Here is a 72089-nt window from a genome sequence, read left to right on the forward strand (position 1 = left end):
TAAGCCATAATAGTTGGATCCTGCATCCACAAAGTTAGCGCATCCTACTATTATCCTGCCTAACTTATGTATGACATGTGCATAATTAAACTAATACTAAATACACAGAGGCAAAACTCTAGCTCTGATACCAATTGTTGGTTGCTACTCGGAAAACCTAGAGATTCCACTGTACAAAAAATTTGTACAAAGGTCCGAACCTTTTCCTAGCTACCATGTGTTCTTTTAAATTAAATTTTGGATCGCCTGCGGAACTTAACACGTTTGATCCAAAACTTAATCTATTCGTTCTTTTAGGTTTTGACTTGGGTCTCCTGCGGAACTTAACACGTTCGACCCAAATCACCTTAAGTTATTAATTCCATTAAATATTAATTTCTATAATTGGTTCCCAGTACTGACGTGGCGAGGCACATGGCCTTCTTGGATATGGGAGCAACCACCACCGACTAGACAAAACATTTTATGGAAAGCTAATATTTAATTTCCTAAAATAACTTTAGGTTAACCGAAAAGAATAATCAAATCACAAAAAAAAAACAAAAGAACACAACATCGAAAAACATATTCGAAATACTAGAATCGCATGCCTCTTGTATTTGGTATTATTTCCAAAAATAACTAGTATGATGCGGAAAGAAAAATTACTAGTTATACCTTTTAGAAAGACCTCTTGATCTTCTACCGTATTCCTCTTCTAACCTCGGACGTTGTGTGGGCAACGATCTTCCGAGATGAGAAACCACCAAAGCACCTTCTTTTCCTTTCTTCAAATTTCGGCCAAGCACAAAGCTTCTAAAAGATGAAGATCTTTTCCACCAACCAAGCTCCAAGGGATGTAAGCTTTCTCTCCTTCTTCCTCAAGCTAGATTCGGCCACCAATTAAAACTCCATGAGCGTGAAGAGGTTCGGCCACAAAGAGAAGAAGAAGAGAAGAAGAAAGGGTCGGCCACACCACCAAGGAAAAGAGGGAGAAAAATAGAATAGAGTCCTTCACCTTGAAGCCTCCTCTACCCCCTCTTTTATAATCCTTGGTCTTGGCAAATAAGGAAAATTTAATAAAAACTTCCTTAATTCTTTTGCCATGAAAAGGAAAAGTTTATTTAATTAAAAATAATTTTTCTTCTCCAATTTATTTGGCCGGCCACACCATAAAATTTCCAAGCAAATAAAATTTTAAACACAAATTAAAACTTCCTTATTTGCTTCCAGAAATTTATAAAATCTCTCCAATAATTTTTATCCCTTCATGATTGGTTTATAAAAAGGAAATTTAATAAATTAAAATCTTTCTTTTAAACATGTGGATAAAAATAAAGTTATCTCTAAAAATTAAAATATATTTTAATCTACAAATAAGGAAAGATATCAAATCTTTTCTTAATCTTTTGTAGAAACTTGTAAAGAGAATATTTAATTTTAAACTCTCTTTTAAATCATGAACATGGTTTAAAAAGGAAAGTTTTCTTAAAATTTAAAATCCTCCTTTAATCAACAAATAAGGAAAGATTTCAAATTTTAAACTCTATTTTAAACATGTAGATGATTTACAAATAAGGAAAGTTTTTACCAAAAATTAAAACCATCCTTTTAAACTACAAATAAGGAAAGAGATTAAACTCTTCTCTTAATCTTTTGTAGAAAGTTATAAAAGAAAATTTTTAATTTTTAAACTCTCTTTTAAAATCATGATTTCCACATAAGAAATAATTTTAATAAAAATCTTTTTTAATATTCTAGTGGCCGGCCATCTACATGACTCATCCACTTGATCTTGGCCGGCCCTAGCTTGGGTTCCAAGCTAGCTTGGCCGGCCCCATTGGATGGGTAAGAAGGTGGGTATGCGGTGGGTATAAATCTCTATATACTAGAGGATACGATAGGGACCGAGAGGAGGAATTGGTTTTGGTCTCCCGATGAAATTAAGCATCCCGTGTTCGCCCCGAACACACAACTTAATTTCATCAATAATAATTCATTCCACTAAAGAACTATTATTCAACTACCGCACCAATCCCAAATTATATTTTGGGCTCCTTCTTATTATGAGTGTGTTAGTCTCCCTGTGTTTAAGATAACAAATGTCCACTAATTAAGTAAGTTACTCACAACTCACTTAATTAATATATAGCTCCAAGAGTAGTACCACTCAACTTCATCGTCATGTCGGACTAAGTCCACCTGCAGGGTTTAACATGACAATCCTTATGAGCTCCTATTGGGGGCATTCTCAACCTAGATCACTAGGACACAATTTCCTTCTATAATCAACAACACACACTATAAGTGATATCATTTCCCAACTTATCGGGCTTATTGATTTATCGAACTAAATCTCACCCATTGATAAATTAAAGAAATAAATATCAAATATATGTGCTTGTTATTATATTAGGATTAAGAGCACACACTTCCATAATAACTGAGGTTTTTGTTCCTTCATAAAGTCAGTATAAAAGGAACGACCTCAAATGGTCCTACTCAATACACTCTAAGTGTACTAGTGTAATTATATAGTTAAGATAAACTAATACTTAATTACACTACGACCTTCCAATGGTTTGTTCCTTTCCATCTTGGTCGTGAGCTACTGTTTATAATTTATAAGGAACCGATAACATGATCTTCTGTGTGTGACACCACACACCATGTTATCTACAATATAAATTAATTGAGCAACTACATTTATCATAAATGTAGACATTTGACCAATGTGATTCTTATTTCTAGATAAATATTTATACCAAAAGCTAGGCTTTTAGTATACACTCTAACAGATTCGATATCTTTTATTATTACTTATGACATATCCGTACACTTGCGGAGATCAACAAGTTTTTGGCGTCGTTGTCGGGAACTGCGCTATAACATTAGGGATTATCAATTAAGTTATACTAAACATAACTTTTCTTTTCTTTTCATTAGCATAATTGAAACTAATCTTTAGAATTCTGTTTTCATCATTTGCATATCTTTCTTATTCTTGACAATTCTTTTTGTTGCGATTCTAATTCTAATTCTAACTCTAACTTTGCATTCTTGATTTCTAGCACTCTAATCTAACTTTTCTCTATTTTCTCTTTTGATCTAGTTTCTTTATTCTTTTCTTTTGTAAACATATCTTGTAATCTTTAGCATATGAATTATTCTAGACATTTTTCTTTTTCCTTTTATCTTTTCTTTCTTGTTTACATTATGCACTTTCTTTCTTGCAATTTAAATTCTGCATTTTCTTTCTTGCTTTTCATATTGCATTTTATTTCTTATCTTTGATTCTTCATTTTATAATTTTTTCTTGAATATCCATGAGCACTAACATGTCAAGCAGACCCATGAGAAATTTTTCTACACCCTTTTCTACAAGATTTTTATCTCCCATTGTGCTACCTCAAATTGAAGTAGAAAGTTTCCAACTAGACCCAGAGTTAATTTTTATGATACAAGGTCACAAATTTGGAGGAGAAGTATCAGAAAGTCCTTATCTTCATCTTGAAACATTTTTAGAGATTTGTGATATGGTGAAATGTGAAGGAGTGTCAGCAGATGCAGTTCGATTGATGACATTTCCTTTCAGTATCAAGGATAAAGCAAGGACTTGGTTATATTCTCTCCATCCTCAAAGTATCACAAGTTGGGAGCAATTGAAGAAGCAATTTCTGAATCATTTTTTTCCTCTAAGCAGAATAGTGTATATGAGGAATTGCATAACAAATTTTTCTCAAGCATATGGAGAATCATTGTTTGAAGCATGAGATAGATTCAAGAGTCTTCAAAGACAGTGCCCTCATCATGGTTTTGAAAAATGGTTGATTTTGCACATATTCTATGGGGGAATTCCTTTCTCAGACAAGAGTTTATTGGATTCATCAGCTGGAGGTTCTTTTATGGACAAAAGTATAGATGAAGCATATATGTTAATTGATCAAGTGACATTGAACCTCCAAGAATGGTCAAATATAAGTTGAATGAAATCTCCCTCAAACATTCAAGGAGTGCAAGCCATAAATGCTATAGAGCCTGTCAAACAAATTGTAACTCAACCATCTATCAGTTTTGAAAATCACAAGTCACATAACGGGGAGTTTAAACATTTAGGGGCAAAGATTGAAAGTATTGTTTCAAATTGGTTTAAAGAAAATCCCCCTCCTTCACAGATAAGATCTAGTGAAAAGTGTGATGATGTTGGGTTGAGAATTGAAAAAATTCATGAAGAACTTCTGAAGAATGACATGTTTAGAATTGAGGAGAAGAACAATAGAAAACCACATGAACTCAGTTCCATTATTCCAGGAGGTTCACAAATGCCACAAGTACCTTTCCCTCAACGATTGATCATACCAATACTAGATAAGCAAGTTGAATCTCCTCCACAAGCTAAAAGGGAATATGGAAAATTAGAAGTACCTTTCCCAAGACCTTCACTAAGGGTTCCTTTTCCATAAAGGTTAGTGGGGGTCAATGAGAACTATGACTTTAAAAAATTCTGTGACACTGGTAAGGTTAAGTGCAGATTTTTGAATTTGTATAAAGATGAAGACTCTTTAGATGAGGATTGTAAAGATAAAGCAGTGGTAAATAAGTTTTCAGATCTATCTCCAAATTTTACAGGGTGTTGTAGTGACATTAAATTTTCAGATGATGAATGTGATGTGGTAGATCAATTTAAAACTGTAAGTGAAGTTATTGATCCTCCTATAGTTGATTCTCCTATTGAGGATATTGATGTGAGTTTGTTTTTTGATGTTTGTGTTGATGATGTTGATATGGAACAATGTGTAGGGAGCTATGTTGTGGAAGCAGCATCTCAAGAATCACCTCCTTTGTCCACACAATCCTTAGATGTTGTAAGAGTTACAAGGATTGATCATGTTGTGTACCAATGTGTAGGGACTCATGTAGATATGGTTGAGTCTCTAGAATCACCATCTTTGATATCACCAACACCTGAGCCTGAGCCAGAACCATCATTTGATTCAGAGGAAATCACATCCACATGTTTAGAAATATCAAGTATTTCTTAACAAAGCAAGGTTAGTACTTCTTGTGATCTTTTGGAAAATTTTATAGAGGTACCTATCATTGACTTTGTTGGATGTGATTTAGTTTTTATTTCTTATTCTGCTTATCTTAATATAGTTATGGCTCTATCTTATCTAATATGTTTATGGGAGATTTGTACTTTCTTTGCATGTGCAGATTTCACTTGGGCTAATGATTGGAAGCTCAATCTGAACCGTCTTCGACTACCTGAAAAAACTTTTAAGAAGACGAAGATGGAGAGAGCTATACTTTACTTTGTAGCTCCATTGATGAAAGCTCTCTCCATAACAAGAACTCCTGGTAGGAGGGTTCTAAAATATCTTACCCCTCCAAGAGCGAGATTTAGATGAGTCTAATGAGGTGGTCAAGCTAATGACCTTAAACAAACGCTTCTTGGGAGACAATCCAAGTTCATTTTCCTTATTTTCTTTTATGTCTTTAGTTTTGAGTTTATAATAAACATGTATCCTCTACTTAATTTTTCTTATCTATCTTATTGTTGTAGAATTCAAAGTTGTGGAGGAATGTGAGTATTGGATGGAGGAGTATCTTTAAAAACATGAATGTCAACTATTTGGAGCTCATCACTTGGTAACTTCTCTTAAAATCTTCTCCACATTGTTTTTAGTTTTCATTGGGACAATAAAAAGTTTAAGTCTGGGGGGATGCATTTGATGCATTTGAATTGCTTTGTTTTTTTTTTTTGTTTTTGCTTATGTCTTACATTTTGTTTTGATTTCCTATGACATATATCTTGAGAACATCAAAACTTCACTTATATGCTTTTTTGTCTTCAAGATTAAATGTTAGCACGTTCATTATCTAGATTCATGATGTTTTAAGTGATGCTAGTAGTACGCTTAATGTACCTCTTTTCTCTATCTTGGGTAGCATGAAATAAGCTAAGTATCTTAGAGAGATGAGTTTTAGTCTTGACTTGACCTTAAGGATCTTATCTTCATAGCATGAAATACTTGATGCTTGAATGGTTGATATCATTGAAATAGTCATGATTCATCTTGTTTGTTTAGTACTTGGTTTTCATGGTGATTTCTCAAACTTCATTTTGGTTACTGGATGAGGCTCAACTCATGTAAGCTCATTTGGAAAAATCAAAATATCCCAACATTTGTGCTAAAAGTACACTTGTGAACAAGATTTGCATAATGCAAATACTTATGAAAAAAAAGAGTGTGAAAAAAAAGGCAAAGAAAAAAGTGAATAAGGGATATAAAAAATAGTTGTCGTGAGTGGAATCTAGCTAGTCACGCCTTTGAGACCGAGTTAGATTACTAGGGAAATGACTACTTAGCTTCTCTTGAGATTGAGCACGCCTTTGAGACCTTGGGTTGATTGAGAAATATGAACAAGTGTGTGACAAATAAGTGTCTATCACTGGTTACTTGTCTATCACTGGAAACATTAGAATTCAAACTTGATGACGACTTGACTAGGACATAGATTGAAACTTGAAGAGTTTTGAGTTGTTTTATTTGCACTGTGCACAGGGTACTTATGCTTGAGCCAAACTTAACTTGTTTTCATGATCATGCTTACTAATGAAACATTTTAATAGAGTTAGGAGAATGCATTAGGGATATGAGAGCATTGTAGAGCATATGAATTTAGATTACAGCATTTTGCTTGAGGACAAGCAAAGGTTTAAGTCTGGGGGTATGATGTGCGTAGATTGTATACACTTGTTTAGCATGTTTTGACGCACATTCACATATTTTGCACATGCTTTGTCTACGTATTTTTATACATCCAGCTTTCCTTTTAACATATTTACTCTTTTTGTTCGGAGATCTGCTTTTGTGCATTTTCTGTACACAGGAGTCAAAATTGGTGAAGGTTTCGTGTTTAAGGCCAAATCCATAAGTGAAGTAAAGGAGAAAGGCACCATTATTGTACCTCAAATGGCCCTGCCATGGGGGGTTGCCCAGGCCATGTGGAGTTCCTTGGCCGTGTGCATGCAGCAGAGATGGAAGTTGCCACGGCCGTGTGAACCTCACACGGCCGTGTAAAGATTTGAAGCCAGATAGAGCCCTGACCGTGTACACCACACGACCATGTGAGATTTCCAGAGACCAGGAAGGCCCTAGCCGTGTACATCACACGGCTGTGCAGGATTTCCAGTGAGCAAGAGGGCCCTGGTCGTGTACACCACACGGTCGTGCCAGATTTCCAGAGGCAGAGCCAGTGCAGGTCGTGTAGATCTACACGGCCATGCAAGGGGAGCATTGGCAGAAGCAAGCCACGGCCGTGTACCACACACGACCGTGTAAGGTTGGTAGAGAAGGGAATGACCATGGCCGTGTGAACCTCACACGGTTGTGCCTCGGGGTCGTGTGGCGCCCGAACCTCACCTCTATATAAAGGTTTCGTCAAGATTTGAAGGGGGATCTTCTCCCTTTTGGGAGGAATTTAAGATTTGGGCGTTCCTCCACCTTCTTGGAGGGTTTTCCGGCAATTCTAAGGGCGGATTTTCAATGTTTCGACTCCGGGGAGCGAGGATTGGTTCCGAAGACGATTCTTCATCATAGATAAGTTTTTCTTCCCTTTCTTTCTTGGATTTGGGGATCAAGATGTTTACCTTTTCTTCTTCTTTTGGATTCTTTCCTTGTTCCATGGACTAGATCTCTTGTTCTAGAATGGAGGGAGTATTTGTAATGGAGATTTGATGTAAACTCTTGTGGATTTGCCAACATTTCTATTTCTATGATTTTGTCCTGTTTGGATCTATTCTTTCTTGTGTGGATTGTTGTGATTAGGGCTTAATTACCATGCTTGATTGAATGTTTGAATATCTTGTGGATCTTGTAGAGGTAATTCCTCATTCGATTTTTCGAGGGACGTTCGTGATAGGAAAATGCCCGTGTAAGGACGTTTGAGGGGTAATCTTGAAGGGGAAATTAGGTATTTTAAGAGGGTAGGATAGATTGTATGCATTAATCTTTATATCTAATGAGGTTGAGAAGTAGTGGATTTCTATGTTGATTTTCCGAGGGACGCACGTGACAGGCAAGCCCGTGTAAGGACAACATAGGATTCATTCCTAATTGATCGCATTTAGATATATTTCAGTCCTAGGCCGGTTGTCTATTGCAAGAGGGAACCGGCAACCTTCTACAAATGATGGACAATTGAGAAATAAGATTTGGTAGATCATTACATTGAATAACATTACAAAGAAACCAAAACTCCTAGAACATATCTTTATCATTGCCCTTATTCTTGTTTCTTATTCTTTTATTTCTTTGTTTACCTTTCATAGTTACACTTAGACTTTGTAAATCAATTGATTGGTTGTTTAGCTAACTCGCTTTGAGACATCTTTAGTGTTTATTCCAGTCCCTGTAGATTCGATATCTTTTATTATTACTTACGACATATCCGTACACTTGCGGAGGTCAACATGAAAAAACTCCGATAACGTTGTGAATGATTTATCACTCTATTTCCCACTTACTTTCAACTTAAATAACTCAACAAGGAGCGTCAATTTTGAAAACTTAGTGCATCCGGCATATAGTGGTTGTTTAGAATCATCTAATAATCGATAAAAATCTTCTACATTAGAGTCATACCCCATATGACTTGTTGATGCACCAACGTAGTTCTCATTATTCATAAACAATTCTTCAGGAATCCCAAGTGATTCATGTATCATGTCTTGTATCATAGGCTCATGATTAGCCATATTAGAAACCTCCTTAGAAGAAGCCAGAAGATCGTTGCTTACACTATCATGAGATTGTATAATAAGTTTTTCTCCATGAAACCTCCATACGATAATCTCGTAAAATACCATTTATCAACATATGTTCATGTATTATTTGACAATCATGATTCAATGAGTTTATGCATTTGTAACAAGGACACAGTTTTGTGGCTTCATCATTTGTGTCATCAAATACATAACATAAAAAATGTAGGACTTCTACTCGATATTCAAGACTACCTGGGGATAGTCCATCCAAGCCTTCTTCATTCAAACCTATTAAATTATTTTTACTAATTCAAATGAATATATATATATATATATATATATATATATATATAATAATGAATGTAGCAAACATTAAATGATATAATAAAGAAAATCATACAAAGAATTTTAAATATCTACACTAAAGTAATTGAGTGTAATATTTTTTAAACTTTATTGAATGCAATATAATTCTACTCAAATCAATTAATATCATATTCTATATTGTTTCTAAACTAACAAAATGTTCCCCAACATTGTCCTCAAAAATCTATTTCTCGTTTAATAAATATGTTTGAGGTCTACTATAAGTTTTAGATAGAACATGTACATTCTATTATATATATTCTATAAAATAGATTTCTCAACCTCGAAAAAATTAATAGATTTTATACATTCAATTTTGGGAATTTGGAAACTATCAATTAGGGATTAACTTGTGATCTTGGCACAAGGCGGCCTAATTCGGCGAAGGAAAAAAGAAGAAAGAGGAGAAGAAGTGGACTCATGATGAGGAATCGCCAGTCGGTGCTACTGCTTGCTCTGCTCTCCTTCGAATCACATTGCCCACACAGAGGCGGTCACACACTACTTTGGGGAAAACAAAAGGCAGAATGAAAAGGAGTCTGGAGAATGTAGCCCTCCTATGAGAGAATAGACAGCCTCGCTCGCATTAAAATTTAAGTTAGTTTCCATTCAGTATACAATTTAATTAATAGAATCGTAAATTGTAGTTTTAAATCTATTTCAGTATATATTAAAATTTAAGTTAGTTTACATTCTCACATTTATTTAGCATGTTTCAATTATATGCATCGATTATATATTTTATTTGAGAATGAGAATTTTATTAGTTATTTCATTAATTAAAGTAAGTAATGATGACTTATTATGATGATAGCGACCGCGCACACATATTATGTTGCACGTATTTATTTTATAAAATGTTGATAAAGATAAGAAAATGAAATTACTAATAAGCTTTGAAATTATTTTTGGTATGAAAATAAAAAGGATATTAATGTAATTTAATTTTGAGCTTCATCAAATTAATTGAGAGTTTGTTAGTAAATGGTCCAGATTCTTAATTAAATAGAAAGAAACACAACTATGATCATCATCAACTTGGAATTTAATTATCAGCAACAACACCAAACATGTATCAAAGTACCTTAATATAAAATTATGAATCACATCTTCAAAAACAAAACTGTGAATCACATCTATAAAATGATTTTTAATGAAATTAGAAGATGGATTCTATGAGTATTACCTGTATAAGTGAGTTAATTTCTGGTGATAGAGAAGCCAACAACAACGTGGAAATTGGATTGTTATTATTTTTAAGGATCTTGATCAGAATGTTGGATTTTTAAGGAGAAAGAAGAATGATTCATGATCGGTTGCATGTATGTGGGGCGTAGAAAATTGGGGAAATTTGGGGAAATTTGGATATTAACAATAGGCAAAAGACCCTAGGTTAAAAATATATATATATATGTGAGTTTGTAAAAGCGGTTTTGTTGACCGCTTTAAAAAGTCTAATAAACCACTGCAAAACATAAAATTGAATCAGTTTAACAAAATGATTCTTAAATTTCACAACGTTCAGAGTGGTTTTAAATAACTGATGTGCATAGATTATATACACTTACTTAGCATGTTTTGATGCGCATTCACATATTTTACACATGTTTTGTCTATGCACTTTCATACTCTTTGTCTTACTTTCAGCATAATTATTCTTCTTTGTCCGAAGATCTGCTCTTGTGTATTTTCTGTTTATAGGAGTCGAATTTAGAGAGGAAATGATGTTCATAGTCAATCCAGTCAACAAGCGAAGGAAGACAACACTGGCCATGTGAGCCACACGGCCATGCTAAAGAAGCAAGGAGGAAATTACTTTGGTTATGTGGTGCAGACAGCCCGTGTAGCTTCACTAAAGGAAGAGCATGACATGGTCATGTGGATCCACACGGTCGTGTTACCCCAACAACGTATCTAGTACATGGCTGTGTAGATCTACACGGTCGTGCAACACTTCCAGAGAGAAAGCAAGTCTAGGTCGTGTGTGCCACACGACCATGCAAGATTTCCAGAGGCCAAGATTGGCTAGGCCATGTGAGCCACACGACCATGTAAGCCATCGAGAGACAAAGCAGGACACGGCCGTGTGAAGGCCACACGACCGTCTGACCCTAGCCAAGAGCAGAATGGGTGAGGTCGAGTGAAGGCCACACGCCCATGGCACAGGCTGTGTGGTGCCCGTGCCCTGATCTATATAAGGGGGGTTCTTCCTCTTTCAAAGGGATGAGGCTCTCCCTTTGGGGAGATCTAATTTGGGGTTGTTCTTTACCTTCTCTGACCTCGATCCGGCTATCCAAGAACATCTCCATCTCTGTATCGACTTTAGAAGCTAAGAATTGGTTCCGAAGATCACTCATCGTCTCTAGATAAGCATTTCTATTCTCTCTTCTCGATTGAGGTTGAAATATTTGTAATCTCCTTGTTTTTAGATCTCTATCTTTGTACTATGGAGTAGATTCATTATTCTAGGATTAAGGAGTATTTGTGGTGTGATTTGATGTAAGATATCATGGATATGCCAATTTCTTATCTAGATGATGTTGATATGTTTTGTATCTATTTGATCTTGTGTGGATTCTTGTGTTTGGACTTAATTACCATGTTTGATTGAATGTTTGTGATGCTTGTAGATCTCGTAGAGGGATACCCTAGATCGTATGACCGAGGGGCGCCAGTGACAGGTTGCCCCGCTAACGGACATCTAGGGGGTCACCTTGAAAGGTGAAGCTAGTCTCTACAAGGAGGTGGGATAGTTGAATGCATTTAGTTCCTACACCTTTATGTGGATTGAGTGGTGATGTGTTTCTGTATTGTATGACCGAGGGATGTTGGTGGCAGGCTATCCCGCTAACAGATTTTATAGGGATCATAATTATCTAATCGCTAGAAGATCAAAGTCCCTTGCCGATTGTCTTCTGTAGGAGAAAATCGGCAACTTCTTACAAATGCATGTCAATTGAGGATATGAATTGGAGAACCATGCTACATCAATGAATATCACATTGAAACTGAATTTCTAGAACACTCACAAAACCAAATACTTCATTTACTTTCCTATTTATATTTTCTAGTTCCTTAGTACATTCCCTACCTTGTTAATTGTTTAGCTAATTCTACATAAGACATCTCTTATGCTTATAACCAGTTCCTGTGGAATCGATAATTTTTTATTACTGACGATGAAACTGTGCACTTGTGGTTGAGTAACAATAACTAATGCTGCAATTAATCAGTTGGATCAGTTTTCCAATCACTCCTATTACTCTTACCTTTTACAAGCGGTTTTATTTAACTACTTTTGCTGCTACACGTATTTAGAGCGGTTAATCAAATGCTCTTGGAAGATCGGTCCTAAAACATTTTTTTTTGTAGTGCATGGTTGAGTTAACTACCTTACCAAATAGAGTTGACGTACTCTAAACCCATTTAGTGTGAAGAAATCACACTCTTAGGAATCCAATACCTATTGGTGCTCCTTGGATGTACTAGGTACTAACTAGGGATAACTTCTCTAGATACATTCCTAATGACCTTTCTAGGCTTCTTAGAAGCCTCAGTCATGCTAGTCTCCTCAAGGTCAACTCTAGGGATAACTTTCCTTGTAACCTTGGCTTGAGTCCTAGACATAGGGTTAGTTCCATAGTTATATAGAACTCTATGGTAAGAGGACACATTATCCTTAGACTTAGGTTTGTGTCCCAAATATTTCTTGTCCATAAATGACTTTTGTCTTTCTAACTCTAAGTTTTGCTTCTTAGACCCTTTGACATTATTTGTCATTTTCTTTAGGGTATTCTCTAATTTTTCAAGTCTTGACCTTAAAACTTGATTTCAATCTTTAAATCCTCAAATATGGATTTTTCCTTATTGCCTTAGACATTTTTGTTTTTAGGCATTTATCCAACTTACCTAGGGTTCTTGCCTAAATTATTTTCTACCTTTCTATCTTCAGTTAAAGTTGTTCTAGCAGATATGATCTATAATTTTCCTTAGGATTATCATGTTTTATATTTTCATAATAAATAGCACTAAAATGAAAATATTTATTTACATGATCTTTATCATGGCATAAAGAAGTACCATTAACTAATGGTACCTTAGCTTTGTTCTTAGAAGCTCCCCCTTGATTTGAGTTTCCTCCTCTGTTCTTAGTTAGAATCCTTTCCCTTGGATATTGATTCTAATAATGTCTCTTTTCATTGCAAGAGAAATACATAATGTGTTCCTTTCCCTTTTGTATCACGGGGTCGACTTCTTTTGACTTTTCCTTCATCTTATGTGCCACTTTACCCTTCTTCTTTATTAATCTTGGACACTTTGCTCTTATAGTGTCCATTATCCCTATACTCAAACATATAATATGATTTTTATTTTAACAATGGAAATAGTTATACCTTCATGATTTGTAGAGGTGACATTCAGTATAAAAAAAAATAGTTTTTTAGGAACGAAATTTTACAACAAATTATTTTCGTCGCAATTTTGTGACAAATTTAGCAACGAAAAACAAAATCATTGCTAATTAGCAACAAAATTGGCAATGAAATTAAATCATCAGAAAATAGTAACAAATAAATTTTTGTCGCAAACTTCGTCGCTAATTTGGGTCAAAATTTGAAATTTGTTGGAAATTTTACAAAATTTACAACAAAAAATATTTTCATTGCAAAGATACAGTAAATTTTGCGACAAATCTCTGGATTCGTTGCTAATTGGCAACAAATCCAGATTCGTTCAAAATTGGCGACGAATACAATCGTCCCAGATTTAGGACGAATTCAGTTTTCTTGCAAATCTGGGATGAATTTCCAAATTTGTCCCAGATTTGCAACGAATTTTCAAAATTCGTCCCAAATTCCTAATTTTTAAAAAAATAAGAATAAATGCATCTAAAATGTGGAAGATGGATCTAGAGATTTCGAAATGACACAAAATAAGTTTCTATGTGTTCATATCGATCTCTTGATTATATTGATGGCTTCAAACATTTTTTTCACCTAATATATTGAGGTTCATAAATTTTTGAAGACGAAATGACTTTAATCTTTTTCAAACCATAACTTTTTTTTTTACTAAGTCTTAAGATTGATTAAGTTGATCTAATTAAATTAATTAAGGAAAAAAATTATATTTGATATTTAAGGTCATCAATGTGATTAGGAGTTCGATATGAGCACATAGGAATTTGTTTCGTGTCATTCTGATGTCTCTAGGTCCATCTTTTATATTTTTGACATATTTATTTTTTCCTTTTTAGAAATTAAATTTTTGGGATGAATTTGGAAATTTGTCGCAAATCTGGGATGAATTTTAAAATTAGTTCGGTAAAGAGCGACCTTACTCTAATACCACTTATTAGGACACATATGAGCTAAAGGGGGGAATAACTTGCTTTGCTTCTTTGAATTTGATTTGTAGCAGAAACTCTAAGCAAAGAATCTTCACAATGCTAACTCTTGGATTTTACTTGATATCCACCTCCTTGATGTGACTAATCTAAAGGTTCACTCCTCACTCACAACTCTACTATGAAAACCTCCTTCCTAGAGGCGAGGAAGCCTCGTACAAACTTGAGCACAAGAATACAACAAGAAATATAATAAAAAAACACAAACAAGATTACAAACAAAATTGAAAACAACTTACAACAATGAATCTTGCTTTGTTTGTTCTTTTCTTGTTTTGGTTAGCCTCTTGATGCTTGGAAAGTACAACATCATTTGTCGCCAAAACCTCAAGAATCGACGTATTGTTCTCTTCGTGAAACCCTTTTCTAGAGTTTCTCTAGGGCTAGAAGACACCTCCCAATCAATTAGCCTTACCCCTAATTGTTTGCCAAGTCAGACCGACCGTTCAAAACTCCATACTAATCAATCTACATCTTTTAATCGATTAAATCAATCGATTTTGAAATTTTTTATTCTTATGAAAGATACTCCAATCAATTGGAGCTGCTAAATCGATTAAGCCAATCAATTTAGCAACCTTCTATTCTCTTTATAAAAACGCAGCCAATCGATTGCCTAATTGATTGGCTTGCTGAACCAATTGTTCCAATTGATTCAGTAAGCTTCTGTTCAATTGCGAGAAACTTTCAATTGATTGCACCAATCGATTGGAACTTGCTCAATCGATTATTTTAATCGATTCAAGCAACAAACCGAGAATTCTAAGTTTAGGGTTTGCTAATCGATCACTAATCAATTGCTAACCCTCATTTCAACCTTTTCATAACTAAAATTACATTTTGTCTGATATCTGATTGACATCAACCTACTAGGACTTTCTCTGCCCAACATCTAATCATCTGTGACCTATTAGGACTTCCCGTTGCCTAGCATCTGATCACCCTTGACCTACTAGGACTTCTTCACCAAGTGTCCAGTCCTCCGTGAGCCACTTGAAATTTCCTTGCCAACTTACTATTAGACTTTTGATCACCAAGTGCCTGGTCAAATTTTGACCCACTTAGACTTTCATACCAAGTATCTGGTTCTTCTTGACTTACTTAAATTTTTCTCTTGCTAACCTTTTCGTTGAACTTTGCGTACCTAACCTCTAATTAGGATTAGTCACTCGGTAGACTTCTCACCCATGTCAATTCTCTAGTTAGGACTTCCCTTTGCATGATTTCATTCAGAACTTTCCACTTCCTAACATCCAGTTAGAGTTTTCTATTATTTAACCTTAGTTAGGACTTTTCGTTGCCTAATCTCTAGTTAGGTCTTTGTCAGCTAAGTATTTGATCCTCCCTTGACCTACTTCACTACTTACTCACATATTGTTAAATATCGAAACTCAGCTCGAGTCAATCCAAGCTTAATCAACTTGGTCAATCATGACTTAAGAATGATTGCACCAACATATAACATATTAAGAGTAATCAGATACTTAAAGAGAGGCCTAGAGTAAGTTAAGAGTGATCGGATGTTTGAGGGGAGACCCAGACTATGAGAGTAATTATGATCCTTCGTTTGGGGGAAGATTGTGGAAAAGATCATGAGTTTAAAAAGATAATAGATATCTTCATTAATATTAGCCATTTTGGGTATAATCTAAAAATAAATCAATAAGAGCTTAACCCAAAATAGACAATACCATATTATTATGGAGATATGTACATTCTTTTAGAAAATTTACTCAATTAAATTAAAGTTACATTTCTACAAATGTATATGTTGGGTTGCAATGGTTGCAATTGTTGTAAATAAAGTTCTATATTGAAAACACATGGAAAGGATAATGGACTTATAAGGGAAAGATATCTCCATTGACATGAGGTCTTTTGAGTAGAGCCTAAAAATAAAAACCATGAGGGATTCTACCTAAAGTGGATAATATCATACAATTATGGAGATAACCAAATTTTTTTGGTAATAATAATTAGCATCAAAGCTTGGACTGCCAGAAGTACTAATCGTCGACTGTGCATAAGAGCTATAGTCTAATCAAGGCATATGGGCTAAATATTAACCTCTAACGAAGGATGTGAGGGCTCCCATGTCTGGATCAAGATGACCAGACACCAAACAAAAAAGTACTAGTTGCAGCTAGGCAAGAAAGACCTAGTAAGTTAGTTAGACTGAGGGGTAAGGAAGTCCTAATAGATTGGGTAGACCGAGAGGCAAGGCTTAGTAGGGTGGTTGAACTGAGGGGCAGGAAAATCCTGGTTGGTCAAGGATCAAATGACATTAAGTGAATATACTTGAGGAGTGACCCTTCATTTGAGAGGTGATTATTTTGTTGCAATGATTGTAAATAAAATCTCATATTAAAAATACATAGAAATGATTATGGATTTATAAGAAAAAGATATCTCCATTTGTGCGACACATTTTGAGTAGAGCTAAAAATATAAAAATTATAAAAATTTAAGTCCAAAATGAATAATATCATACATAATAATAATAATAATAATAAATATCTATTTTTTTTTGATAGTAATACTTTTCATCTATTGCATCTGGATTCAATCTAATATCTGTTCGATCTTACTTTTAAAAGATTATTTTATTGGCCTAGTTCTTCTTATGCCTAACCAATTATTAGACAGTTAAACATATTTTTAAAAAAAATGAATTTCCCTAAAATAACTTTTATTTTCGTATTGAATTCATTAAAAGTTCTTTATCAAGAAATTTCAACTGAAACTGATTTTTAAGAACTTCTAAAACTTTTAAAACCAATTACGGAATTATCAATTAATCTTATAATTATCAATCAATCAAGTGATTAATTGATTTCTCAATTTATTCTATGAAAAATTAATTATCAATTTCTCATCACCCTTTTATAGTTTCACATGAATTTACGTTCACATATATTCAAGTTAGCGCTGGTGTGTTCGTGTCCATGACCATAATTCATATGTAAGCCAATATTTTCTTTTGTTCATAGTAGATCAATCATTCATTACTCAAATAATTATAGATATTAATTTTTCAATCATTTGAGTAATTAATTTATAATAATTTACTCAGTGAAATAATTATCCATCTCCATATTCAATTTATTAATTATGAAAATCAATTTTATAATATCTTCCTCTCTTAAATCTTTTTGTTAGCTATGACCTTCGTAAGGGAAAAGAAGATAAAATTCTTATGAAGAATGTCGCTGAATGTTTTATAGATAGCACGAAAAAAAAAACCACTATCCTACCGCCAGTTGAAGTTAATGGCAAATTTTATTTAACGACAATTGATCTGCATTTAAAATTACAGAAGCGTATCTAACACTTTTAAATTTTCCAAAAGACGTTTTTCATTTTACATCTTGTCAATTAATGTGGTGTTTAATTTCAAAGAATTGCATCATGACTGTAAAATTTTTAAGTAGCCATTTGATGTCCGTTTATTTAACCATAAGTAAGGAAAAAAAATGGAATTAAACAAATTATAAATTGGAGGCGAATGGACGAGAAGGGGTGGCAATTTTTGACCCGACACGAAAACACGACCCGAACCGAACACGAAAAAATCAGGTTAGGGTTGGGTAGTTTCGGGTTCGGGTCGAAATCGGGTCGACCCATTTGACCCAATTAATAAACAGGTCGGGTTCGGGTCAACCTGAAATGACCCGATTACAACCCGCGAACCCGTTTATAAATAATTATAAATTTAAACTAAAATTACAAATTTTAAAAAATTAAAAACCCTAAACATATAGATATGTTATGCTATTGATTGCAATGTTGCTATGCCTTATCATTTATGATATGAATTTTCAATTTGTGTAGATAAATGTTATTTTTAATTTTTAATTAAATATACAAATTTTATTTAATGAATTCAGGTCATATTCGGGTCAAACGGGTCAAACAGGTTAAACGGGTCAAACGGGTCGAACGGGTTAAACGGGTTAAACGGGTCAAACGGATTAAACGGGTTAAACGGGTCAAACGGGTCGGGTTCGGATCGGGTTCGGGTCAAGTGCAAATAAACAGATCAGGTTCAGGTTGAATATTTTGACCCGAAATAATAATCAGGTCGGATTCAGGTTGTCATTTGCCAACCCGCCAACCTGCCAACCCGAACCTGTCAACCCGAACCCGAACCGAATTGCCACCCCTATCACGAGTATGAGGGATATCAATTCAGATAAATCAAATTGAATTAAAAAAAACTTTATAAACATCTCGCTCTAAATCAGATTCGATTTCCGAATATAATCCAAAATCTTTAAACTTGAATCCATTCCCGACCAATCCAAATAATCTGACTAAAAATGATTTCTTTTCAAAAAAATTATGTTCTTTATAATTTTTTATTTTTATCTTAATATTTCATTATTATCCTATTAACATTAATATATATATAAATATCTTAATTTTTAAAATAAAATTTAATTTTAAAAAAAGTTACTAATTCTTAAATTCGGATCAACTCCTAACCTGAAATAAAAAAAAAAAACTTTAACTAAAAAAAACCCCAACCCAAATTCGCCCAATCTAAATCTAATAATTTTTAATATTCTTCCGTTCGATTCAGATTGAATTAATTTTGGTGGTTTTGACTTCATCTGGGTGGAAAGGATTTGAACGGAGCAGGCTAGAGGGAAGCAATAGGGCGGCGCGATGTCGAACAAACTCATCAGCCAGATGGGTCTTCCCTCTTCCCTAGCGAACGTCTTCTCGGCTCGAAACATCTTAACCGCCAAGGCAAATCGATCCGAATCCTCCTCTCTTATTCCTGCTCTAGGATTTCTCATTGTCCTTCCACTCGCAGGACGCCCTCTCACTGCCGGAGTTCGACCTGATGGCGCTTCTGGACGTCGATCGCGACCAGGTCAGGACCGCTGTCGCACGCATAAGCGAAATCGCCTGCCCTCCCTGCCGAACGGTGCATTACAGACCTCGATCGACTACGATTTTTTGTCCTGCTTTCTGCTTCTCTAATTGATGCTTCGGCGCTTCTGCAGGCTCTATCGCTCATGGAGGACCGCGCGCTGACCGGGGGCTACCTCCCTACGCGTCTTCTTGGGCTCGACCGCGCTCTTCGCGGCGGAATTCCGTTTGGTGCTCTCACGGAGTTGGTCGGTCCATCAGGAATTGGCAAGACCCAGGTTTTGAATCTGTTCCGGTTGTTGCATTATGTTTTCTGTTTTACTTTGACGATGAACTGCTACATTTGACATATTGTCTTAAGGTATTGTTATACTTGTTGGGGATGTATGTTTCCGATGATATAAGAAAAAAATTTGGGCACAATAATAGGGCTGTAAACAAGCCGAGCCGAGCCGAGCTTTGGGGTGTTCAAGCTTGTTTGATAAGATAACCGAGCCGAGCCGAGCCGAGCTTAAAATGAACCAAGCTTTTGAAATGAGTGTTCAAGCTTGGCTTGGTTTATTTTTTATGAGCTTGAGCTTGTTTGAAGCTTGGCTTGAGCTTAGTTCATTTAGATGTTATCAAGCTCTCAATTCAAGCTTGGGTTGAGCTTGGTTCGAGCTTGGCTTGAGCTTGGTTTGAGCTTGGTTCGTTTAGATGTTATCAAGCTCTCAATTCAAGCTTGGGTTGAGCTTGGTTCGAGCTTGGCTTGAGCTTGGTTCGAGCTTGGCTTGAGCTTGGTTTGAGCTTGATTCGTTTAGATGTTATCAAGCTCTCAATTCAAGCTTGTTTGATTGTTTGAAACTTTAATTGTTTGATTGGTTATTAAGATTGATAATTTAAATTTATTTATTTATTTTATTTTATTTTATTTTATTGTTTATTTAGCATATTGAAAAGAATTTATTAATAAATATTGTTCGTGAACATTGTTCACGAACGTTGTTCACGAACATTGTTCACAAACGTTGTTCACGAACGTTAACGAGCTGAACACATATGTGTTCAAGCTTGTTTGTTTAGCTTAACGAGCTGTTCAAGCTTGTTTGTTTAATTAATCTAATATATATTGAACGAACATAAACAAGCTCTTACCAAGCCGAACACCAAGCTTGTTCACGAACGCTTGGTTCATTTACAGCCCTAGGCACAAACAAAGAAGCTAAACTCTCGTTCTCCAATACATCCATGATAATCTTATGGTTAGGTCTGCTCGATCTATAGTTGAGTATTTGGTTAAGCTGGGATAAAATTGTGAAAAAAATTATAAATAACTTGCAATGATAAATGCTAATGCGTGCACCAACTATTTCATAGTATTTAACTAATGCTTTTTATTTAGTTTAAATAGCACATCGGCATGAATGAAATATTAATGTAAAAGAAAGTCTAGACTAAGATTATCACTAACCTTCAAACTTGGATTTATTCTAGTACTAACCCACTGTTAAATGCCAATTATGTGTCATGGTCTCGCAAAGTAGTCATATCAAATTGTACGCTTATATTTGGCATTTAAAATAGTTTAGGGTTTGCAAATGAGATAATATCTTTAAATAATGTCAAAATAAAAAAAGCAACTTTAAAAGCAAAAGTTATTCACCAACATCTCATGGCATTGTAGGTTTGACTTTTGACAAAAATGGTTTTTACATTGAAGGTTTGGATAGCAGACCGAATGATGTTTTGTGATAAGCAACAATTTTTAATCAACATAGTACTAATAAAGTTGATTATTTTTGTTTTTTTATGACAACAGCTATCATGATTTAATTATTCTTGAGTGCATGGTGCTCAGTCTAAGATCTTTTATCCTTGATGTATTACATAGTTTTTCAACGTTGAGCAACATTCCATGAGCTTCTGAGAAAGAGTGAGCAAAAGTGCATAGGCGAAACAAACAGTTTGTGAAGTCAATTTATTAATGCTCAGTCGACAACCATAGATGACAATTGTTAAATAAGATAATCAATAGATTAATAAAAGAAGAAAGACTTCTGACAGTTTTTCTTGACTTGAGGAGAAGCTCGTGACACCATTTTGGCACATTGACATACAATATAATATATGTCAATTTGCCGAAAGAAAGACATGTTAGAATGTACCATCACCACCAGTGTCATAACAATAGGGATTGTAACCAATAATTTTTCACATGGGTTACTAAGGATATGGATTTAGCTAGTTTTAAGCTGAGTAGAACTCAGAGTACATATATGAAGTATAACTTTATGTGATGTGCATATTTGTCACACGAACAATTAAGATCAAGAATAAGTAATTATATTTAATTATATTTGGTTTTTATTATTATTTGGATTTTTATAATTAATATTAACATTGAATAGGTTCATGTTGACTAATTTATTCAAATAGTTCGTCTTCTCTCTAAGACTATAGCAATTTTCATATGAGTTTCAAATAGTTGCCAATTTACAATGACTGGTTCACTATTTCATATTGCCAATGAAAGGATACTGATATCTATAAGCAAATCTATCATTCTTTTCATAATAGTTGGCTGTATAGATTTGCTGCTAGCTTGTATGCATCAGCCAAGACTTGTAATATCCATTCCATTCAGCAGTCTATCATGCTTACAATAAGAACTTTGATCCAAGTATCAGATGCATTCCTTGGAACATTGCAAAGTATTGTTTCAAATAATTATTTTACTATGTTTTGTTTCTTTTCCTTAGAATTAAATGTTAAAAGTATGATCGTATTGAATTGACAATGTTCTTCTTGTTCTCAATGCAGTTTTGCTTAAAGCTGGCTCTGTTGGCAGCCTTGCCATCTAGCTATGGAGGATTAAATGGCCGAGTAATTTATATGGATACTGAATCTAAATTTCATTCTACCAGGTATTGCATTTGACTCTGAATTATGTAAAAAATTTCCACAAGTATCCTTATCATCTGATTTGAACACTATGACAGGTTGATAGAAATTGGTAGAAGTAGTTTTCCTCACATATTTAATTCAGAGGGAATGGCTCAAGAGGTCTATTTATAGTTGTTTTTTCTTGAATGTTCTTTGTCATTCATACTACCTGGTGTTACTTTGTACCCCTTCTTGCAAAATCATTTAGCAAATACCATCCAATTATAGGAATATGATGAAAATCAGCTGAAAAAATATGTTGCAAATTTTTTTTTGGCAAGATTTATTTGTCGAATAGGACATCAATCTAATTATGGCAGATAAGTGTATTAACAGGTGATTGATGGGTTCAACTTTTTTTCCTGTTTTAATTTTGCAGATGGCTGGAAGGATCATAGTTTTGCGACCTGCATCATTAGATGAATTGACTGAGAGGTATGTGCAAATGCTTTGTATGTTGGAGGGAATTTCCCTTAGTCATTTGATATATCATAAAGGAAATGACAAATGGGCATTGCTGATTCTTATCTATTTTAGTGTTCTGTATGATGAACTACTAACAGTAGTTGTAGTTAATTTATATGTTGCAGTTTGCAACAGATTCAGCTGATTATTCTCCAACATGATGTAAAGTTGTTGATTGTTGATAGCATGGCTGCAATTCTTGTGGGGTGATGTCCTTTCTTTTACAGTTTCGTAGGCTCATTATGACTACATAATGTGTGAATATCAATGATTAATACTATTATTTTTGACTTAATGTAATTATAGAAAAATTTTATGATCTACAATTAATCCAATGTTGAGCATTGTTTTACTTTAACTGCAAAGTTATTAGCTCTCCTTGCCTTTCCTAAACTTATCCATGTGAGATAAACTTAGATTGGTTGTAAGGGGCTTCAATTTTGTTAATCTTATTTGAAAAACAACCAGTGTCCATTGTCATTAACAAGAATGATATGCATCAATTTTACACCCAGCTTGTTCTTGATGTATGCTAATGATATGGAAATACTTATCATATATACCATGTTTTATTAAAATTATATATTTATGTTAACAAAAGCTGGTGCTTAGAAAAAAGAACTTTCTTATGGACTAGAAATTTGGTATTCTGGGCTAAGTAGACAGCACTATCACACTTCACGGCATCTATCACCCATGGTTATGCACAATTAGAATATTCTATCATTATGCTCATTATTGATATCTCCTTTAGACTAATTATGTGAATGTATCTTTTGTTGATAATAATAAACAACAATCAATTATTTTGTCTATACTAATTTGTTGAAAACTTTCTTACAAAGTTTTTTTTTTTCTTCTTTGAGATGAATGGAGAGTGAACCTACCCCATATTTAATCAAGATATCAAATATGTACAAAAGATATTTGTGTTCTCAAGTAGGAGAACCAGATAAAATGTAAACAAAATTACAAAACAGATCATGAATAAGACCCATGTTTGATTGTTCTAGTTGGCTGCTAAATCAAAATCATTAGGTGAATGAAATGAGAAATGACAGAGTCGACAGTTGTGTTCCTTCCAAAAGTAACCTAGTAAAAAATGGTTTCTCAATCTTGTTTTCTTGTTTGTATTTGGGTGACAAGAAGCATCAAATAGTGCAAATTCCAATGTAAGAGGGAGGTTATCTTTTAGCCAAATATGGATTATGGGTTTATGTTAGGTAACATAAGGTCATGCAAACACTTCTTGATAGTTTGAGCTATTCACACATGACAAATATGTCTTAAAGTTGTCCTTTTGAATTTGGCAATTGTTAACTTCATGTACGGCTTGCATAGAGAGAATGAAAGGAGCACAACTGGACAGAAGCAACATTCATGCCATTTGCCACTTTCATTTCTCAAGTAAAGATTTTTCCTGCCATTGTCAAGGCTTTAACATTTCAAGTCCCAACCTTTAGTGTCGAGTTTCAAAGTTTGCCATCTATGGGATAAACCCTTCTAAATGTATATAGGTCCCTTGCTGAATTTTCACAAATTCCTATTGTGGTGACAAACCAGGTGCGGAGTCAGAATAATTATGAAGTTGTTCACTATCCATTCCAAGGTTAGATGGATGTGTGTGTCTATGGGAGGTTATCTTTTGGTTGGTTGTTAACTCACTTAAATCGCTAAATCTTATGTTAACTATTCTACAGGTAATACGGATAGGACAAGCTGCATGCTTGAAAAGCTAGAGTCTCACTTAATTGCTTCTTTAGGGATCCAATGGGCTCATGCTGTAACCATCCGTCTCATATTTGAGGCTCACTCTGGTCAGTATACTCCTCAGATTTTAGTTTAGAATCAATTATTTTCAGAATTTCCCTATGCTTCATTAAACCAAAATACACTAAAATGGGCAAAATTGTTTCAGATTTGTGTTGGAAAGACTAACTTATTGATGATCTGCTTAACAACATCAGTCATATCACTTTCTGATATGAATTTTCTTCTGAGCTGAAAGTCTTGTGACAATGTGTTTCAACTATCAGACATCTTAAAGAAAAGTCTAAACATATTGAATTGTTACTCTACAAGATGCTTAGGAAAATGATAAACTATCCATTTCTCAACATTTCCCTCTTTCTTCCTCTCTCTACTTCAGGACGATGAGTCCAACACCCAAGATGTGCTTTGCAATCTCAGCTGCTCAAATCATGCCACTAAACTATGGAGAAGATAGTGATTCTTCTCCTATTTTTTTTTTTTTTTTGGATGAAGGTAAATTGTATTAATTAGTCAAGGTCTTACATTGTAACCACTCAAAAATCGAAAAACATGGGTTTGGAGCTTCCTAAGTGTCCTCTCGACATTTGGTACATGTCCCTCATATTGACATCTATTGCGGACATGCCAAATTAAATACACCATGCAAGACATCCCTAAGTGGCGAGCTTTAGTTAGCATTCTATCACTGTGGTAGTATCGGTGGAAGATTTCCGTCAATGTCATGGCTGATTTGGAGCCAATTTCTGCCCATAGCTCCTTACTGATGGAACAGCTGAAGAAAAGGTGATTCATAGTTTTATCTGCCTGTTGGCAAAGTGGGCTGGTTTTGCAAGTCTCGAATGATATGTTGTCCTTTGTGCGTATCCGCCTGTTTGCAAGGAGCCAAACTGTGAATGGGTGCTTCGGCATGAGGTAAGGCTTCCACACCACTAAAGCCCACTCTTTTTTGTCACTCTTGGGCTTGAAGTAGTCATAAGCAGCAGCTGAACCACGCCGCAACTCACCGTCAAACCAAGAGGACATAACTGCCGCCCCTTGATGTGCATTGCCGGCCTGGAGTTGTATCTTGACCCTGATTTGTAAGAGGCATTTGATGAGGGGAGAATCTGATCTCTTGGTTTGCCACTCCCATAAGTCAACTTGTCGGAGGTATCAGTGATGAACCCAGCACATCCAAAGCGAGTCTTTCATCCGTTGGATGTTCCACAGCGATTTGGACAGCAATGCAGAATTCTAGGCTCTTAAGTCACGAAGTCCGTAGCCTCCTTCCTTTGCCAAGTACATGGTGACCCAATAGATGGGTGGGTGCTTGGTGGACCATACAAAAGACCAACATAGTGTATATATCTTGTCTATCATTGCACAAGGGATCGGCAAGATTGAAAGCCAAAAGCACTTGATACCTTGGAGGACTGACTTCACCAATTTGAGTTTGCCGGTGTAGGATAGCGTTTGTTTTGGCCATGAGGCTAGTTTCCTCACAATCACTTCAGTCAAGGACCCATGGTTACTGGTCCTTAGCTTCTCCTATGCAAGAGGGATGCCGAGGTAGCAAAATGGGAAGGAGCCATGTTGGAATCCAGTAATTTCCAGCAATCTGTCCGCTGTTCTATCATTGACTTCAGCAAGGAGAAAGCTGGACTTGGAGAGGTTTGGGTGAAACCCAACCATGTCTCCAAAGTCCTTAAGGAAGCCCGCTATCAAGGCAATGATGTCTTCATCTACTCAGGTGAAGAGAAGGAGGTCATCTATATAAGCTAAGTGTGTGATGTTTGTTCTAGCACACATCGGGTGGAAGTTGAAAGTTGGCTGCATTGACGTAGCCTTAAGCATCCATGAGAATACCTCTAAGCACAATCCAAATAGAAAGGGAGATAGTGGGTCCCCTTGTCAGAGGCCTCTTCTCCCTTTGAAGAATCTATACATAGCGCCATTGAGTGAAACCGAGTAGGTGACGGTGGTAACACATTCAAAAATCTAGGAGATGTACTGCTGTGGGAATCCGAAGCATTGAAGGACAACCATCAAAAAGGACCGAGTCAAATGCCTTTTAGAGGTCGACTTTGAGCACACAACTTGAAGATATCCTTTTCCTTGCATATTTCCGCAGTAGCTCTTGTGCTAGGTGGATGTTTTCTACGATTGAGCGGTCTTCAACAAACGTCGCTTGAGCTAGGTTGAGGAGATTGCTAGTGGCTGATTGTAGTCGAGATGCCAAGAATTTGGAGATGATTTTATACACCACGGTGCAACACGATATCGGCCTGTAGTTTGCAACAAATGTGGCATGCTCGATTTTGGGAACTATGACTAGTAGTGTGTGATTCCATTGCTTGAGGAGGTGACTTGAGGTAAAAAATTCCTTGACTGCCTCATACATGTCTGAGCTCACTGTTTGCCAATCTTCTTTGAAAAATTTGGAGGCATATCCCTTTGGTCCTGGGGCATGCTCATTGCCGATGTCAAACAACGTTGTTCGTATCTCTTCATTGGTGATTCGAGTTGTGAGGAGCTATTGTTGTTGCATTGTTAGTGTTAGCCCAAATATGTTAGCTCCCCTTTCTAGCGGCGAACAAGTTGTGAAGTGGGAGACAAATTCATTAGCCACCTCTTGCAAGCACGTCATTTGTTCACCGGAAGCTTTGGTAATATGGCCACTATAGTATTGTGTTTGTTGTTTCGTTTGGCCAGATCATCAGATATTTACAATTTGCTCGTTGTTGATAAAAGGATCTTTCCACCTCCGACAACCTACTAGCTGTGGCCTGCAAGTGCATATAGTTATCGAGCTTGGGTTCGCTCGATAGTATCCATTGTTGGGCGACATCTAACTTAGTAGCTCGTTGTGCTTTATGGGAGATGTTTGAAAATGTTGCTTGTTTAGCACCGTAGCGACGGTGTGAGTCGAGTTAGCTTCTGTTTGAGCCGGAATTGAGCATTTTTGGTCGCTCTTCCCAAGAGTTAATGAGCAGTCCTTGAAAGTCTTCATGCAACACCCACATATTATGAAACTTGAAAGACCTTGTTGGTGCATAGAGCAGATAGTCAAACCTAAGTTTTGACAAAGGTTCAAAGTTAAGTTTCATTGTGATCTAACAAGGTTGACTAAGTGTGCAAGTACTTCAACTAGAAAGTCCTAGTAGGTCAAGTTGACTAGATATTAGGCAAGGTAAAAGTGTGGACACTAGGCAAAGGGAAACCCCTAGTTGCGGCTAGGTAAGGAAGTCCTGATCTTTGGGAATGGGCAAAAAGGTCTTGCTCGAGTGAATTGAGCAGAAGACTTGGTAGATCAAGAACGTTAGACAAAAGTTTTAGGAGTTGAGGACACTAGGCGGGAAGCTCGTGTTAGAATGTATACTAAAAGCCTAGCTTTTGGTATAAAACATTTATCTAGAAATAAGAATCACATTGGTCAAATGTCTACATTTGTGATAAATGTAGTTGTTCAATTAATTTATATTGTAGATAACATGGTGTGTGGTGTCACACACAGAAGATCATGTTATCAGTACCTTATAAATTATAAACAGTAGCTCACGATCATGATGGAAAGGAACAAACCATTGGAAGGTCGTAGTGTAATTAGGTGTTAGTTTATCTTAACTATATAATTACACTAGTACACTAAGAGTGTATTGAGTAGGACCATTAGAGGTCGTTTCTTTTATACTGACTTTATAAAGGAACAAAGACCTCAGTTATTATGGAAGTGTGTGCTCTTAATCCTAATATAATAACAAGCACATATATTTGATATTTATTTCTTTAATTTATCAATGGGTGAGATTTAGTTCGATGAATCAATAAGCCCGATAAGTTGGGAAATGATATCACTTATAGTGTGTTGTTGATTATAGAAGGAAGCGTGTCCTAGTAATCTAGGTTGAGAATGTCCCCAAGAGGAGCTCATAAGGATTGTCATGTTAAACCCTGCAGGTGGACTTAGTCCGACATGACGATGAAGTTGAGTGGTACTACTCTTGGAGCTAGATATTAATTAAGTGAGTTGTCAGTAACTTACTTAATTAGTGGACATTTGTTATCTTAAATACAGGAAGACTAACACACTCATAATAAGAAGGAGCTCAAAATGTAATTTGGGATTGGTGCGGTAGTTCAATAATAGTTCTTTAGTGGAATGAATTATTATTGATGAAATTAAGTTGTGTGTTCGGGGCGAACACGGGATGCTTAATTTCATCGGGAGACCAAAACCAATTCCTCCTCTCGGTCCCTATCGTAGCCTCTAGTATATAGAGATTTATACCCACCGCATACCCACCTTCTTACCCATCCAATGGGGCCGACCAAGCTAGCTTGGAACCCAAGCTAGGGTCGGCCAAGACCAAGTGGATGAGTCATGTAGGTGGCCGGCCAAAGCTTTGGTCCCAAGCTTAGGTGGTCGGCCACTAGAATATTAAAAAGGATTTTTATTAAAATTATTTCTTATATGGATATCATGATTTTAAAAGAGAGTTTAAAAATTAAAAATTTCCTTTTATAACTTTCTACAAAAGATTAAGAGAAGAGATTAATCTCTTTCCTTATTTGTAGTTTAAAAGGATGGTTTTAATTTTTGGTTAAAACTTTCCTTATTTGTAAATCATCTACATGTTTAAAAGAGAGTTTAAAATTTGAAATCTTTCTTTATTTGTTGTTTAAAGGAGGATTTTAAATTTTAAGAAAACTTTCCTTTTTAACCATGTTCATGATTTAAAAGAGAGTTTAAAATTAAATATTCTCTTTTATAAGTTTCTACAAAAGATTAAGAAAAGATTTGATATCTTTCCTTATTTGTAGATTAAAAGAGATTTTAATTTTTAGAGATAACTTTCTTTTTATCCACATGTTAAAAGAAATATTTTAATTTATTAAATTTCCTTTTTATAAACCAATCATGAAGGGATAAAAATTATTGGAGAAATTCTATAAATTTCCGGAAGCAAATAAGGAAGTTTTAATTGGTGTTTAAAATTTTATTTGCTTGGAAGTTTATTGTTGTGGCCGGCCAAATAAAATTGAGAAAGAATTTTATTTTTAATTAAATAAAATTTCCTTTTCAATAGCAAAAGAATTAAGGAAGTTTTATTAAAATTTCCTTATTTGCCAAGATCAAGGATTATAAAAGAGGGGGTAGAGGAGGCTTCAAGGCTAACGACTCTATTCTATTTTTCTCCCTCTTTTCTTCCTTGGGTGTGGCCGGCCCTTTGTTTTCTCTCCTCTCCTTTGTGTGGCCGAAACTTTCTCATGGTGGAGATAGCTTTGGTGGCCGGATCTAAGAAGGAGAAGAAGGAGAGAAAAGAAGCCTCTTTTCTAGCATCCCTTGGAGCATGGTGGTGGTGGCCGAACCTCTTCATCCTAGAAGAAAAAGAAGGTGCTTGGTGGTTCTCATCTCGGAAGATCGTTGCCCACACAACGTCCGAGGTTAGAAGAGGAATACGGTAGAAGATCAAGAGGTTTTTCTAAAAGGTATAACTAGTAATTTTTCTTTCCGCATCATGCTAGTTATTTATGGAAATAATACCAAATACAAGAGGCTTACGATTCTAGTGTTTCGAATATGTTTTTCGAAGTTGTGTTCTTTTGTTTTATTTTTCCTTGTGATTTGATTGTTCTTTTCGGTTAACCTAAAGTTATTTTAGGAAATTAAATATTAGATTTCTATAAAAGGTTTTGTCTAGTCGGTGGTGGTTGCTCCCATATCCAAGAAGGCCATGTGCCTCGCCACGTCAGTACTGGGAACCAATTATGGAAATTAATATTTAATGGAATTAATAACTTAAGGTGATTTGGGTCGAACGTGTTAAGTTCCGCAGGAGATCCAAGTCAAAACTTAAAAGAACAAATAGATTAAGTTTTGGATCAAACTTGTTAAGTTCCGCAGGTGATCCAAAATTTAATTTAAAAGAACACATGGTAGCTAGGAAAAGGTTCAGACCTTTGTACAAAATTTTTGTACAGTGGAACCTCTAGGTTTTCCGAGTAGCAACCAACAATTGGTATCAGAGCTAGGGTTTTGCCTCTGTGTATTTGGTATTAGTTTAATTATGCACATGTCATACATAATTTAGGCAGGTTAATAGTAGGATGTGCTAACTTTGTGGATGCAGGATCCAACTATTATGGCTTATAGTTATTATGTGTGTGATTGGACCTTGGACATGTCAAGGACATTTTATTGTGTGTGCATGATTGTATTATAAAATACAGCAGTAGCTGTATTTAGTTTTATTAGGATTTTATTTTTGATCTAGATACATGTACATTCCTTTTATGGAATATAGGATCAAAATGTAAAATTCTATTTATGTCGCGGATCGAATCTTGCAAAGCGTGGAACCTTCTAAGGACCAGAGGCGCAGCGGAACTAGGAGCAAGATGGATGCGATAGCTAGACCCGGTGGCAGTAGCCAAATATGGCAGCAGCTTGGGATGACAACACACGGAAGACAACTAGAGATAAAAGCCATAATAGTTGAAAATTAGATTTTCTATTTATTGCTTTTATATTGTGCTGTGTGTGCATGTTAGTTTACATATTTAGTAGGCTAACATAGTTAAAATTCCTCATTTATAAATAACTAAGTGGGAGAGGGATTTTTAAGTAAATCCCATGGTCTCCATTACTGGTTTGTAAGTGATGCAAACAAGCTTGCGCGTTGGCTCTGAGTGCCTTCCTCCATAACGGATGAGCTTGTTTGTGGATCACTAAAACAGACTTCCATTTTTGGATGACTATAAGAAGTTAATTAAGAGCATGTGATCTTCCCCAACGGAAGGGGCATAATCTTATTAATGGACTTAGTGTCAAGTAATGGTATACACTTAGACACATCTAATAGTATCCTCCCCATCGGAGTCACTGCTATTATTTGTGTGACCAAATGATACCAACTATTAATTTTATTTGTCAAAAAGTTAGGTTGACAAGATAATAAAATTAATGGGTTAAAACCCTCCTTTTACAAATGTTGAATTTGTATACGTCCACACTAACGTGGCATGCAAAATTCACGGTGTTTGAGGTGTTGGTGAATTTAAATAATATTGTTTGAGGAATCAATATTTTTTTTTCAAAAGTTTTTGACCAAATATTTGATCAAAGACAGATCAATTATTAATTTTATTCGTTATAAAGTAAAGTTGACGAGATAATAAAATTAATGAATTAAATCTCCTCTTCGATTTTGTATACGTCCACACTATCGTGGCATACAAAATTCATGGGATTTTTAAGGAGTTGATCTTGACCAAATATTTTTGTGATTCTTAGGATTTAAATATTTGTCAATCCCCTAGTAGTCATACTATAGAAAAGGCTTAGTAATCCCAATTGCAATGATTGGAAATAGGACTTGGACATTAAGGTAGACTGTCTTCTTAAAACTAAGAACAACATAGGTGTATTTAATTTATTAGTTGAAACATGTTTAGTGGTGTTATCTACCAGAACCTGGAGTGTAGATACAGATGCCATTAATCATGTCCGCAATTCATTGCAGGGTTCCAGGAAACCCGGCAACTAAATGAAAATTAAAACACCGTCCACATGGGCACTACTGTAAAAATGGTAGCTGTTGCAGTGGGAGATGTTTATCTTTTGATAAGAATAAAACATTGATTTTTGAGTAATTGTCTTTACGCACCAAGTTTAGAAATAACTAGTTTTCAGTTTCTAAACTATTCAAAGAACTTGATATTCTGCCTCTTTTAATAACAAAGTTGTTATTTAGAAAAAGAGGGAAGTTATCTGTTCTGGTACGTTGGTTGGCAATTTATAAATCCAATAACTCTCACGATGCAACAAATGGAAATTAGTAACACATCTTCTAACTTTAAGAGAAAGTAACCTTCGAAAATGAACCAATTATATCTTTGGCTTCTAAGGCTAGGTTATATTAACTTGAGTAAGATTCATTGGTAGCTGATGAACTTTTGGGTTCATTAGTAGTGGAAATCTTTCCAACCTACGAGTCTTACTTGGAAGGAAAAATAACCAAGAAGCTTTTAAGTCTAAGGGGTATGGAGTCAAAGATATGTTGAAATTGGTTCATTCTGATTTGTGTGATCCTATGACTATCCAGAAAAGAGGTAGTATTGAATATTTCGTCTATTTTATATACAACTATTCAAGATACAAATAAATTTACTTAATGTACTGCAAGACTAAGTACTTTGATTAGTTCAAAGAGTACAAGGTTGATGCGGAGAAATGTTAAAGTAAAAGTCACTATGGTAAGATCGTAGTGGCAAGTACCTCTTGGGAGAATTTATGAGTTATTTATCAGAAGTAGGGATTCAATCCCAACTAACTGCACCTGGTACACCCCAACAGAATGGTGTAGAAAAAGGAAGATATAGGACTCTTATGGAAATAAGTAGATTGATGAGTTATTAAGAATATTACCAAAATCATTTTAAGGATATACTCTGGAAACGGGAGTGAATATAGTACCTTCCAAAGTCAGAACTCTCTACTCATATAGAATTGCTGAATAGGCGTAAGCTTATTTCGAAGCATATTCGGATTCGGGTAGTCCAGCACATATGCAGAAGAGAGACAATGATAAGTTGGACAGGAATTCACTTGTTTGTGGGTTATCCTAGTGAAATGAAAGTAGGTTTATAGTCTTAAAAATCATAAGGTCATTGTTAGCATCAATGACCGATTTTTAGAAAAGGACTATGTAATAAACCATGTGCCCATAAGAAAATTTGTTCTTAAGGAAATAATTAAAGGCATGTCTAATCTAGTACCAACTGTACAAGATGAGATACCACAAGGAAACTGCAACACGTATCACAAATGATACACAATTGCAGAAAGTGCCTTGTCGTAGTAGGAGGGTTGTTAGGCAACCTAAAAAGATTCATATTTTGGGAGAGTTTTTGGACTCGATCCCTGGAGGACATGAACCTGATCTCCGGAAATATGACGAAACACTCCAAGATAAAGATGCAACATCTTGGCAAAGAGTAATGAATAAAAGAATTAGAATATATGTATTCTAATAAAATCTGGAAGCTTGTAGAACCACTAAATGGTGTAAAAGCATTTGGGTATAAAAAGGTCTATAATAGGAAAAGAGGGATAGACAGGAAGGTAGAAACTTTCAAAGCAAGGCTAGATGAAAAAGGAAACTTTTTCACTGGTAGTCATGCTTAAGTCTATTCGGTTTCTTTTATCTATTTGGTAAGTGGATGTCAAGAAAGCATTCCTTAATGGAAGTCTTGAAGAAAGCATCCATATAAAGCAACCAAAAGGGTTCATTGCAAAGGGCTAAGAGCATCTTGTGTGCAAACTCAATCAGTCTATGGACTGATACAAAGCTTCAAGGTCTTGGAACATCCAGTTTATCAAAGTAATCCAGACCTATGGATTTATTGAGTAAACGGATAAGTCTTGTGTATACAAAAGATGTGAAGGAAACGTGGTGGTATTTCTTGTACTATACGTAGATAACATTTTTGGTAGTTGGAGACAATATCAAAATATTGTCAGAAGTAAGGGTATGGTTGTCCAAATAATTCGATATAAAGGACTTGGGAGAATGTATATATTTTTGAGATCGAAGTAATAAGGGATCGTAAGAAAAAATATATTTTACTTATCCCAAGCTTGATACATCGGAAAAATCCTTGCTCGTTTTAAGCATACAAAACTCCAAGAAAGGTTTCTTACCTTTTAAGGATGGAGTAACTTTATCTAAAGATATGTCTCTGTAGACATCAAAGGAGATAAAGGAAATAAAGGCAGTTCTTTATACTACGGCTGTTGGAAGCCTAATGTATGCTATGCACGAGATCAGAAATCTGTTTTGCCAAGGGCATAGTTAGCAGATATCAAAGTAACCCTGGACAAGGACAGTGGACTGTAGTAAAGTATATATTGTAGTACCTTAGAGGCACTAGAGATTATATGCTAGCTTAAAAGGCAGTTAATTTAGTCCTTGTGGGTTGCACAGATTTTGACTTCCAATCGGATAGGGACAATAATAAGTCAACCTAGGGGTTTTGTGTTTACTTTAGGAGGTAAAGTCATAACTATGGAAGAGTGATAAGCATAGGTATTTTTCTGGACTTCACCATAGAAGCTTAGTATATGGTAAGCCTCTGAGGTAGCCATAAAAGCTGAATGACTTAATAATCTCAAGATAGACTTAGATATGATTTCTGGTTTGTCCAAAGATTATTACAATTTATTGTAATAATATTGGTGCAGTAGCAAACTCGAAGAAACCATAAGTCTATAAAGGCAAGTAAACACAATAGAGCGCAAGTACTACCCAATACGAGAAATTGTATAACGAGGAGAAGTTGTTGCCGCCTAGATTGCATCAGATGATAACCTAAGGTCCTTAAGGCAAGAGTTTTTTGAAAGGCATGGAAATCAGATGTATGGCAGCAGATATGGCAGCTTAGTCTTTTAGTAAAAGTGGGAGATTATTAGAATGTATACTAAAAGCCTAGCTTTTGGTATAAAACATTTATCTAGAAATAAGAATCACATTGGTCAAATGTCTACATTTGTGATAAATGTAGTTGTTTAATTAATTTATATTGTAGATAACACGGTGTGTGGTGTCACACACAGAAGATCATGTTATCAGTACCTTATAAATTATAAACAGTAGCTCACGATCATGATGGAAAGGAACAAACCATTGGAAGGTCGTAGTGTAATTAGGTGTTAGTTTATCTTAACTATATAATTACACTAGTACACTAAGAGTGTATTGAGTAGGACCATTAGAGGTCGTTTCTTTTATACTGACTTTATAAAGGAACAAAGACCTCAGTTATTATGGAAGTGTGTGCTCTTAATCCTAATATAATAACAAGCACATATATTTGATATTTATTTCTTTAATTTATCAATGGGTGAGATTTAGTTCGATGAATTAATAAGCCCGATAAGTTGGGAAATGATATCACTTATAGTGTGTGTTGTTGATTATAGAAGGAAACTGTGTCATAGTAATCTAGGTTGAGAATGTCCCCAAGAGGAGCTCATAAGGATTGTCATGTTAAACCCTGCAGGTGGACTTAGTCCGACATGACGATGAAGTTGAGTGGTACTACTCTTGGAGCTAGATATTAATTAAGTGAGTTGTCAGTAACTTACTTAATTAGTGGACATTTGTTATCTTAAATACAGGGAGACTAACACACTCATAATAAGGAGCCCAAAATGTAATTTGGGATTGGTGCGGTAGTTCAATAATAGTTCTTTAGTGGAATGAATTATTATTGATGAAATTAAGTTGTGTGTTTTGGGCGAACACGGGATGCTTAATTTCATCGGGAGACCAAAACCAATTCCTCCTCTCGGTCCCTATCGTAGCCTCTAGTATATAGAGATTTATACCCACCGCATACCCACCTTCATCCAATGGGGCGGGCCAAGCTAGCTTGGAACCCAAGCTAGGCCGCCAAGACCAAGTGGATGAGTCATGGTGGTGGCCAAAGCTTGGGTCCCAAGCTTGGGTGGACCACTAGAATATTAAAAGGATTTTATTAAAATTATTTCTTATGTGGATATTATGATTTTAAAGAGAGTTTAAAATTAAAATTTCCTTTTATAACTTTCTACAAAAGATTAAGAGAAGAGATTAATCTCTTTCCTTATTTGTAGTTTAAAAGGATGGTTTTAATTTTTAGTTAAAACTTTCCTTATTTGTAAATCATCTACATGTTTAAAAGAGAGTTTAAAATTTGAAATCTTTCCTTATTTGTTATTTAAAGGAGGATTTTAAATTTTAAGAAAACTTTCCTTTTTAACCATGTTCATGATTTAAAAGAGAGTTTAAAATTAAATATTCTCTTTTATAAGTTTCTCCAAAAGATTAAGAAAAGATTTGATATCTTTCTTTATTTGTAGATTAAAAGAGATTTTAATTTTTAGAGATAACTTTCTTTTTATCCACATGTTAAAAGAAATATTTTAATTTATTAAATTTCCTTTTTATAAACCAATCATGAAGGGATAAAAATTATTGGAGAAATTTTATAAATTTCCGGAAGCAAATAAGGAAGTTTTAATTGGTGTTTAAAATTTTATTTGCTTGGAAGTTTATTATTGTGGCCGGCCAAATAAAATTGAGAAAGAATTTTATTTTTTATTAAATAAATTTTCCTTTTCAATGGCAAAAGAATTAAGGAAGTTTTTATTAAAATTTCCTTATTTGCCAAGATCAAGGATTATAAAAGAGGGGGTAGAGGAGGCTTCAAGGCTAACGACTTTATTCTATTTTTCTCCCTCTTTTCTTCCTTAGGTGTGGCCGGCCTTTTGTTTTCTCTCCTCTCCTTTGTGTGGCCGAAACTTTCTCATGGTGGAGATAGCTTTGGTGGCCGGATCTAAGAAGGAGAAGAAGGAGAGAAAAGAAGCCTCTTTTCTAGCATCCCTTGGAGCATGGTGGTGGTGGCCGAACCTCTTCATCCTAGAAGAAGAAGAAGGTGCTTGGTGGTTCTCATCTCGGAAGATCGTTGCCCACACAACATCCGAGGTTAGAAGAGGAATACGGTAGAAGATCAAGAGGTTTTTCTAAAAGGTATAACTAGTAATTTTTCTTTCCGCATCATGCTAGTTATTTATGGAAATAATACCAAATACAAGAGGTTTACGATTCTAGTGTTTCGAATATGTTTTTCGAAGTTGTGTTCTTTTGTTTTATTTTTCCTTGTAATTTGATTGTTCTTTTCGGTTAACCTAAAGTTATTTTAGGAAATTAAATATTAGATTTCTATAAAAGGTTTTGTCTAGTCGGTGGTGGTTGCTCCCATATCCAAGAAGGCCATGTGCCTCGCCACGTCAGTACTGGGAACCAATTATGGAAATTAATATTTAATGGAATTAATAACTTAAGGTGATTTGGGTCGAACGTGTTAAGTTCCGCAGGAGATCCAAGTTAAAACCTAAAAGAACAAATAGATTAAGTTTTGGATCAAACGTGTTAAGTTCCGCAGGCGATCCAAAATTTAATTTAAAAGAACACATGGTAGCTAGGAAAAGGTTCAGACCTTTGTACAAAATTTTTATACAGTGGAACCTCTAGGTTTTCCGAGTAGCAACCAACAGCTTGCGGGGTCGAGGACACTAGATAGAAGTTTAGACGAATTGAAGATTAGACGTCTAGCAGGAAGGGCGAAGGTCAAGATTAGATATTGAGCAAAAGCCCAAATAGATCTGGAGGACCGGATGTTTGGTAAGTCAGGTAAATCCTCCTGAGAGGAGTAGGTGAGAACGCGTTCTCTTGAAGTGAACAGTATACGTTGGTCTGACCTAGATTTCAGCGAAATTCAAAAGTCAAGATCGGACAGTTCCGAGACGGTCAAGATGTATTATCTTTATTATGCTTGTGTACTAACTCTGTGATGCAGGCAGACAAAGCTAGTGACCTGGAAAAGTACGCTGGAAGATTCTAGGCGCGTGGATATGTTCCAAGCAACCATCCCTGGTCTGGATGGACTCGAACCCTAGCCATGTGTGCAACTGAGTTGGCACGCTCCGATTGGCCTGCGCACGTAAGCTTTCAGGCACTCGGGAGGGATCCAGACCCCTGGGAAGGGATATAGGTGACTCAAATAGAGTTTCGCTCTAACTTAGCGACGAAAGTAGATCAGATAGTCCTCGGTGGAGGCGCCTGGAGTTGGTCCAGCGCATGGAATAGGCTATAAAAAAAGCTTTCGATCAAGAGCTCAGCACAACATTCTTCTACACTGAATGACTCTCACGTTGCTCCGAAACTCCACTACAATGCCGAAATACTGTTTTGACAACTACGATCAAGTCTACACTTCATTCTTGTTGTCGGTATCTTTAATTTCTATGCTTAATATTCATATTCAATTCTTTGTACTTAATTGAATCTTTAGTGGATTTTTCAATGAAAGCGATCAACGATCGTGAGTCTTGGACTAGCAGCACAGGTTGTGAACCAAGTAAAAACAAAATTTGTTAGCATTATGCTTATTTATCTTATTCTTTATTTCCACAAAAAACTATGAAAAAACGACACACGCTATCCCCCCCCCCCCCTCTCTCTAGCACTCATCTTCGATCTTACAGACCTTTGTTTATGTTGCAAACCTTGAAGCATCGTGGGCACATAGCATGAGTGGTCAGAGAGGCAGTCCGGTGGTAAGAATTCTACAAAACTGTGGAAGTCTTCAAGTAGCAATTGTGTGTTAATCAATACACGATCCAACTTGCTCTAGACAATACCATTTGTTCATGTTAAACGACATCCCATTGACTGTCGCTGAATTGTTACTTCAAAGTTCTGAATTTCATAGTGTCACCGGCTTGCCTCCTTTATCCTGGGTCGATAGCAAGTCATTGAAATCACCGAGCGCCATCTATGGTTCGCCGATTGAATCTCCTAGCTCAATTAGGGATTGACACAGCGGCCTTTAGGCCACGATGCTATGAAGTCCATACACAAAAGTCACCAACCGTGATTTTACAGTGTGTTTGGCAATGTAAGAGCTGTGCCTCAGCTCGTAGGATGTTCAAATCAACTAGATGTGGGTTCCAAAGCACCAAATGCGACCACGATTAGAGAATTGAAAGTTATGGTCAATTTTCATACCTGAAAACTATCGTGGGAGGGTAGCATTGACATCCTTTTTTGATAATTTGGTTTTCAATATTCCCAAAATTGTTATTCGTCGCTGATGAAGGTGATGCTAGGCCCCCTTCTGTTTTAGGGTCTTATGGAAGCCCCTTATGTTTCAACTTGCGATCTTCATGTTGCAGCGTGGACACTACGTCCATCCTCACCGTCCTGTTGGGACAGTCCCATTCCGATCACGTGCACAGGTTGATGTAGAGTTGGAATCTATCGCAGCAGAGGTCTCTGCACCACTACTTTCCGTGTTGGTGTTGGATGTTGATGCTTGAACCAGTGCACATTTTGATGAAGAGGGGGCTTCGTGTGTCTACTGAGCAGTCACAGCTTCATGGCCACTATGGGTTTTCTGATCCATTGAACTTGGCAAGTCGATAGCTGTAGTTGTGCTCGCTGATTTGCCCAAGTCGTTGTCTGTGCTCGCTTGTTTTGCACCGTTGTTCTCCATCTCATGGGGTTGTGGTGCAATTGGGGTTCCTCCTTGAGCATACAGGCTCCAGGGCAGTGCTCTCTTGAAGTTGTTCAACCTAGTCGGGCAATGCATTAGGGCATTAAGCGCGGAAGGCTGCAGTGGTTGCTTCTGTTGGGTGGGTCCAATAGTGTACCTTTGTCCACTTGAGAGTGACCGCTTGTTCGGCAATTGCAATTGAGGGTGTGGATCTTGTGTTGGCTCGGGGCAAGCCTCCTCCTTGTTTGTTGCTCGACAATTCTCCTTGGTGTGCCCGATCCTGTGACAACTTTGACAAAACTCAGGCGTTGTTTCATACTCTACTTGGAGGTTGATTTGGGCTCCTGTTAGCAATGAGATTGACACTGTTTGCATTTGTTCTCCCTCCATATCCACTTCAATCAGCATCCGAGCATAGGTGAGTCATTCCTTGGTGTGCGTGAGCTTGTCGGTGTGAAATGACCTGCCTATTTTAGAGCCAAGCAAATTGAGTACGCGCTTTGTCCAGTAATCCACTGGTACGGATGAAATGATGGTCTTCCTCGAAGAGAAAACAGCGGGGCATTACCTTCAAGAAGAATGTGCTACCATAAATAAAATGAGGACCACCTCCAAGCACTCGATCTTGATCCGATGTTGTACCAAATTGTAAAACTGTCCATCCACTTTTGTGCATATAGAAACGATATGAAGTCCTCCATCGCTTGACAACTGCCATCATGTCGTCTCGTCCAGGGTTGCACCCCATGAAGCATCCAACTAGACAGAATCCTATCAAGTCTTCCACCACGTCGATGTCATCATAGCCTATTTTGAGCATCTTTCCTTGTCATTCCAACGGAGTTAAGCGCATTGCTGTACTCGTTCTCCAATTGTCATGGAATAAGCTGTCCCAAGTCCTCGAAGGCCCCTTGCTTGGTCGATTGTGTTCTCCCCTATCAATTGGCTCAGCAAGTTGCTTCGGTTCGCTGTGTAGGATATCTTCTAGGTTTATTTGTGCCAGTGGGTAAGGTAGGATTAAAGGCGTGCCCGAGGCGTCAAGCGCACAAGGCGTTGGGAAAAACGCCTTCTCCCACGCGAGGCGGGCGTTGTTCGTCAGGCGTGCGCCTGGGCGCGCCTCAACGAAGGTGCGATCGAAGCGCATCGCGCAATCGTTCACGTTCACGATTTCCAGATTTGTAACCAAAAAAACATTTCAAACATAATTTGGTTTGGAATTAGGGCACGAAGAAGAAAAGGATAAAAGGGAAGAACAAGAAGAAACCTGAATTTGAAGAAGAGTCGCCCAGGTATTTCCTTCGCCGTCGTCGTCGCTGCTGCTGAGTCGCGTTGTTGTCCAGGTATGTGTTTTTTCCATCTTTTTTTTTGTTTTTCTATTCTTTACTTCATCTTCTTCTTCTCTTCTTCTTCTTTTGTAATCTTCTTCTTCGCTTCTTCGCTTCTTCGCTTCTTCGCTCCTTCGCTTCTTCTCTTCTTTTTCTGTTATTTCTTTTCTTCTTCTTCTTCGTTTTCATTGTTAAATATTTCAACGTTTTTTCATCACCTTCGTTTTCTTCTCTCTGTTATATCTTCTTCCTCTATTTTCTTTTTTTTCCCCTTCTTGTTGACAGTAAAACTGCTGCTGCTGTCCCATTTTTTTCCTATTTTTCTTTTTGTTTTTTGTTTCCTATTGTTGGTACTGTAAAAAACTGCTATCCAGTTTTTTATTTTGTTGTTGGTCCTTTTTTTTTCTTTTTTTCCCCTGTTTTTCTTTTTTTTCCTATTTTTCTATTGCTGGTACCAGTGGTATAGTACTTTTCTATTATTGTTGGTGCTAGGTACAATACCTTTCTATTGCCTTGTGATAGCTGGTCTGGTTGAGAACTTGCAGTTGCCTTGTGATTGTGAGGTATGGCTACGATTGATGACTTTGACCATTGATGTTACACAAGTGAAAGTGAATATGAGTTCTTGGAAGTTCAACAAGGAAAAATATTCTCTTATGTTTTTGACAAGTGCAAGGCAAGCTCAAGATGGTTTTGCAAAAATGAATGCATGTATGGATTGGATTCTTGAAAATAAAAAAAAAAGCATAACTATGGTCTTATCTTAGGATTTTGACAATTGAACCATCAATTTTTTGTTGTTGTTGTAAATGCAACTTGATACCATACATTAATAATATTATAGAAAGAAAAGCATATGTGAGCTTTTATAGTCTTGAGTAGAAATATGATTCCATCTTATGTTTTTAACACGTATAAGGCCATCATATGTCTTTGCAAAAACAGTTTGATGACTAAAAATGAGTCATTTTGACAATTTTTAAATTTTTTTTTATAAAGGCACACCTTCCTAGGTGTCTAGGCCTTGTTTGGTTGGGAATTTGTATAAAACTTTTTGTTGTTTATGGGAAAAAAAAATTTGAAAGATGAGAAGGGTACATATTTAAAATTACTTTTTAAAACATGCATGAATTTATTAGAGATGAATGATGTGATAACTATTTTTTTTTATTTAAATTTCCGATGACTTTTTTGAAATAGAAATTTTTCACAAACTACACAAGACCAAATATTTTATATTATTTTTTCTTGAAAAGAACCATGACCGAGTAAAATGACCATAAGGTATTTTCGAAAAAAAACTTGGCTGTCTTTTTTAACCATCTTAACTCAAAAATATTTTTTCTTTGTAGAGACTTATGAATCCAATGGTACTTTTTTTTTTATTTTGCATGTTAGAAAAAAAATAGATTTAATTCAATGAAGCTAGGCGTATTTTGGAAATGAAAACAATAGAGAGAAAAGTCAGAGTTGCATCTATCGAGGAAAAACTTCAAGAGACATGTTTAAAATGGTACGAATATGTACTTAGACGATCAATAAATACTCTAATTAGGTGATGTGAAACTATGACAAAATATATACATCAAACAATGAAGAGAAAGACCAAAAAAGATTTGGAGTAATAGTAAAATATGATAAATTTTATTTAAATATAGATGATGATATAGTAGGGGATAAAGTTCAATGACGTAGAAGTATCCATATGGTCGATCCCCATCTAGTGGGATTAAGGATTGATTGATTGATTGATTGATTGTTGTTGTTGTAAGCTAAGGGTATTTTGTACGTAAAATGTAGGTGTATACTTTATGAAAAATCAAATTGTGGTTTGTGATTTGGAAAATACTAAATGCATTATGCGTCCTTTGGGAAATTTTACCTATGATGAAACTTAGGAAGCTTAAATCGCAAAGGTTTCTACGTTATTCTCCTCCTCTATTGAGAACTAGACTTCGACGAGTTGAATGGTTATATAGCTGGAATGTGATTTGCTACATTTTATTTTATTTATTCAACCAACGGTTATATTTTCCAAGAGTTTACCAATTGTGCTCTCCTTTTCACTAAAGTGAGAAGTCATCTAGTTTTTGCAATAATGAGTGGTTGATCGATGTTGGCTTTGTTAAAGGGGTTTGAATGGCGTGCGTGCTAGTGTTGGTCGATGATAACATTTAGGTCGCGTTTGGTTAGGCTTAATGTAATCTAGCTTGTAATGTAATCTAATTTGTAATATAATGTAATTTAATCTTGATTACATTACTACGTTTGGTAATGTAATATATGTAATCTTTAATTACAATGGTGATTACATTCTTTTGTTTGATGTCTAATATTTTTTATAAGGAATGTAATTCGTATTATTATAAAATGACAAAGATATCCTATGACCTTTGCCAAAGGCAACGGCCGATGGCGGCAGCTGCCGCACCTCTATCGGAGCTAGAGGGTGGCGACCAGTGGCCGACGGTGCTTGGAGGTGACGGTCGGCGGGCGGTGGCGATCGACGGCAGTGGCGGCCGACGACTGTGGCTAACGGCGACACTAGGAGTAGGGGTGTAATCGAGCCGAGTCGAGCCGAGCTGAACTCTTAAATGTTTGAGCTTGGCTCGTTTATAATCGAGCCGAGCTCGAGCTTTATTTAACGAATATATTCATGGCTCACAAGCTTATTCGAGCTTTTATCGAGCCTAAACGAGTTTAATAAATATAAATTATAAATTTAAATATTCATTAAAAACTAAATTATATATTTAAAGAAAATTATAATATTCTTATTAAAATTTATAATTTTATTCTAATAAATAAATTTAATATATTTGTTTATATTTTTCATAAGTAGAATGTAAAATCTATAAATTCAATATCAAAACTATTTTTTTTTTATTTAAAAGTTGATTCATGAGCTTAACGAACGTGTTCACAAGCTAACGAGCCGAGTATTGTGAAGCTTGAGTTTGGTTTGTTTATCTTAATGAGCCTCATTAAACGAGCTCAAAAATTGAGCTTCGAATAGCTCACGAGCAGCTTAGTTCATTTACACCGCTAACTGGGAGGCGATGGCCGGTGGCGATCAGCGGCGGTGGCCAAAGATGGTTGTCGGTGGTGGTTGATGGCGGTGGCTAGCAGCGACGGCCGGCGGCGGCACCCGGAGGCGACGGGCGAGGGTGGGCGTGACCAATTGATGCTGAAAATGGACTAGGGGTATATTTGACATTTAAATTTTAGTTAAACAGTGACCTTATAATGTAATCGGATTACATGGTGTTAGCCTTGTAATCCAAATTACAAAACTTTGTTACCTTTTGTAATCTAGATTACATTACAGCTTTAAAACTGTACCAAACAAAGTAATTAATATTGTAATGTAATCTTAATTACATTACAAGGCAGATTGCATCCTATCAAACGTAGCCTTAATGCGAAATGACATTCGGATGAGACAATATGAGGGAAATTGCAATGGTGGAAGCCTGATATTGATTCAAATGAAAGATGATTGAAGGAAGTTGAGAGTTTTTGGCAAATGACATTCAAGTGAGTTGTGTTGGATGCTGAAGGGTGACTTCAATCAAGGTTGATGATTGTAAACTTACTATTGAAGGAGGCCATGGACCAAGCAAAGATGTGGATGGATTAACTAAAGAAGTGATAGCAGCAATTGTTCAAAGAGAGAATTGCACAGAGCGAGAAGGCTGCAAGGTGCCGATAAGGGTTAATATAATCTAGGCGATGGTCTACTATAGTAGTGCTGGTGCAAGTGAGAATAGGGCAGCACTTTGATGTTGTGGGACTATGGTTGCAGGACTAAGGATGATCTGGGAGGTAATTATAGGATAGGATAAAACGGTGAAAGAACACAGTGTCTATGAAATGAGTAGTATGTCTACATTCATCAAGGGATCTCACAATAATTATGAGTATGGATTATACGGGAGAGAAGGAGAAGGAACGCTGTGTATGGAATGAGTAGTTTGTGTACCTTCAACATGGAACAATGGTGTGTATCTGTCATGACAGATCTGGTACCTTTGACACCTTCATGTAGGAGCATGGGTTTGGTTCTAATGTCATTGATGCGGTACAAGATTGTGTACTTCAGTCAATGATATGATAAAAAAAGGTAAGGAGCAAGAGGAATATCTCGAGGAACTGTTGAAAATGATTTAATTCATAATTCCATTGCCGTGCAATTATATATTACACCAAAGGTAAAAATAATAATAATAGACTTAGTTAATTGACTCTTTTTTATCTTCATTTTTAATTCGTGAAGGTGTCTGACTGTGAACGCACACATGATCTTTGTGTTGTTTCATGCCTCTTCAAAACAAGGACGATTTGGAGCTTTAGCACCATCACATCTTGAAATTTATTTTGTCATGTTTGATTGTGTTTTTGCATCACTATCAACCCAATTTATGTTGGCATGTAAGTCCAGAAAAGTTGGCTATTGGGCTTGTAAAACAGCAACCAGCAGTTTGCAGTGTGTCTCACTATTTGGTGATCCTCAAATCACTATATCCTTTTTAGTTAATGTTAAATATAGTTGTACTCATATTTTCTACTCTAATTGATTCAATTTAACTAACTAGATTATGTTTGAACTTACCAAGTCGGTGCAAACGTGGAGATAAAATTTGGCATAATGATCCCGTTCAGCCATCTCAACCTTTTGTCTTTGCTACATTAAATTATTTCTATTGCTTTAATTTTCTGTGTTATTTCAACTTTTTTTTAATATGTTATTTTTTTGTCCAACATTCTAACCCATGATTTTATCATTTTGTAGGTCAGAGGTTTATTAAGATTTCAAAATCTCCCACATCCCCGGCAATAGCATTTCCGTTCCTTGTGAAGTCCTCTGGAATTGCATTGCTAAGTGATGAAGGTCTAGAAGTTACAGGCTCGGAGATGAGCACAATACGATGTGAAGGTGTGTATTTGAGAATGTTATTATTTTAACTACTTCAATTACTATAAGATTAACTTCTATTGTAAATTTGGCTTGCTTCTATAAATGCCAGGCCTAAACGTTCTTGTTGAGGGAGCTGAACCATTCCCTCATCTTGGATGCTAATCAATGGTATGTTTCTTTTGCACTTAGCATCCAGAATTTTTTGTTCTGCCAGGTTCGTTTGAAAGATGCACTTGCTTGGTTCCCTGTGGTGGTTCTATATTTTGTGTTCTTATGTTGTGTTGTTTGTTTATTGGGATTGACTCCCAAAAATTCTTCAAAATGGGCATTTCTAAACATATAGCTAGCTTGTATAATGGAATTGCTGCATCATGAGTAAGAATATGCTCTTCATTTTGTCTTGAAAATATTTTGAAAGACAGATGCATGTTTTGCTTATGCTTCATGTGGTTTACTTCTTCCTGGATGCTGGAATTCATTATCTATAAGAAAGTTTTAACTATTGAGCTATCAGTCAAAGGCTGATCTCTTACGTGCTCTTTTTTGCAGTTGATATCCTAGAATAAGTTTTAATCTCTTGTACTTTGATCTCATCCTTTGTATGGTCATTATATCCATCAAAGAATTTACATACATCTGCAACTTTCAAAGTTGAATTTTCCTCTGGGATCTTCATGCATCTTATGCAATTCCATTTTTGGATATGGATATCCATGTACATGTATTGATTCTTAACATCCTCAATAGATTTAAATTTGGAGTTAAATCTGCATTGTTGAGATCCTTGCCTTAGTAACTAATCCTTGATTCTTTCTCCTTGAATGACTAGCGCATTTCCCTTAAATTTGAAAAGTAGCCTTAATTCTTAAAGTAATATATCCAATGGCTTCATCGATCTCTTGTAAGAAATCTTCTTTCTCTCGCCCGCAAGTAGTTTTCATGACCAAATGAATAAGTGCCAAGTAATGAATATTTGCAGTGAATCTGAAATATTCTCTTCAACCTTGGCTAACCTATCTTTGCATGGCATTCTAAACTTTGATTTCGTTGACCAGTGATATCTGCAAGATACGATGACACTACTTTTGTAGAGTAGTCTCCCACAAAATCCAACTGTACTGACAATTTTAATATCTACAATCCCAGTAGAACAATTGGACATATCATTGTATACCCAAATAGAAAACCTTTGATGTTCGTTGTAATCTCTATGATCTTTCAATAATCTATGCCTCCTGTCTCTATAAGGAAGCACTTCATGCACATATTGTTCAAGGTTAGACAACACAACTTACGTGTTTTGGTACTTCTTAGTTAAACACCACTCTAGCACGCACCATTTGTTGCTATGAATCAATTCTAAGTGATTCTTTCAAGATCTAATTAGATGATTATAAACTATGGAATCAGCTACACCAAAGGCTCCTAAGTAATTCTTTAATGATCTAGTTAGATGCTTATAAAATATGGAATAGACTTCACCACTAGGCTGCGTTGTGGATTTTTTTGGGTGCAAATTTGAAACCAACTGGCAGCTGAAGTTGTGGATCTAAAATAATCATAAATTCTCCAAAAACAGAGTTTAGTGTAAAGCCATGTTTCAATTTGACCAATTAGACTGAATCTAGCCTCGTGCATTGTGGATAGCCCTTGGCCTTCTGTGTTCCCGACCGACAAAAACAAATCCCGGCAAGCCTTGAAGAAACTTGATTGCCTGCCTCTAATGAGATTGCTGGATCCAGTCTCATTATGTGCTTTATCTTTAAGAATTCGAGTTATATTTACATCTCCTGTTTACCCTTTTCCATTCCAGTGCATCATAAAGGACTTCAAACTTTTCGTACTGCCAGTATAAGCAAAAGAACAACTCGATATCAACTTTTCTTTTTGTGCCTGTGGCAAATGCTATTCTAAAATTTTGGGATATTACAGAATTTTATTTTTTTTTAAAACAAAAATCGACCTTTCTTTATTTCCCTTGGACTTCTCCCAGCATCTCTAGGTTCAGTGTATCGCAGGCTATCTGGACCTTTTATTTAACTGTTGGTGGACAAGTTGGGAAGGGAATAGTCATATAAACAAGTTGACGAATGATTGAAAACTTTTTTCTCTTAGGAAATAGGACGTGATGGATTGGTGTGGGGTTTCATTGGCCATAAAAAACTTTTCCATGAATGGTCACGCAGCACCCACGTCTGGTACCTCGTACCCCTTCCTTTTGCCGACAGTATCCATCCGCTCCAAAATGGCAAGCCACTTGCCAATATAAGGATTGTTTAAGAATGAAATAAATCTTATCCGTATTTGCTATCCCTCTGCTCTTCTATTTCAAGCAGCCATCTATTTTAGGAGCGATTTCGTTTCACACTTTGGAGTTTTATTTATTTTTCACCCTCGGGATTTTCGGAATAGACAATGAAAATGATTATTACAAAAATAAAAAAAGAAAGTTTAGCTTTGTAAACATTTATTAATTTAGTAAATTTATACTAAAATAGAAAAAGCATATCCAAAAAGTAACCTTTTGTAATTAGGAATATTGAATTACTTTATTTACTACTATTGAAATATACCCCTAACCTTCTAGATGAGAGCAGGGATCTGTTGAACCCCTTGCCTTAGTCTCCTCTTAATCTATTTCAAAATTGGTACATCAGATCGTGTTCTAAATTTAATTATAATTGGCTACAATCTCTTTTTAATTCATTTTTTCACTCAATTATAATTTGGATCAGAACCAAGAACCGATGATTAAAAGATGCCAACGGTGGACGGATTGTTGGACGCTGGGCAAAGGGGATGGCTCCCTACTATCACCGGCTCTGATTCAAGATTCAAATTACAATTTAAATAGAAAGATGAATTCAAAAAATATCACATCGAATTATGATTTAATATGTAAATTACGGAGCGGACCAAACATCAGAAAAAACAAGAACGAGGACAAGAGGTCCAAGAGACCCTTCTCCTAGATGAGATCCGTGGACAATTCGACACGTGAGTCATGTTATTGTCCCAGCTTGACTAATCGGGCGTAGTTCACACCGTGCCAAGTTGATCCAGGTCAAAATGGTACAACTATAAAGTACAAAATGAAACTCATTTATATCGTGTGCAAATTTATCGCTTTTGAAATCAAACCGGTGCAATAATTTCTCATTTATTACAAAGACACTCCCAGAACTTTAGGAAATTTCGCCCCGGGACTCGAGTACAGGCTGTACTTGTTCGGTTAGGTTCACAATACCCGATCGTCATAAATGAACTCTAACAAAAAAAAATTGATTGACCTCGTGATCCATGTGAGTAACCCTGAACTCTTCCTATCGTATTTATTTTATTCTACTCTGTTGGCTCTCAATCATGGAGGTGGGGAAAATGCTCAATGGTGGTCTTGTTTGATTCCCTTAGGAGCCGTAAAACCTATCCATCCAACTTATGCTTGACGGCTACAATTCAGATGTTATTATTTTATGGTTGTTGGTGATAACATCGATGTGGAGTCCACCGACTTTTGATCCTATCGGTTTTCCGGGCGGGGACGGATCTTTTGATCCATAAAAATTAGATCAATTTATGATCCAGTCTTTATATTGATGGGGACAATGGACCCTCATCTATTACAGATGGGGATCATTACCGTCCATCAATTCTTTTGTCCCGATCTAAGAATGGAACAGGATAAGGGGACCAGAAAATCCGATCTCCTTTCGGACCAACAAAGTCCTCCATCTCACTCCAGAAAAGAGGAGGAAAAAGGATAAATGACTTGGAGAATTTGTTTCTTTCCTAGGTTGAGCTTTGATAATATTCTCCGTCTGCAATGGGAATCCTATATATGCACGTTTTTTTTTATTTCTGACTTGAATAAAATTTAATCTAAAATTTGATATTTAATTAATTTAAATTCTGTTTTAGATTAAGGCTATAATGTATTTAAAAAAATCTGTTATCTTAATCGTTCCTTAACATCGATCCCATAAATATGAAGGGAGATAAATAAAGATAATATTAAATGATGGAATAAATTTTAAGTCATTAGTTCTGAAAAATTGATATCTAATTATTATATTAGAAATGTCATATGTTCATCTATACCCTACTTACTGAAAATTTTAATATATTTTAAACTATAATATATTTTATAAGAGCAAATGGGAGTTTATTTTTACTGTTCATAATTTAATACATTGGACATCTGGATCACCTTCTTATGCCACGATATACCCAATAATAATATAACCTCGGAGCACGATGTAATGATAAAAGATGGGATGAATTCCATATAACGAAGGTTTTAATCTATTCGTGACGTTAACTGTCCGTTATAATCCATATGTATTTTTTAAATTTATATCGGTAATAGATGAAAATTTTTCATAGGATTAATAAAAAAAAATTGACTTCAATTCCTTTTGATAATTATGCGACCTTCCTTTTTCCCGCTGACTTGAGATGTTTTTTAAAAAATAAATGATCGATTCCAAGCGGATAAAGTTCACTATCGATTGTTGTTTGTTTGTCGAGTTTTGATTGGCGGGAAGTGGTTGGGTCCCATGAAAATAATGGATGTGATGGGGACCTAAAGTGGCTGTCATAATAATTGATTATTTTTAATTATGGAAGATAAGTCGCTGAGTAGACCTAGGCATAGCACGTGATTTGGATGGGTAGTTACTGAAGCTTCAATTCGTATTTCCATAATTGGACAAGATCTACTTATTCAATCCTTTAATTCCGGATTCCGTTATTTCAAGTTTCATATATATATATATATATATATATATATATATATATATATATATATATATAATCCTTTAATTCCGGATTCCGTTATTATATATATATAGAAAGAGAGAAATATTATGCTGGACGACGCTTTGTGCGTGACCATGAGCGACGCGTAGACGTGGCACTGCCAGCTCGATTTCACTACAAATAAAATAATTCACAAAAGTTACTCTCTCCCTTTCTCGCCTTTGTTCAAAAATTCGACGGCGCTTATTACCAAAAAAACAAATAAAATCTACCTCGCCGCTCTCTCTCTCTCCCTCCCTCTCCCTCGCCGCTCTCTCTCCCTCGCTCCCGGTCCCCTCCGGCGTCCGTCCTCCGGGCGACCTGACGTTTCCCCGAGAAGTTCAATATTTTTTGTCTGGCTCGCCGCTCGCCCCCTTCCCTCGATCCCTCCGTCGAAACTCGTCCCTCGCGCTCCCGGCCGGAAAGTTGCTTCGGCGTCTTCAATCGCAGGTCTATTGTGAGATCCTACCACCTCACTCCAATTTAATTTCTTAATCCACACCGTTATTACCTTGTGAAATCGGTATAAAAATAGCTATAATAATTGTATAAAGATGCACCGCGGCTTTGCTCCCATTTCTAACCGTTGCATCAACTACTACGACTGATGAAACCGTGCTTGTAGGATATGACTTGGATTGGTCGTGGTAGAAGGTCGGAAGGACTTATGCTACGACCTGGATGGTTGACGCCTCCAACAACCGCCTGCTCTCCGGTGGACTTTCATTTTGCTGCTACAAGGTGTAGCAGCTTCATGGGGAGGAAACTGCTACAACGTGTACCAGTTAACTGTGCATGAAGCTGCCACACCTTGTAGTAGCTACCTTGATATTTTCTAGCAGAGATTACGTACTCGGTACCCATAGTTTTCATATTGTCTTTATCAATCCGATTCAAAAATTATTCTTAAAAAAAATTTTCACTGCTTCAGCGCCTTTCCTGCTACAGATTGATTGGAATTCTCTCTCCTTCTCTCCCTCCGTCTCCCTTGTCTTCGTCGAAGGTCGTCCGACTGACCACTTGGGCCCCTGCCGGGAAAGTGAAAGGTCGGCTGCACCAACCACCTGCTCTCCGGTGGACTTTCATTTTGCTGCTACAAGGTGTAGCAGCTTCATGGGGAGGAAGCTGCTACAACGTGTAGCAGTTAACTGTGCATGAAGCTGCCACACCTTATAACAGCTATCTTGATATTTTGGATTTCTAGCCCCTCTATCTTCTAGCAGAGATTAACACTACACTTTAGCCATAGTTTTCATATTGTACATATCAACTTGATTGAAAAATTATTTTTGATGCATGACTTTTCGCTCTTTCAGCGCCTTTCTTGCTACAGGATGATTGGAACATGTATAATTTTTTATGCTTCTGCAGGGTCATGTGTTTAGGTTTGCTGCTACACGGTGTAGCAGCTTCCTAGACTAATAACTTGCAACACCTATTTGTAGTTGTATATCATATTGCTTAAAGGCGCTGAAAAAAGTGATATGTGATGCTACATCGGAATCCCTTTGGTTTGCAAAGCGTTGTAGCAGCTACTATGACTAATAACTGCCACACATTGTAGCATTTACATATACATGTAGCTTCCACAACTTGTTGCATTTACCCAAATTTGTATTTCTTTGTTATTGTTTTATTTACTTTTAAAAAGTTTGTAAGTAAATTATAATCTATTGGATGTATGTGTGTAGTGCTTACCGCTAGTAAAACTGTCAGACGTTGTAGCAGCATGCTACCTCGTGTAGCAGCTCTTAATGAGTATAAATATATTTGGTATTAATACGTGTGACCGATGTGGCCTTAGCAGATCACGTCACGTCACCGAATTAGATTCTACATCGTATATCAGCTAATCCTCACTAATTGCCATATAGTGTAGCAGCTAATATGCGCTCCATGTGGAAATGATGGATCAATGATATGTGCAACAATAACTTAATCCGGTGTTTACAAATAGAGTAATATATAGTAGTTGCCGCTACAAAATGTAGTAGCTACTTAGTACGAGGATAACACGTTATAACACCCATACATTTCACTAATATAATTACCTGAGAAAGTAATGTCAAAACATTTACATTCCGAGAGCATGTTCAGATATATTTTGCACAATGTTCAATACCTCTAGGATCGCCTGTATTACTCTCTTCAACTTAGATACTAGAGAGTGGTAGTACCTATCCTCAGAATGGAAAGGGCAAGGTGTAGGACCCTACAAGATTAGTGCAAAAATTATAAGATAAATATGCATCCAGATTGAGTCATATAGGTACACAAAAACATGATTGTACCAGCTATAGATGCCAAATCTTCTTCATATGATTCGTCATCGTTGGTATTATCCTTCTCTGTAGCATTTGATCTGGAAATCGTATAGTTATTTACTATATTATTTTTGGATGATATAAATTGATATGCGCAGCTAAATATGTATGATCTAAGGCGATAACTAATGGACGCATATCTCTGCTGCAGTAAAGGACAATTGTGCTTGTCGTGTGAGACACCTCGGTGACCGCATCCACGACATAGCCTCGCTTTTGAGGTTGTTGTCTCTTTTGACGATTTCAATCGTTTTCCACACCCCTTTGCCCTGACCAAAGAAGGGTCAATAATAGAGGGCCCCCCATCTATGCCTTGGTTTCTTTGACTTTGGTTGTCATTTTTACTGCTAATGTTAAGATCTTGAAGTTTACTGTATATACAATCGAATTGATCATCCAACATGTTTGTCCCCTCATCAGTTAAAGATGCAACATCAATAACTACTGAAGCTTTATAGGATAGCCTAGAGTGTCTTGCCATCAACTTCGCATCTGGAGTGTCGATGGAAGTTTGCGTACCAAAGTCATAGATTGCCCCCACCTTGGCATTTCTTGTCCATCGGTTGAGTATGTACTTATCAGGCAGTAGAAACACTTGGTTGATACGGAAAAATGCTAATATATGCCTACATGGAATACCCTCAAATTCAAATTTACTACAACTACACGATATGTAGTCTGCAAGTTTGTCATGTGTGAGGACCCTTGGCTTTGCAGATGAACCACTTTGAAAATTCATGACATGGTAACCCACTAAATCACCAACCATAGATGCTTGTTGCACATAATAACCATGACTCACAGTCATTTCACTTTGAAAGTCTAACCATTTTTTTTTTGTGTACATCCTGACCATTTGATATTCCATAGGTCAGTTTGTCTTAATCTTAGGTTGCTCGACCATATTAATATGGTCGGCAACTAACTCATTGTGTCGTTGGTGTCGCAATGCTCTATTAAAACGTGTGATAAAATCCATCAATGAGTTCTTATGTGATACATACTTCTTGGAAAATGAATGTGAGCTTTCAGATCGCTGACTGCTTGACATTCCAGCAGAAAAAACATGGTTAAAAAATAATGGGACCCACCTTTGTCTTATTTCATACATCAATGTTAACCAATCATTGTTCTCCAATCCAGAACACTTGATAACTTCTTCCCATGTCTTCTCAAATTCGGCTGGGGATGAAGAGTTAACAATTACATCCTTTATCGTTTGATAGTAGTTGCGAAAAGTCAAGGGGGATAATTTATCTTGAAATTTATTGAGTATGTGCCACAAACAATACCAATGCACTGTTTGAGGTAAAACCTAGTCAATGGCCTTCGTCAACGTTGGATCTTGATCGGTGATAATCACAGTTGGTGGACCTTTAGGCATTGCTTCAATGAACTTTGTAAGCAACCAAATAAACGACTCAGTTTTCTCATCACTTAAAAAGGCACAACCGAATACAATGCTCTAATGATGATGATTAACTCCTATGAAGGGTGCGAAAATCAACCCATATTTGTTGGTGTTATAGGTTGTATCAAATACAACAGCATCACCAAAGACGTTGTATGCCCTCCTTGATACATGATCCGCCCAGAAACACCTAGTGAATCTTCCTGTTGAATCAATCTCTTAAGCATAGAAAAAGGCGGAATTCTTCTTTCTCAGTCGCAAAAACTTCAATCAGTGTTTCAGCGTCAATTCCCTTTTGTTCATCCCCTTAACTCTATCTCAAAGTTTCTAATATCCCGTTCCGTGCAACCTAGAAACTCAGGGCCTCCGGAATCTATCTCCAATAATCAGACTTGTTGACAAGTTGGGATATTAGCTTCTGCAAACTACTGCGTCAAAACTTTCTTGACTTCAGAAACATGGCGATGTGAGCGGAGAAAATGCACCTTCGAAGGTGTTGAGAGTGGATGATTATGGCTTTCCAAGAATTTAGTGACAATCCAATTTTCCCCGGTCTGTTCTTTAACAAGTGATAGTTTTGCCCTACATCCAGTCCTTACTTCCCCACGTGCTCTTTCCTTTACACTGTCAACTTGAGCAACTTTTTTCCGTTTTTCATCTGTATGTCCTTTAAAGCATACAAATTGTTTCCATCCAACTTCATTTGTCCGCTTATTTTTCTTACTGTTGCCTAATCTTGCACTAAAGCCGGATTCACGTGCATATTGATTATAGAACGCGAAGGCCTCCTCCAATGATGGAAATTCCATCCCAATCTGTGGTTTTCGATCTTCCCCCACTTGGGGATTGTATAGGTGAGGACCCTCAGAGGTGTCTGCCATTGCTAGAGGATGACATATTTAGGACCGATTGTAGGTATGAATTACAATCAATGATGATGACTAATTATGTTAAAATATTAGATTGCGGAAATGGTTACATGATCGAAGATATAAGTACGATAATCTAAAAGGCGAAAATATTCCATCTGAACCCTTACCGTCGTAATCCTATTCCCAAAGTGAAGAGTCAAAATAACTTACAAAAGTCGAAGAATCGAAGGCGGAAACAAGATGTCGCAGTGAGGTTGGGGGGAGCTGCGATGGTCCCGACGGTCGAACTTAAGATGGGAGAAGCAGTTTCTATAGCTTAGCTGATACACTCAGTAGCAGTTTCTATAGATTAGCTGCTACACATTTTCAGAGAAGGCACCCACCGTGAGCTGTTGATTTCTTTAGCATTTAATTCGAATTAGTTTATAGACATTGTAGTAGCTACCCCCTATATGGAGATGCAACTCGTGTATTGGTTACTGTCGATTCAGATTCTCTTTGTAGCATCTACTCTCCTACATAATATATACAAGGAAACAATTAGTATGTTTTTCGTCTTTTCCAGATACCTCACAGAAATCAGAGTAATGACATCAGATAGTTGCCAGTACTTGTAACTTGTTACAACCGTAACTGCTATAACAATAAGTTATAAGTTTTTTGTCAGCCGTAACTGCTATATCATCACCTTAAGTAGATTTACATTTCTCCGACCCCATCCGTTGCTACATTGGTGTAGCAGCTATAATGTTGTAGCTGCTACAACGTGGACCTAATAGCTGCTGCACTTTCTGCCTTATGGTAGCTTGTTAAAAGATGATGCGACACTTTGTCGCAGTTCCGGTTGAATAGCTGCTACACTTTGAAGTAGCCAACGCCCAACGGTCGAACAAACTATTTCGTACAATTAACATCTTAGAAATATAGTTTGGAAATAAATTTTTACAAACCTTGACACCTCCAATAAATATACAGACGGACGTGGTCTGTGTTGGTTTAGTTACAGACCAGTAACTGCTACACCTTAACGTAAGTTAAAATTATTATCACTGACTTCTCCCGGATGTGTTAATATTGGAAGGGTAATTAAGTTCCTACAATGGTGTTTCTGTCTGCCACAACGTAGCTGCTCCAGCGTGGACGTCAGTTCATGAGGTCACGTGCTTGTTCAAGTATGCATTAGTCCACTTGAATATATCAGTTCATGCTTCTACGATACACTTACGACACAAAATGAGAATAATAAAATTTTAAAAAAAATCATGTGGTTAACAATATATTGTAGTAACTGCTACATAATGTAGTAGATATTTAGTACTTGGATAACAATGTATAGCACCGGTACATTGAATTATTACAAAGACAAGAGCTAATAATGTTAATACATTTACATTTCCATTGCATCAGTGGTCATATATTGACGAGTGTTTAAAACCTCCAACAACACCTACTGCTCTCATACCAACAACGTCATATTCATATAGGCCAAATATCATCCACATTCATCTCCATTCGGAAACACCCTTCATCAACCGTACAGAGTGTTGTGACCAGTAAAGTGATTGTATTATTTTCCACATGCCTCGCATCCTTTGTGACTGGCTGGGAAAACTTATTCGAGGCCATCATCCTCTCCCTAATGTACTCCAGCAGCCAAACCTCATCAACATACACGCATCAGGGCTTGACGATGGTGTTTGGAATGAGGAACTAATTTTACGAGTATGGAACCATAATCTATACCGTGGAAGGATACATGACCGCTTTGTGTTGGGCAAAATGGGAGCTTGATACACCTCACGTCACTTGGTCGAGGATGGTCCAAGTTCGAGGAGGAGAGAATCACAAAGAATGTGCTCCATGACGATTCCTCAGGGTGATGAAGAAGCACTTTGTTGCGCACACATGATTTAAGATAGAAGTGAGAAATTTGCATGACTATCCGCCTATCATCCATGTATGTTGACGAGAGCTAGACGATGATGATTGTATTAAGGAAATAGGATTTAACATATGGAACTGTACTCTAGAGTGTAGAAGTCTAGTTCACCGCTTTGCCTTTTGTGATTTGGGAGCTTCATGCACCTCCAGCTTTATATAGGAAGGCATGGAAGGATTGACGGATGTGGTGCTGATAAAATGTGGGCAACCGATGAAACTGCTACTCATTACCCTTTGCCACATTCATGAACGTTGCGACCCTCAATTATAAAGAGAAATCAGGTACAGGCACGAGCCTAAACAAATCTGACTGAGAACCCTCTGAGCATTATATTTAGAGACTTACAACAAGGAGATGTGCGAACCCTCTGAGCATGGGAGCTTGCATTCCCGCAAGGCCCTCAGGTTTCACCCTCAGTGAAAGCATCGAACCAATGGCCCCCAGCTGCGGGCTGATATAGTCATATACAACCTTACACCAATTATACCTACCTAAATTGGCAAAATCATCTACGCGGTCTATTAGTATTGTACTGGTAATCTAGATATGCTGCTAGTAGTAGTAAATAAAATATTAACAAAGAAATACAATATTAATAATTGACAAAACAGAGTATCGGTTTCAGCAGAGGGAGGTTGGTTGCTGAGGTTTATTATCTTCTTCTCCAGCTCCTTCTGTGTACACTCCACATTATGGAAGTGTTGTAGAAATAGTAGGGTGGTAGCTGCATGCTGTTGCAAAATAACTTCAGCGCTGTGGTCTGGAAGTCCAAGTATCAAAAAGACGTCTTTCCTGGTGAAGCTAATCTCCTTGTTATGAAAGATGAAGCATCTGGCTTGCACGTCCCAATTGTCAAACATATTTTGAATAAGACTATGAATATTTGCAATTTCATGCATGGCTAATGCCCAAGCAAATGGGCTTCCATTGATCATCTCCAGCTGCCGGTCGGTTATGTGGAGTGATGATAAAAACCCCTTGAAGTGAGGGTAGTTACTTTTCCAGTGCACTTTCTTGCGATATGCACAGGAACCTGCAGTTCTCTGGCTCGCCATTTAGTTCTGTCAAATACAAACATAAGCTCATAATGCTACTCACTTCCCTTATGTGTAATCTCTATATTATAAACCATAATATAAACCCCGATACTGTTATTAGTAAGTAGTAACCAGACCCTAATACATTACCATGTCTATAATCTCTATATTATCAACCATAATATGAAACCTGAGACTGTTATAAGTAATCATAATCTAATACATTACAAGTTCTATAATCTCTCCTATACATATCAATGTGACTAGTTGTGCTTAACATGAGAACTCTACACATTGTAGCAGTTAGTGTCAAGTAGCTGCAACATATGTAAGAAGACAATGGAGACTGTAGTGGTTAAGCGAGTTGTTTTATTTTGTAGCAGTTCAACGACAAGAGCTGCACCACGAAAGATATATATTTTTATTTTAACCTCACTGATCCCTCAAAGTAAACCATCTTTGGTGAGCGACCTAAAAACATTAAACCCCTAGTAGCTAGGAGACGGTTCTCAACCCTAAATATTCAAAATATCCAAGTAGCCGAAGCTTTGGAACATAAACCCTAACATATTACTTACAATGAAGGCGAAGCTTCGAATGACACAAAGAACGTCGCAAAGTAGAGAGGTTGATTGATGAAGACTCCGTGGGCCACCGAATAACTATCGAAGAAATTCCTTCGAAATATTTGTCACACGGCGAGTTTAGGGTAAAAAACTTTGATCTATGAGGGTAAAAATGTATTTGAACATTATAAATATATATTATCACAATAATTGAAAAACTAACCGAACCAGCTCAGGCAGAGGAGATAATTTTAAAAACATTTTTTTCATGTTGATAATCTGTGTACAATAAAAAAATCATGACTACCAACAATAGGACTTACAAATTTAGCTGGCACATGTTTTGCCAACTACATGTAGATGTAGCTGCTACAAGGTGTTGCAGTTATTAGCAGAGGTAGCTGCTACACTGCGTTGCAGCAAAGCAAATAAAATCAAAGGCGCTGAAGCATCTGAAATATTTTTAAATCAAATATTAAGCAATTTTAATTAAAGACATGACCAGTAAATATTTTTGGGGTTAATCTTATTACAAAAATACTGCTACTAATAATGGGCCTTACCGCATTAGCTGCAACAAGTTGTGGCAGCTATATGTTGAGGTAACTGCTACAATGTGTAGTGCTTATTAGTCGAAGTAACTGCATCAACGCGTGACACAAAAATAAGGCAAAGCCGGTGCAACATCGAATCTTACATTTTCACATTTTTTTTAGTAAGATGAAAACTCTGCTACTAGGTTAATCTCTGCTAGAAAATAGGCCTGCTAGAAGACCGACAAACCAACATTGTTGCTGAAAATAGAGGGTTAATGGCTAAAGTGTAGTGTTAATCTCTGCTAGAAGATAGAGGGGCTAGAAATCCAAAATATCAAGGTAGCTGCTACAAGGTGTGGCAGCTTCATGCACAGTTAACTGCTACACGTTGTAGCAGCTTCCTCCCCATGAAGCTGTTATACCTTGTAGCAACAAAATGAAAGTCCACCGGAGAGCAGGCGGTTGGTGCAGCCGACCTTTCACTTTCCCGGCAAGGGCCCAAGTGGTCAGCCGGACGACCTTCGACGAAGACGAGGGAGACGGAGGGAGCGAAGGAGAGAGAATTCCAATCAATCTGTAGCAGGAAAGGCGCTGAAGCAGTGAAAATTTTTTTTAAGAATAATTTTTGAATCAGGTTGATAAAGACAATATGAAAACTATGGGTACCGAGTACGTTAATCTCTGCTAGAAAATATCAAGGTAGCTGCTACAAGGTGTGGCAGCTTCATGCACAGTTAACAGCTACACGTTGTAGCAGCTTCCTCCCCATGAAGCTGCTACACCATGAAGCTGCTACACCTTGTAGCAGCAAAATGAAAGTCCACCGGAGAGTAGGCGGTTGTTGGAGCCGTTGACCATCCAGGTCGTAGCATAAGTCCTTCCGACCTTCTACCACGACCAATCCAAGTCATATCCTACAAGCACGGTTTCATCAGTCGTAGTAGTTGATGCAACAGTTAGAAATGGGAGTAAAGCCGCGGTGCATCTTTATATAATTATTACAGCTATTTTTATACCGATTTCACAAGGTAATAACGGTGTGGATTAAGAAATTAAATTGGAGTGAGGTGGTAGGATCTCACAGTAGACCTGCGATTGAAGACGCCGGAGCAACTTTCCGGCCGGGAGCACGAGGGACGAGTTTTGACGGCGGGATCGAGGGAAGGGGGCGAGCGGCGAGCCAGACAAAAAATATTGAACTTTCCGGGGAAGCGTCAAGTCGCCTGGAGGACGGACGCCGGAGGGGACCGGGAGCGAGGGAGAGAGAGCGGCGAGGGAGAGGGAGGGAGAGAGAGAGAGCGGCGAGGGAGATTTTATTTGTTTTTTTGGTAATAAACGCCGCCGAAATTTTGAACAAAGGCGAGAAAGGGAGAGAGTAACTTTTGTGGATTATTTTATTTGTAGTGAAATCGAGCTGGCGGTGCCACGTCTGCGCGTCGCTCACGGTCGCGCACAAAGCGTCGCCCAGCATAACATTTCTCATATATATATTTATATATATATATATATAAATATGTACATATTTCCATTTTTAGAAAAGATCTGATGGATTCAATTTCCGAAAATGTAAATATGATCTGAACATGATCAAGTGGCCAACTAAATTAAGTGAATTCTGTCAGGTGATTTGAGAAAAATGCACACCGTCAATATGCAATCTTTCTTTATACGGTTTAACAAAATATTGAAAGGAATATTTAATTGAAGTTCGTCGGAGTTTATTATTAAAAAAAATATTTAATTGATATTTTAAATTATCAAAGGAATGACTCAAATATATTTAATTTTTTTAAGCTCAATTTAAATTCATAAATATTATTTATGAGCAATTCATGAACTTTTATTCAATATTTATAATATTATATAATAAATATATTTTTAAATATAATACTTTAATGTAACTCCTCTAAATTCACAACACTTAATATTTTGAATTGTAAACTTTTTATTTATATACTTTGATAATATTTTGACTTAAATTGAATTCGAGCTAAAATTATTCATATTTTTAAATTTTAATTTAAATATTAATATTTTTATATTGTTCAACACAATTCGATATTTTCACTAAGAAAAAACCAAATTCTAATATTTATATATATATATATATTACTTTTTCCATTTTTAATTATAATTAGTGTGCGACCTCGTGCTATATATATATATTACCTTTTCCATTTTTAATTATAATTAGTGTGCGACCTCGTGCTAATTTGGTAGGATGGGCTGAATAGACTGAGTGAGTCAAATAGGCAAAGCAGATTAATTGAATAAAGCAAGTTAATTGTGCTAGGTGATTTGAATGTGCTAAATGTTAGGATCGATGACTTTGCTAATGGGGGTGATTCATGAATCTTTTGCTCCATCGTTGTGCTTGCCTACAATGTGTCAACATGCAGCGGAAACAATGACATAAAGCATAGTAAAATACATGCACAATAAATCAAGATTTTACGTAGTCCGAAATCTTTAGTTCCTACCATTGGATCGAAATAGGATTGAAATAGATAAAAGAGGATGATTGAATCTCATGTATTTAATTTTTTTTTCATTGCTTAAGTTAAAACCAAAGTCGCAGCAGAAATAATAGAGATAAAATCACACAAGATGACATAATTTTTTTTCCTTGGTTTGTAGTCCAGCAATTATTATTTCAAGACTTGTGATCCTTGATCATTTTGACTGGACAATTAACTAAATTTCTTCTCTCTGAAAACTTTAAGAGAAGGAGGAAAACTGTACAGAATATAAGGAAGATAGTAACACACATGCTAATATCCCCTTGATCCTGCAAAATCTGAGTTTTTTGGTCGACTGAATCTTGTACAGTCGACTAACCCCCTAGGGTTTTCTTTCCTATATGATCCGATCATATCTTTTGCACTTTTCATCTTTGTTTGGTCAATTGATCTTCTTGATCAATCGATTGAATTTTCTGATTCTTATTTGCTGAATCTCGATTTTATTTGTGCTTGCTTGCCCAGGTCAGTCGGCCAAACCATCATGTTGGGTTGACTGAACCCTTTGATCAACTCGAGCCTTTGTTTTTTTACAAACAAAATTAGTACAGTAATAATAAAAATGACTTTGTAAAATATAATTAGGTAACAAATAATATACATGTTTAAGATAAATAGATATGACTATATGATCTCAACTTAGAAATTTCCGTTGATTTCTACAATCAGATTATCACCTAAGGGTGTCCCCTTAATGAGCACTCATCCTTACCATTCTTTTTTTTTTTTTTTTTTTTTAGAAAAATCACTCAACTCCAGGAGTTTATTTTTACTTATCCGTCAAACATTCGGTCCTCCAGACCTATTTGGACTTCCTTTGCTCAGTGTTCAATTGTCCTAATCTACTAAAACTTTTCTTACAATACTAAATTAGCACAATAGCAATAAGAGTAATGCAAAATAGTATTAACAACACTATACTTAATTTTACCAAAATTCACTAGTTTGGTTGACTATCAGTTAACCAAAAACTATTGGTCATACTTTCTTGGAGTTCACTTCTCCAAAACTTCTTACTACTTAGGGTTCACTCCCTTAGGGGGTTTTCTTTGCTTGGACCTCACTGCTTTAAGACTTTTCACTATTAAAGGTTCACTCCCCTATGACTTTCTTTTTGTTTGAAGTTCATTCTTTCAAAACTTCTCACTACCTAATGTCCCCTCTCTTAAAATTTTTCTTTTGCTTAGAGTTCACTTCTCTAAAGCTTCTCACTATCTAAGATTTACTCTCTTAGGATTTTTCTCTTATTTAAAGTTCACTCCTCCAAGACTTCTCACTACTTAAGGTTCACTCCTTTAGGATTTTCCTCTGGCCAAATATCCGATTACCTTTGACTTGCTTGGACTTTCTCTTTACTAGTCATCTGATCAACCTTAACCTAATTAGAATTCTCACTTGACTAGGTCAACCATGACTAGACACAAAAAAATAAAATAAAATAAACATCAAAATCGTGGAGGTCGATTACACCAACACCTACTCCATGGCTTAGTCCTATCGATAGTTCATTATTCTTCTCCTTGCCAAAGACATTTTAAAGATGAAGAAACTTCTTACAATATCTATTCTTTACAAATAAATATAAAGAAAAAATAAGTGCACAAATGATATCAAAAGAAATAGAAATGAACAAATTACACTAAAAAGCTTTACTTTAGATCATTTTTTGTAGCCTTGGTTTGTCTCCTAAGATCTAAAAATGCAATGACTAGACCTGTCCACAAGTCAGGTTTAGACCCTAACGAACCATTGAATCAACGATTCAACTATCAGTTTAAATCGATGGTTCAATCATTGATTTGAATTGATGGTTCAACCATAGATTTGAACTAACGGTTCAACTGTCAGTTTATTAAACGATTATTTTTGTAGTTATAGTAGTTTATTTAATAATATTTATAATATTTTAGTAATATTAATGGCATGGTTTGATATTAATTAACATATTCTACCTTTCTATTTAAGCTAATTTCTCAACCAATTTACCATAAATTCTCTAATGTGAAACTATTATATCTTTCTATTAAAGCTATTTTTGTAACCTATTTGCCTTTATTTATGTGATATATATTTTTTACCACACTAAATATAATAATATTAATATTAGATAAAACAATTATTAATATAAAAAAAACAAAAATAGTTCAGAATTTAGTATAATATTCTTCTCCATCTACTTTCCTTTTTACATTTTAGAAGCTGAAATACTAAAAACTTGAGCGAAAGTTACAAAAGAATAGAAGAAATATAGCTTTCAAAAGGCAAAGTATAAGATTTCAATATCGAAATAATTAACGAACTATGTGGCTTTAATTCCCATTTGCCCTATACGGAGACAACTTAAGTAAAAATTCTTTTTTATATTTATAGATTCATATTTTTAAAAATATTATCAATTAAAATAATAATAATCTTTTTTATATTTATAGATTCAATTGACCTCGGGCCAAGGTTGACTAGATTTACTAAGCTCAGATTAACTCGAGCTTGAGTTTCAATCTTTGATCAATATATGAGAGAAAAGTCCAAGTGAATCAAAAGTTGACTGGACACTTAGTGACTGAAAATCAAATAGGAAGGTTGGCAAGAGGAAAGTCTAAATGAATCAAGGTTGACCGGACACTTGATAATTGAAAGTCCAATAGGAAGGTTGAGGAAAGTATAAATGAGTTAAAAGTTGATCATGCATTCGGTGATCGAAAGTCCAACAGGAAAGTTGACAAGAAAAAAATTCAAGTGGATCAAGCAGTGACCCTGATCAGAAAACTAAACTCTTGACTTTGATCCCAATCAACCTTTACTCCCAACTCCATTCCAAATGCCCCTGGATAAAGCTAAAATGGCTCCAATAGCTAGAAAATCAAAGCGATGAATTATCATTTATTGAGAGGCATGGATAATGTAGCCATTATCCGCAAAGAAGGTAGGAAACGTAGTTATTTACTTCGAAATAAATAGGTGACGGTGCTCATTCATCAAGGGAAACGTAGTAACAATTGCAAGAAACCAAGGACACGTGGAGAACATGGGAGATATGCATGATCCTATAAGAGGTAACTTATCCCAACGGGAAAAGGTATGCACAAACACTGTTGGATATTTTTCCTCGAATAAAAATATAGGTATATGGATCTTCAGTGTTGAGATCCAATAGTTGGGTCCGATTAGTTATCTCGACAATGAGTCAATGACTATAACCAATGGAGCTTGGTATGGCGATGTGGACCTTGCCCCATTTATACTCTCGACATCCCTTTTCGATTATCTAAGTACCCCTTCGGATAAGAGACATACCTTTCTTGGTATCGTCGCTACCGACCTAATCTTATCAGTCGTCGAGTTATCCCTTCGGATATCGACACAACCCCTTTAGGTAAGAGTATTGAGGTTGAGGTGGAGGCTAGACATTCTTTTATTAAGACAATATTGTCCAGCACAGGTGCTTATGGTTTATCGGTAATCGTCTCTCAAGATACAATGACTTACGTCTTGAAATAGGAGTACTCCAAATTTTGAGCCCTATCGAACTTTCGAAGCCTTGAAACTCTTAAGAGAGAAGAGAGAGAATAGAACCTAAGAGGAGATTTCACAACTTGAGAATTAAGTAAGAATTGAGTGATTTGAGTGAAAGGACTGAGATTTGTTTTATAGGGATGAAGGATTACTCTCAAGAGGTGAAAGATTTCTTCCAAGAGGTGAAAAAATATGGGATGTGTCTTTTCCTTAAACCTTTTCACTTAAATCTTTTCATTATAATTAATTTAATTGATTAATATGATTAACTATTTACTTAATCTATTGTAAATATTAATTAATCAATTAATTAAGTTAGCGTTCATCCATGAATCCAATTCGTATGCGAATCAAATTTTCGTTCGATCATACCGAAGCAGCCCTTCATTAAAGATTAATTTCTCATTCACTGAGAAATTGGTTTACGACAGTCTACTCACGAAATAGTCGTCTTATCCCTAATGGTCACCAAACTAATTTTTCAACAATCCCCCACATGAATGAAAATTATGGATAAGTTTCAAATCTTAAACAAGAGTTTCATTAGAAGATTATTGCATCAGGAAAGGTAGCTTGTGGCTTTGAACCTCCATAGTGGAATACAATCATATTTACTTGACTGCCCAATGAACTATGTCTTGAATTGTTCAGCCATTGGTGTAAACCAAAACAATCATATCACACAATAGCACCATAGGCTTTTACTAGTTCTCTATCATGTCTGTTTTGGCCATGGACAAAACTTGGGATTCATAAGTGTTTCATTGAAGTGTCCCGTCTTTCCAGTCAAATATCTGATCAACCCTTTGACCTACTTGACTTTTCTTCATATCTAACTGGTCAATTCTTGACCAGAGGGGAATTGTATCAATAATCTCCCTAATCGGATGATTACATTTGCAATCTCCATGTATTGTCAAATATCGAAACCCAAACATCAAAACTCAAGCTTGAGCCAACTCAAGCTTAGTCAACCTGGTCAACCTGACCTAGGGGATATTGCACCAACAATGAAGTCCGACCCGAATGATTTCTCAACTCTAGCTCGTTTGCTCCGACGTGGCTCTTCGCTTTGATTGTTGATAGTCCTTTTATGACAACTAAGTTCAAAAACATCATTTTCGTTAAAACTTCCGTTGTTATCACTTTGAATGTTTCCCTTCTTATTTAGGAATATGTTTTCAAAAAATATCACATTCCGAAATTCTATGGTTGTTCCCACATGAATATCAGAAATGTCTGACTTGTGAACTATGAAATGATATGCACTACTATTATGGGCATATCTGATAAATATCACATCGAACATTTTAGGCCCAATTTTTACTTGCTTTGGCTTGGGTACTTCAACCTTTGCTAAGCACCCCCACACTTTCAGGTATTTGTACGATGGCTCACGGCCTTTCCATAGTTCATATGATATTTTATCTTTTCCTTGTGAGAGATTTTGTTGAAAATGTGATTTGCCGATAATATAGCTTTCCTCCCACAAGTTCTGGGGTAAGCTTGAATTTATCAACAAGGCATTCATCATTTCCTTTAGTGTCTGATTTTTACGTTCGACAACATCATTCGATTGAGGTGAGTAAGGTGCCATTGTCTGATGGATAATGCCAGATTCTGACAAAACTCATCTAATGGTGCACCATATTCTTTACCTCTATCACTACGAATTATTTTAATTAGTTTATCAAGTTGATTTTCAACTTCTGTTTTATAGGTTCTGAAAGCTTCTAAGGTTTCGTCCTTACTTCTTAAAAGAAAGACATAACAGAATCTTGTGCAGTCATTGATAAAAGTAATAAAATACTTTTTACCTCCTCTAGTTTACACGAATTTTAAGTCACATAGATCACTATGTATTAACTCTAGAGGAGTCGTTGACCTTTCCACCGAATGAAAATGTAGTATCATCATTTTTACTTCCATGCACACTTCACATTTGTGTGTTTCGTCTACATTGACATTTGGTAATAAATTTAACTTGATGAGATGTTTCAAAGTATTATTATTGACATGCACAGGTCGATTATATCATAAATTAAAACACTCAATAACGTAACTGGAAGTTTTTATTTTATTACTATTAAAATCACGGTGTACAGTCATTACAACCATTTTGAACAGACTCTGTTCTAAGTACCCCTTACCTATGAATACATCATTTTCGTAAGTACAAAATTGTTTGACTAGAACATTAGTCTGAAACCGACTTTAACAAGTGCTGATCTAGAAACTAGGTTTTTCCTGATGTCAGAAATATGGAGCACATCAATGAGCGTTAACTCTTTCTCATACGTCATTTTTAGAACAACTTTCTCGAGTCCGACAATCGAGGATGTCGTGGAATTGCCCATATAGAGCTTTCTTCCACTTATCAAAGTATACTTGGAGAGCATCACCTTATCAGAACAGATATGATGTGTTGCTCCAGTATCGATCCACCATTTCTTTGGGTTGTCCATCACCGTCTTGACTTTAAACACGACCGCAGCGAGATCCAATTCCATATCGTCAGAAGTTATGACCTGATTCGTAGTATCCTTCTGACTTTTGGTTGGTTTCTTCGGACATTTGCAATCTTAGACATGTGTCGTGGCTTTCTACAGTTGTAGCACGTGCCCTAAACCCTACGCACAGACAATGCATCAAACGCTAATTCCCTTATGTATCATCCACCTCTTCTTTGAAAACTTACTTGAGCATCAAAATGGCAGCGCTAGCAAATCCCCTGACCATTATTCTAACCTGCTCTTCTTGGTGTGTTTCATCTCAGGCTCCTTGTAAAAGGTTTGTAAGATTATGTGGCCAGTTGATTGACACAATAGTCAACTTCAGCATACAATCATCAACGAGTTGACCATCGACATTTTCGTGTAGGATCAACAGCCAATGCGTCAAATATATTTTCACTATCTCTGGACATCAATTTTACTACTTTTGAACATCATGATATATATTTATGTTGTTATTGTTAAACTTTATACTGCCAATTAATATGTTAGATGAAAAAGCCTCAAAATTGTACTCTGGTTATATTTACGTCTCATTGATTCTTTGTTGGTTATGTGCCCTTACATTCTTAAAAATATGGGTATTAGTTATTCCACAAAACTTCTGGAAAACATATCTATCTAGTTATATTCATTCTAGATTAATAAAAGTATAACTTTGTTGACATTTATGGCTCAATTAGACAGCACCAGGATCTCCCAGATTATGGAAAGACTTTGATCATTTATATTGTAAGTAGAGACATCTTCCACAAAACACCTTCTGAGCAGTAAATATAAATGAGCACTAAGAGTGATATAACAATAACAGTGGTTAATTAAGGAGATAATATACTTCTCATACTTAATCAAACTTCATTTGACTTTGCTATTTAGTCTAATTAGAAAGAGAGACATCTAATGATAGCCAAGTTTTTTCCTCCAAAAATATTATCTTTGAATACACACGTTTAATCAAACTTCACTCTTTAGTCTGACTTGAAGAAAAGACATCTGATGGTAGTTGGGTTTACCCTGAGGGATATTACAGATTCTTCTGAGAAATATAGCTAAATTTCTCCTTGTTGGCTGAATAAATATCACTGAGCAAAAATGTCAAGATTCAGCAGAGCAATCTCATAAAGATTCATCGAACAATAATGTTAAGTTTTTACAGAGTGATCGTAGGTCCACCGAGCAATAATGCTTAGTTCCACAAAGCAACCGTATGGAGGTTCGTAGAGCAATATCACCAAAGTCTCACAGAATAATGTTATTGAGACCTGCCGAGCAATAATGCTTAGTTTCATAGAGTGGCATCATTAAGGTTCACAGGGTAATAACATTAGGGTCCGCAAAACAATATTATTAAGCGAGTCTTATGTTATGAAGCTTCTGGTTAGCAACACGTGGTGATGATTGAATGGAGAAGTGTTAAAGATGGTTCATTTGGTCCCTTCCCCATCTTATGTGGCCATTGTTGATTGGAAAGACAAATAATGGATGTCCGAGATGATTTCCTTGATTCCTTCCTCATAATATGTGGTAATCAGTAAATGGGGGATGAGTAATGAGTGTCAGAAGCGGAGATAACTCTTTCTTCTTTAAGTTCTTCTTCTCACTTTACTTTCTCTGTCTCCATCGATTTCTAACTTCAATGCTGAAGGGGTCGCACTGGACGAGCTGACATCACTCTAATCAATGTTACTTTCTCATATCTACAAGGCTATACTAGAGAAGAGGACTTGTTGAGAAGGAAGAGTCCGAGCGAGTAAAAAAGGAACCATCAATTACTATTCACTAATCGATTGTTGTTGCATCAGTTGAGTTCGTAACAAACTTAGAAACCTTTTGTTCGTTGCAATAGTACCAACAATCAACTATTAATATTCATGAATTGACTAATCCCATAAATGAATCGAGTGTAACAGATGAGTTTCAAACTTTTTGTTTGCTTCTATAGTGTCATCAGTTGACTATTATTGTTCATCAATTGACTATTATTGTAGTAGAAACAGTTACCAAGAATATTGTAGTAGAAATACTGCTCATAGATGATTAATATTGTTCATCAATTGACTGATGTACTATTCACTGTGTTAAAAAATCTATTCACAGTATTGAAAATACTATTTATATAAAATCCGCTTATGCCAAAAGACCTTTATATCTTTAGAACTTTCTCGTATGATTAGTATTGGTCACCCTCGACTTACTAGGGCCTCTTCCTTGTTTAGTTTCTGATTGATTTCAATCTATTAAGACTTTATCTGCCTAATATCTTATCATCATTAATTTGTCGGAACTTCTCATCTCATGCCTAACATTCAATTAATATTGACTTATTAAGACTTCACTATTGCCAAACATCCAATAATTGTTGATCTGTTTGGACTTCTTGTCTCATGAATAACATCCGATCAAACTTGATTTGTTAGAATTTTGTCATTGCCAAACATTCGATTCTCTGTGACATATTTGGACTTTATCCATTCAATAGAATGTGATCCACTTAAACCTTTTCATTTATTAACTTCTTATTAGATTTTTTATCATCAAGTATCCCATTAATGATGATCCATTTAAACTTTTCCACTATCAAACATTCTATTAACTCACATTTGATTTCATTTTATGTTATTAAAATTATATATAGCTATAAATATGATATTTAAATTCTAATGTGTTTAGCTGACAAAGAATTTGTCATATGATATTTAAATATCTAAAATGTGCACCTATATCAATTTGATGCACCTCATGCCCGCGTTATTTCAATTTGACTCGCTAGCTATCGTACACGTTCCTTTTTTTTAATAAATTATTTACGTTGCTTTCATTAATAATTTAATATAGTATTTAATTTTCTCGCCTTCTTAACAAGGTAAGATTAAGGGCGATGTACCGACACGAGGAACATAAAAAGACGGGTGGAAGATCATTGTTTATTTTTGTTTTTAATTTTTTTTTTTTTGTTTAGTTGGCCATTACATCCAATTTAATTGTTTAATTTTTAAAAGTGATCGCGACTATCACGATAAATTGAGAAAACAATGAATAATCTATTGATTTAATATTCTTATATCAATCATTTATTAAAAAAATATTTATTAATTTAATGAAATTAGAATTTAATTTTTAGATCCTTGAATAATTAAAAAGACATTATCCCGGAGACAGGTGGAACGTCATTGTTGTCGCTTATTTAAAATTGCTTGTGGAAAGACTATTTTGTCAATTTCTTATTTCTTCCGACTGAGTGTCGGTTGGCCACGTGTTACTGTTACAATATATAAATGGATGAAAATAAATGGAGAGGTTTAATCAATATGGCGGACACTTTGATGAGGTCGAGCATAATTATCATTTACTCTGAGCATCGCCCAGATTTTGACAGTCTGCTTTAAAATGCTTGCCCTTTAGGGCATCTTAAATCTCTCTATAAGTATTTTTATAATTCCTAAGATATCATATTAATATTATATTATAAGTATAAAAATTTCTTAGGACATTGAATGGTTAAACATCATATCTTAATAATTCTTTTTTATAATTTTTAATATATCACATCAATAGCACATCACAAATATAAAAATTTAATATTCTTTCCATAATTAAAAACCTCTATATAATTTTTTCATCCTACATTATAAACCACATTCTTTATATATTATTTTTTCATTTAATATCTCTATATAATTTCCATTTGATATTTAATTAATTATGATATTTAATTTCATTTATTTATAATTTATAATTAATAAATTAATTAATTTATGATTTTAATTTAATTTAATTTATAATTTTTATTTAATATTTAATTTACTTATAAATTTAATTTAATTATAATCATCTGTATATTTTTTAATTTATCTCAAATATATTTATTTTTAAAACAAAAGTATCATTTTAATTATTACTAACTATTTATAAAATAAAATATTATAATTAAATATTTTATCAAATAATTTATTTTTTAATTATTTTAAAAAAGTCAATCATGCACATTAATTAATTACTAGCTCCACCTTCAAGAAAAAAAAGTATGTTTAAAAACTCAAATATACCTTTGACAAAACTTGCATTGAAGATGCTCTTAGTAAATTTATGCGGGATGTCTCGTAGTCCCTTTTCAAATTTTATAAAAGTAAATTATAAAGAATTTATAGTCGACTTTCAAATGACTAGAAAATAAA

At 35.8% G+C, this 72089-nt stretch overlaps 2 protein-coding genes, 1 long non-coding RNA gene and 1 other non-coding gene across 7 annotated transcripts; 2 read left to right on the forward strand and 2 right to left on the reverse strand.

Moving 5' to 3' along the window:
• Positions 1 to 3690: 3690 nt before the first annotated feature.
• Positions 3691 to 3796, reverse strand: LOC122054335. The gene has a single exon (XR_006132661.1). It is a non-coding gene; the product is annotated as a small nucleolar RNA R71 (small nucleolar RNA).
• A 15346-nt stretch (positions 3797 to 19142) lies between these two features.
• LOC122051862 (DNA repair protein RAD51 homolog 2-like) lies at positions 19143 to 46305 on the forward strand. Of its 4 annotated transcripts, none has more exons than XM_042613166.1 (12): positions 19143 to 19277; positions 19345 to 19458; positions 19538 to 19681; positions 22203 to 22306; positions 22382 to 22445; positions 22705 to 22760; positions 22916 to 22996; positions 24132 to 24197; positions 24308 to 24399; positions 24491 to 24607; positions 45759 to 45902; positions 45994 to 46305. In XM_042613166.1, exons 1-12 carry the CDS (start codon positions 19194 to 19196, stop codon positions 46044 to 46046), a joined length of 1119 nt encoding a protein of 372 aa, XP_042469100.1. In that variant the 5' UTR covers positions 19143 to 19193; the 3' UTR covers positions 46047 to 46305. The 4 variants fall into 4 exon arrangements, with proteins under 4 accessions (XP_042469100.1, XP_042469101.1, XP_042469102.1 ...); XM_042613167.1 differs by having other exon boundaries at positions 24554 to 24607; XM_042613168.1 differs by lacking the exon at positions 22916 to 22996.
• Positions 38702 to 40154, reverse strand: LOC122051863. The gene is made up of 2 exons (XM_042613170.1): positions 39799 to 40154; positions 38702 to 39720 (listed from the first exon to the last, which is right to left on the reverse strand). The coding sequence occupies exons 1-2, from the start codon at positions 40047 to 40049 to the stop codon at positions 39504 to 39506; spliced, it is 468 nt and encodes a 155-aa protein (XP_042469104.1). The 5' UTR covers positions 40050 to 40154; the 3' UTR covers positions 38702 to 39503.
• Positions 40626 to 41835, forward strand: LOC122051864. The gene is made up of 3 exons (XR_006131574.1): positions 40626 to 40768; positions 40863 to 40981; positions 41459 to 41835. It is a non-coding gene; the product is annotated as an uncharacterized LOC122051864 (long non-coding RNA).
• Positions 46306 to 72089: the final 25784 nt, after the last annotated feature.

The sequence above is a fragment of the Zingiber officinale genome, chromosome 3A, assembly GCF_018446385.1.
Source record: "Zingiber officinale cultivar Zhangliang chromosome 3A, Zo_v1.1, whole genome shotgun sequence".
Taxonomy (NCBI): Eukaryota; Viridiplantae; Streptophyta; class Magnoliopsida; order Zingiberales; family Zingiberaceae; genus Zingiber; species Zingiber officinale.

Coding starts and splice junctions, on each gene's coding strand:
- LOC122051862 (XM_042613166.1), top strand. CDS start 19,194: ATGTCGAACAAACTCATCAGCCAGATGGGTCTTCCCTCTTCCCTAGCG. Junction 22,761..22,915: donor TTAGATGAATTGACTGAGAG/GTATGTGCAAAT, acceptor TATATGTTGCAG/TTTGCAACAGATTCAGCTGA. Junction 24,608..45,758: donor CATATTTGAGGCTCACTCTG/GTCAGTATACTC, acceptor ATCATTTTGTAG/GTCAGAGGTTTATTAAGATT.
- LOC122051863 (XM_042613170.1), bottom strand. CDS start 40,049: ATGCTGATTGAAGTGGATATGGAGGGAGAACAAATGCAAACAGTGTCA. Junction 39,721..39,798: donor TCACTCTCAAGTGGACAAAG/GTACACTATTGG, acceptor TTGCCCGACTAG/GTTGAACAACTTCAAGAGAG.